We start from the raw sequence: 72,089 nt of genomic DNA, 5'->3' as shown, positions 1-72,089 counted from the left end.
TTATTTTTCAGTGAGGATGGATGATAGTTGTTGTGTTTTGTGCTTAGGCGAGGATGGAAGATAGTTGCAACTCTTGATTATTGGAAAATCCCTCTGCATGGGAAAACAATTTCTTTTTTAAATTTTTTTATGTAGTAAGAAATGATCAAATCATGGAGTTTTTAGCAAGCACTTAAGCATGTTTTCATCAATGAATATAATGATTGGTTATTTAGTATGTTTATATTAATATAATTTGTTCATTAATGCATAACATTTGTTTTCTTTTGATTGTGTGCTTTGGATGCAAGTATCAGTTTGTGCTTTTTATCAATTGTTTTCTTTATATTATGATTATTTGATTAAAATTGTTGTCATTTTAATTCTTATAAGCTTGTTCTGTTTTACTTAACCCGGTTTCGTATAGTTATATGTTCGATGTTGTGATTATTGTTGTTTTTGCAAGGCTGAAAAGATCCGGTTATTTGAATGGATCTGGTGCATATTTAATCTTTATATGACTCGGTTTTGTATGGTAGAAGCGCGTTCTAATATTTATATATGATCTAATTTTGTGTGTTATGTTCCCCTTATATGTCCCGGTTTTATGAATAACCAGGTTCTTTTGTGGCAGATAGGAGCCGGTTTTAAGACCGGATTCTATTTCTTTTTTCACATAGGACTCATTGGTTTTAAGACCCGGTTTAAAACCGGGTTATTTAATTGATTTAACCAGGTCCTATAAGCTTTTTGTTGTAGTGACTCATTCAAAGATTTTGCAAAAACTTATTTGAAAATTTTGTTGAAAAAGATTATTAAGCAGGGGACGACCATACTTGTTCAATTTATCTCTCTCAACTTGGATGCCGTGAGGCGGACCTTGGAAAGTTTTAACATATTTCAATTAGATAATTCATTTTCTAATTAGGAGTCATAGTATGGTGTTTAGGTTATAGTCGCAATATAATTAGGTACTTTGTTAGATTTAATAAAGTTTATAAAAGAATTTGTGAAAGGTTTTTAATAATTCTTGTTGTTCTCTATTACTATCGTTTCTGTCATTTTCGATTCCTGATTATTTTGCAACACTACATTGATATTTAACTATTAGAATTTTAATAATTTACAAAATTATTTCTGAAACCCAAAATTACTATATAGTCATATAAAAATAGTAAATATTTAGTTAAATAAATGATCGTACAAAAAAAAACTTCACAAATAAAAAATTCTCACAAACACCATTTCAAGAAATATTTGATCATTTTTTAGTTTTGAAAAGTCTCTCTCTCTCTCTCTCTCTCTCTCTCTCTCTCTCTCTCTCTCTCTCTCTCTCTCTCTCTCTCTCTCTCTCTCTCTCTCTCTCTCTCTCTCTCTCTCTCTCTCTCTCTCTCTCTCTCTCTCTCAAAAGTTACTATGAACAACATTTCTAATAATTTGTGACCTAATATTTTGTTGAGGTGGTACATCATCACGAGAGGACTACGAAAAGACGTCGTTTGGTTCACAGAATATTTTTGAAGGAATTGAAATATGTTGAGGAATTGGAATCTGTTTTGAATTGGATCCAATTCAATATTTTGTTTGGTTACCGGTAAATAGAATTCGAATCCAATTTTATATTTTTTGGTTGGCGGAAAATGGAATTGGAATAGTGTAAAATAACAGAACTATCATTCTTGGTTTTTGCTTGCTTTTACTTTGTTTTATAATTATATGTAAATATATATTATATAAATTATAAAAATAATAAGCGATGGTGGTGGCGGCGGCGATGGTGGCAGAAGCGACGGTGGTGGTGATGCCGGCAGTGTGTGGTGGTGACGAAGATAGAGGTGGTGGTAGTAGTGGCATCACTAGTGTTGATGGTAGAGGCAGTTGTGGTAGTGGCAGTGGGTGTTAGTGGCGGTGGATGTCGGTGGTGGTGGTGGTGGCAATAGAGGTGGTGGTGGTGATGATAGAGTTAATAGTAACAACGGTAGTGGTAGGGTGGTGGTGTAAGTGGTAATGGAGGTTATGGGTGGTGGTGGTAGTGACAGTGGTGGTGGTAGTGGTGTCGGCTATGGTGATGGTGGTGGTGGTGGTAACGCAAACGGTGGTAGTGGTGGGTGGAGGTGGCGAAGGTGGTGGTAGTGGCGACGACATCAGTGGGGATGGTTAGTGGTGGTGGGTGAGTAGCGGAGGTTGTGGTGGTGGGTTGTAGTGGAGGTGGTGGTGGTGATGATAAACTTAGTAGTAACAACAAAAGTGGTAGGGTGGTGGTGTAGGTGGTAACAGTGGTTATGAGTGGTGGCGGTAGTGGTAGTGGTAGTGGTGGTGACGGTAGTGGTGGTAGTGGTGTCGGCGATAGTGATGGTGGTGGTAACAAAAGCGGTGGTAGTGGTAGGTGGTGGTGACGAAGGTGGTGGCAGTGGCGACGACAGTGGTGATGGTTAGTGGTGGTGGTGGTGGGTGGTAGTGGAGGTGGTGGGTAGTGGTGGCGAAGGTTGTGGTGGAGGTAGTCGAAAGTAATGACAGGTTTTTAATATTTAATCTTATAAATGAAAAAGGTAATATGATAATTTTCAATATTCCCATTTGAATGAATTTGAATTTTCTAATCTTTTAGATATAATTTATTTTCCTCGATGGAAGAAAAAATAATATAGAAATCCAATTCCTTTTTAAAACTTGAACCAAAGATATAAAAGTGAATTCCAATTTCTTCATATTACACCTTGAACATAAAATAATAAAATAATTAGATATTAAAAAGTGAACCAATTCAATGCCTTTTCAAAAACTTTTGAACCAAACATAGAAAAGTGAATTCCAATTCCTTCGTATTACACCTTGAACATAAAATAATAAAATAATTAGATATTAAAAAGTGAACCAATTCAATTCCTTTTCAAAAACTTTTGAACCAAACATAGAAAAGTGAATTCCAATTCCTTCATATTACACCTTGAACATAAAATAATAAAATAATTAGATATTAAAAATAGCAATTATACTAGAACTGGTTATAATAATTATCTTAAAATTAAATTTAAGCTCAATAGTTATTATGCTGTATATATATCATGGTACCTCAATCCCACTCACTGCGAGAAACATTAAGAGCAGACTCGTCAGACATGGGGAAAGCGCCTGAGCTCCTTATTGGCAACGAGTGCGCCGGAAAACACCATAACTCGCCGGCAATGGAGTTCAACCCAGTTGATTACAATAATCTTATCCAAACAAATCCCATGTCTGACTTGTTCTCCGTCAGACGGTTCCACCACGTCGAGTTCTGGTGCTCCGACGCCACCAACACCTCTCGCCGCTTCTCATCGGCACTCGGCATGCCACTTGTCGCCAAATCCGATTTATCCACCGGAAACACAACCCATGCATCTTATCTCCTCCGCTCCGATCAACTCCTCTTCCTCTTCACCGCCCCTTACTCCGCCACCATCTCCACCAACACACCCTCCATACCCACCTTCTCCCACACTGCTTGCCGCGCCTTCACCGCCTCTCACGGACTCGCCGTCCGCTCAATCGCCATTGAAGTCGATGACGCTGACCTTGCTTACTACACCAGTCTCTCCCATGGTGCCAAACCTTCATCACCACCAATCACCCTCGGAGAACGCAAAAACGCCGTCGTCCTGGCCGAAGTCCAACTATTCAACGACGTTGTTTTAAGATACATTAGTTACAAACAACCCACCATAGACATCGCATCAATGTTCTTACCTGGTTTCGAATCAATTAAAACAGATTCATCGTCACACAGTATAGACTTTGGTATCCGACGCCTCGACCACGTCGCCGGAAACTTCCCGGAACTCGCTCCCGTCATCAACTACTTAAAATTCTTCACAGGATTCCATGAATTTGCAGGATTCACAGCGAAAGACGTCGGAACAAGCGAGAGTGGGATGAATTCTATGATCCTCGCCTCTAATAACGAGAAGGTTATCATCGGAGTGAATGAGCCGGTGTACGGAACAAAGAGGAGGAGCCAGATACAGACATTTCTGGAGCACAACGAAGGTCCTGGAATTCAGCATCTGGCGCTGCAGAGTGAAGACATATTTCAGACACTTAGAGAGATGAAGCGGCGGAGTGTGGTTGGTGGGTTTGAGTTTATGCCGCCTCCGCCGCCGACTTACTACCGGAATTTGAAGAACAGGGCGGCAGATGTCCTTAGTGATGAGCAGATGAATGCGTGTGAGGAGTTCGGGATTTTGGTAGACAGAGATAACGAGGGCACTTTGCTTCAAATCTTCACCAAACCTTTGGGTGACAGGTATCCATTTACACAATATTAATATGTACATGCACATGCATATACATACATACGTGTGCATTTAACCTAAAAATATATATATTTCTATTGTTTGATATATGAATTCTTTATGGCAAACTACTTATAATATATATAAGTTTTTGATTTGATTTAGGCCAACGATATTCATAGAGATAATCCAAAGAATAGGGTGCATGATCTCGGGTGTTAATATGCAACAGAAGCCAGGATGTGGTGGATTTGGTAAAGGAAACATTTCAGAACTTTTTAAATCCATCGAGGAGTATGAGAAGACATTTGAAGCACAAACTTCTGACATACATATTATCTGACCATGGTTCAGATTGAAAGTCGTACTCGAGATTGTTCTTTAACGTAGAGAGAAATGAGGAGTGATATTATAAAATAATTGAAGTCGTAGATCTTCTTGTGATGGAGAAATATCTCCTTTGAAACTATAAGCATAAAGTTTGGTCAAAGATCATATAAATTAGAGCTCAACACGAATCTAGATGATTAACTAATTAAGCAAAGCTCGAGGACTATTACTTCCCCCCTGGTCGGTCGGTGAATTGTTCTTGATTAACTAGTGTTCATACTTATGATGAAGTTAAAATGACCAATTTGCCACCTCCGGGCTACCGAATCCTCTTTTTAATTAATTCTCTCATGATTTCTTATATATCATCTCGGTCGTTTATGTCATGTTGAAATAAAAGTGTAAACAACACCACCTCTTCTATAACACTTTGCATCTAATATAGTTTCTTAAGTATCTTTGCTTGTATATTAATTTGATATTTGTTACCACTTACCACACAATCGTACGTTTTGTTCGCCCAATGCAAAATTGTCAAACTATCATTTAAACTGTGGCTTAGCTTAGCTTGTATTGCGCCTAGTCGTGAAAGAGCCCAAGTTAAGTTTAGGAAAAGATGTGTATCAAGCCCACATGTATTTGGTCCAAACCCACCCCATAGATAAACTCATGTTAGCCTATTAGCAATTTAATCTCTTGCCCTTTTGTTTCTTTACCAAGACTAGGGATGAGATCAATTCTAAAATCGGATCGAACCCACCAGAAGCCGAAAAATAAAAAATTCAACAAACCGATAACTGAACTGATTTACGTATTCAGATTCTACATGGTTTCGATTTTATGTTTAATTTCCTTTGTAATTAGATAAGATTGGTTTTAGAACTGAACCGAACTGACATGTGGTGAGAGTCAAAATGACCAATTTGCCATCCTTGGGCTTACAATTCTCTCCCTCCCTTATGGTTTCTTATTTATTATATCGGTCATTCATGTCATTTGAAAATCAAAGCGTAAACAACACCACATCTATAATACGTTGCATCTAACAAGTGGGTACCATATGCTCTCCTTGCATCATAAGCTTACCACAGTTGGCTTTAATCATTGCCATTGACATAGGCATTCCGACATCCGACTCGAGGGGGTGAGGGGGAAGGTGGTAATCATTGTCTGGTTTTCATCAAGGATTGTTTCGAACCTATATTTGGGCAGTTTCATTGATAATTGGCATTCAGAGTGGTCTTCCAAGTGGTGGTACAAGTGTGCATGGAAATAGAAGTAATGTTGTGAATGAAATATCTTATACAAATATGCCTGTGGGAAATAAACATGGACATAAAATGTGATTACTTCTAATGTTGTTGTCTTGGAAAAAAAACATAGCCATATAGGGGTTGTTTGTGAATATGTTGGCCTGGAAATTTGCAGCCCAATAGTGACTACTTCTAATGTTGTTGTCTTGAAAGTTCATAGCCATACTAGGGCTTTTTATGAAGCTGTTGTCGAGGGTTCGCAGACTCGAGATTTTGATCCGTAGCCTTCATAAGGCTTATTTGAGAATTCTTTTTCTATATCCAAACCTCTAGTGTTTATTAGAGCACTAGGTTATAACCCGTGTGTTACACGGTTAAGAAAATAAAATAATATGCTTATAATAATCTTAATTATTAATCATAAAATTACAAACATATATTTTTATACAATATGGGACTTTTTGTTTGTCACTATTTTTTAATTAATATGTAAAATGAACAAATGCAGGGTAGGCTAAGCCAAAGAGGAATGCCTCTTTCAAAAAATATATATTATGTAAAATGAACATTAACAATGTTTTCTAACTCAATGCTATAGATACTCATATATTATAATGGTTGATTAAAAAAATATTAAACAAAAAGAATAAACATTAAGGATTTCTAACACTATATTTCCATTACGTAATCCCTTAGAGAAAACAATGAGATTTTGAGTATATCAAATCAATTTATTGTACCAAAATAATATGCATAACTATACAGACTATATTTAAAAATAAAATCTAAAAGTTACTAATGCAATCAACATAAAACCCAAGCATGCTAAGTGAACTTGTTGCAAGTTAAGTAATACCTTATGATGTATATGTTAAAAATCAAATTTTAGTGCTTAAACTATGTTTTTCATGAGATAATCTCTTAATGAAAACAATGAGATTTTCAATATATCAAATCAATTTACTGAACCAAAATAATATACATAACTATACAAACTATATTCAAAATAAAATCTAGAAGTTACTAATGTAATGAGCATAAAACCCAAGCATGCTAATTGAACTTTTTGCATGTTAAATAATACCTTACGATCCATATGTTAAAAATCAAATTCCACAGCTTATAATATTGAAAAACACTTTACTTTTAATGTGAAAAAAAATAGAAATATACATTTTCAGACTAATAAAAACTACTTATTTATATTTAGCTTTAATCATCCAGTAAGGTTATTCTTATTTATGCCATAATAATCATTTTAAAGTGGAGTATATTTTTGATTTTGCAAAACTGAATGTTGTTATACAAAATTCTATTTGTCACAATATTTTTAATTTGAGAGTGAGAATCTCCAATAATGTAGAAGACATATGTTTGATAACCAGGAAGTTAACCTGAACAAACAAATACACAAAATCTTGTAAAAGAATTATCTTTTTAAAATTTGATCAAATGTTATGTAGTGTTTTAGCATTAATATAAACCTTGGAACATCATTTTCACATGATTCAATGATTCAAAGATTATATGTAGGCAAGCATCTGATTACATATAAGAGGATAAAACATAGCCACCACATAGATAAATTACAAAAATTCAATGACACTCGCGCTCAAAACCCTACTTAAAATTATTGCAATATAGATAAATGTCATCGTTTTCCATAAAAACTTCAATCATTTAACGAATATCATCAAAATCTCATGAAACTTTCAAATTAAACTCATAATACAACACGTCATGCCATAAACTAACCTGTGAAGTTAACAATATTTTTTTAATTGAAGCAAAAAAAAACAAGAGAGACATAAATAGGGAAAAAGGAAATAAAGCAAAGTAGAAGAACCATGTCTGTTACTCAAATGATCGTCATAGACTGATCTTAAGAGACAAATCGCTAGGTGATTGGTTTGCAGACCTAATAAGGTCTTCAGAGCTTTAGGGTTTAACAGAAACTGATTATATGCTTAAGAATTGCAATGCAAGAATACAAACTTGCTCTTGGTTCTTTATTGCCTCCACCCCTATTTGTCGCCGCTGAAACACAACCCGAAAGTCGCTGACCAATCTTGTATTATGGAATTTGACTTTGAATTCATATAATCAAGAGATGACATACCGAAGGATAACCCAAATAACAATTATCCAAATAAAAAATCAGCACACGACTTTAGATGAAAAAATAAGAGAAAAAGTTTTTTTCCTGATAGAACGAAGCTTACCCCAATGAATCTTCGTTGGGATTTTGAGTATCCTGAAACTTTTCTTAAATCGAACCTAGTTTAAGCAACAAAAGTCGATTTAGGGCTAAAAATCGAGATACAAAAAAAAAATCAAACATGGTTCAAGATTTTGAACTAATTGAGAGAGATAAATTATCATCTAGCCAATACATAAACCAAAACAAATCGATTTTGTTGCCCTACTTTTAGCATCGCTTTTTTTGTTTCTTGAGTAGGTTGTGGTTATGGTGATTATATGAAGCCCGTCGAATTTTAAAATTGGAATGTATCAGTTTCCTAAAATCTTGTTACTAAATAAAATTCAAACTATTTTGCCTGATTTTTTGGGATATAAACAATCTGTATCTGTAATCAAGGAATGTGTGCTTAATTTTTGGGATACGATTGATGAGACTCAAAATGAGAGGGAATGCAAAACAAAGGGTGCACTAAAACCTGCCACTTGGCAAAAATATGATGTAAAATAATGACAAGTGGCAAACTTAGGAGTCTTTTATTAGAAGAGAAGATTATCACCACAACACTCTAGATCTGTTTAGATGTAAAATTAAAATTTTGTTTCAAATAAATCGTCTTTCTCCAAGAAAGGTAATTATAATTCTAAGTTGTGCAAAATGTTATAAACATGACTTTTTTTTATTGAGGCGATGAATAATTATATTGAGATGGGTAATGCTCTTGGATACGAAATTGAGGGATGTAAGGATGATTTAAAGAAGTTAATATGTAGAATGGTTGTATAAGAAGTTATCCATTGAATATTATGTCTGTAAATATTTGTAGCGTGAGGAACCTGAGATAGAGGTCTTGGGTTAAAAATCTTAAGTGGAAAAAGGTAATGAATTTCAAGTGTGAAAAAAACACTTACGACGAGACATCATTTGTTTTCAAATGCTTCTTAATAGAGGTATATACTCCAGTGGCGGAGCCAGGTTCAAAGTATAGGGGTATCTCAAACCGGGGTTGGGTTTCTCGATTTTCCAACCAAACTCATTCAAAAGTTTAACTTGTTGAGAATTAAGAAGCTTGTGTTGCTTATATAACATATGTATATGAGCTATGCTTCATGTTATGGCGATGTCGGACAATTTTAAATTTTTTAAAAAACAAGTTGAAAACCGATAAGCAAAATAAAATAAACCAATGTAACAGCCAAGATTCGAAATAGAGACCTCAACCTTAAAAGTTCAACACTTAACCATTTGGACAAATCAATACTTATGCTTAATTTTCATAACATCATAATATAATAGGTAGGTATAATCTCTATACAGCTATATAAAAGGAACTGCGAAAATAAAAGAATATAAATGTTTGCAAGAAGATTTGAACTTGCAACCTCCAAAAACATTCCTTAACGCCTTAACCACCTGAACCAATTACACCTTGTATTATTATCTCGCTAAACATATTAATATTATGTATATGTACACTATATAAAACGAAATTTTTCTACAAATATCATGCTACCGAAATTTTTTTGAGGGGTATCCCGGGATCTATTGTGGATCCGCCCATGATATACTCCATATGTAGCACCTAGTTCCTGGTACGTACTCCTTGTAATTAATATTTCATAATTTATGCAATTTGCCTTGGACTCGGTGAGTTGAAGGACCAACTCGCCGAGTAGGAGCGGGATGAGACGCGGGGTCTGAGCCTCGGACTCGGCGAGTAGGCCCTGTTTGGGCAAATACCCTAACCCGGGTGTTTGCACCCTATTTAAGCACTCTAACTCGGCCTCCCTTGTCCCTAACACTTCCAGAAGAGTTGTAGAGTGAAACCATAGCCCCTTTTTGTCCTTGTGAGTGATTTTTGGCCTTATGAAGGAATTTTGAAGCTTAAAAGAAGAAGAAGGAGGTGGAAGAGTGCAAGGAGGAGAAGTAGATCCGACATCTACCCTGCAAGAGGCTTCCATTCAGGTAGAAAAGTCCCTACCTTTATCACTAGTCCATTAGATTCCCTTTTGTCCCTAATTGGTGGTTTTCAAACCCTAAAACACCAAACTCCATGTGTTTGTGCTTTATGATCCGAAAGGACTTCAGATCTAGACCTTATGGACGTATTAGAAGTATAAAGTTTCTGTGGTTGAAGTGATTGAGGTCCCCATTGAGTGTATGACCTCATAAAGAGCTTGGATTTGCCTTTTGGAGCTTGTAGGGCCATGCATGCACGTAAAGTTTGCAACTTTACGTGATAAGCATGCCCTAGGAACATAGATCTATGGTTTGGAAGCGTTGCATGTCTCAGAATTGGTATATATGGGAAATGGGTCGAAGGGACTCAGCGAGTCCCAAAGTGGAACTCGGCGAGTTCTTTGAAGATGGCCTTAGACACGGCGAGTTGGATGAACAACTCGGCGAGTCCTATGAAGATTGCCTGGAACTCGACGAGTTGTTCTTCAAACTTGGCGAGTCATATGAACTAGTACTGAGTAAGAGGGGTTTAGGGGTTGTCGGTCCAACCCTTCGTATCCACACGCGGAATTAGCAATTTAACGTGTAGCAATAGTCCCAGAAATCCAAATCCTCATAAAGGATGCTCTGGTGAGGATTTAGAAGCGAGTAGGAGATCTGCTTGTATGGACTCGACGAGTTGCTCTTGGACTCGTCGAGTCGGATCGCGAGCCGGTTCTATCGTCCCAAGCAGTGAGTTAAGGGTGACTCGGTGAGTGGGAAGAGGGACTTGTAGAGTAGGACCGGGTTAGTGGGAGTCAGTGTTTTAAAAACCGGTTCGAACCGGCCGGTCGAACCGGGAACCGGAGGTGAGGGCGGTTCGATTTCGACCAGTTTTATAATGATTTCCTGACCGGATTGAACCGGCTGGTTTTGGTAAAAAACCGGTTCAACCGGCTGAATTGAACCAGAATGGACCGCGTTGAATCAGACATTTTTGGATTTTTGTGTTTGTTTTGACTTCTTTGTTTGATTTTGACATTTATAATTATTGTTTTTATATGCTGCATTCTATTTACGTTTGTAATACTAAAAAAATGACAAGTTTTGTAATCAATGTATGCAGGATAATTAAAAAACATATAAAATTATAGAACCGGTTTGATTATCTGGTTGGACCGGTTAAACCGGTTGAACTGGAAAACGTCACCCGACCGGTTCAATTAGAAAACCGGTTTTTAAAACAAGGTGGGAGTAGGACTCGGCGAGTCCAGTCAACTGGAAGTTGACTTTAACCAAGGAGTTGACCTTGGACCAGGGGAGGGTCAGTCATCTGACCTAAGGGTGTTTATGAGTGGCTAATCTACGTTTATGATTTATAGCCAGAGGATTACCGATTCAGCAGTCAGGCGCTTGGCAAGCAGACTTTCAGCAGCTACTTTTGAGGTGAGTTACCTTTCAGTAGCGGTGGGTCTACGGCCACAATGTCGGCCCACCAGTAGGGTTCGTATGATAGATGATTGTCTTTGTGATATCATTTAGGTTTGCTACTACCTGTTATGTTATATGCTAGCATGATATGTTGTATGTGATAGTACTAGAGTTCGGTTCTTAGGACCGAAGGGTAGTCAGACACCCCAGATACGTCTAACAGTATGTGATGATATGTTTGCATGCTGGCTTGTTATGTTATATGCGATAGAGGTAGTAGGAGGGGACCAGTCCCCGATGTTTGGTTGTTAGGACCGAAGGGTAGTCAGCACCCCAGAATGGCTCGACACGGGTAGGTCAGCGCCCCATAATGGCTTGACACGGGAAGGACGGCACCCCAGAATGGCCGCATGGGTAGGTCGGCACCCCAGAATGGTCGTACGGGTAGGTCGGCACCCCAGAATGGCCTGGCGGTATGTATGTGATATGATTGTATGGTATGTGGTACGATGGGGGAACTCACTAAGCTTCGTGCTTAAAGTTTTCAGTTTTTGTTTCAGGTACCTCTTCAGCGAAGGGGAAGGAGCTGGTGCGGTAGCGGCACATCATACACACACACTTTGGTTTTCCGCATTATGAGATATTCTGGGATTGTACTCTGACATTATTACTATTTTCATGTTTTTGGTATTTAGACACGAGATATGTTTTATGAAATGATATGATTGGATGATGTTTTACTACAAATGTTTTACAAACCACTTATTTTAAATGAAAATTTTAGGTGTGAAAATTGGATCGTTACACCGTAAGGCATTCATTGTAAGAACTGACAGTGAAATTATGTATCCTCTATGAATCGACATCAGAAAATTAATATGGTTAGAGATGAATTGGAAAGCTATAGATCGATTTTATGTTCTAATTTGACCACAAACTCTAATGATCTCATTATAGATATGGGGTTATGTGATGTGTCAATGGCAGTTAGAAATTTGCATTGGTTAATAGGTATGTTACAAAGATGAGAAATTGGACTGGTTCTTGATATGCGGTAATATTGTGGACCACTTTTCGAATTTAGTTGGCTCGGTGTTAACTAGATTGTGGTCGGTTTATAGTCCAAGTGTTCTGAAAATTATTGCGGACCAACTCCGTTTAAAATGTTTAATTGTTGGATGACCGCTGACACTTTTGATCAACTGATTACTTCGATTTGAGTTGGTTAATGGTGCTTATAAAAACAAATTAGAATTTGCATATCAGTCTCACAGAGTCTAATCAACGTGAGATGAAAAAATTGCTTAAATCTTTGGGTGGTATTAATAAAAAAAATAATGAGCGGCCATGGATCCTTTGATTGAGGCTCGGCTAAAAGTTGTAGAAGAATGTTGATATCGATTAGTTGGAATTATTGGATGTTACTAAAAAAACAAAGATAAATTGAGAATTGAAGGTTGAGAAAAAAATAATTTCCATAGTATTCTTAAAAGGAAAAGGTGTCATTCTGTTATTAGATGTGTGATGGTTGATGAGTGTTGGGTTTCGAGTCCTATGGAAATCAAAATTGCATTTTTCAGTTTGTACAAGAAAAATTCCAATCTTTTTCGGGTATTAGTATATCTCTAAGAAGTCATCATTTCAAAACCCTAAAGGATAGTAGTCGAACTGTAACATCCCAAATTTCAATCTTAATTTTTCATTTTTTAAATATAAGGAAACAATCCAAAATCATTTTCATAACAAAATAAAAGTATCAAACTGTTTCCATTATCAAAAGACAAGTCAAAAACATGAATCAGAGTTTACAGAAGTCAAAACATACAACTACGAATGTGTATACACTCAATCACGCCCTTTCTTTTGTTAAAAGAACAACCTTAAAAACATTTAACTTTAAAATATAAGCGCAAAGCTTAGTGAGTTCCTAAAATACCACACATATCACTATAATAACTATGCATACAATTGCAGGCATCACGACCACTTTTGTGACATGGGCTCACGACCACTTTCGTGATTAGCAATTGACGACCACTTTTATGAACCTCGCCCCCTTTCAGTATGTAGGCTCATGGCACAACACCATTCTTGCCATCACCCTATAAAAGCATGTAAACATAACATATACAACATACAAACAAACATGCAAGACTCCACTAGTATAGTTAAGCAGACAATCATATGATAGTATTACACAAGCATCCTACGCACAACAGGTCCAAATAATGACATGAGTAATATAGTAAGAAAACTCACCTGACTCTCATAGTTTGAAACGTACACACACTCTCATGCCCTCAAAACAAGCACATATACAAACCACCTAAATCATCATTAGGTGTAACTTAGTGACCCAAACCAATAAAAGGTCAACCCTAATTCAAATAACCTAAATCCACCAAAGTTTCACCAAAAGTCAAAATAGTTAAAAAAAAAAATAAAAAAAAAAGCCGATGAACAAAGTCAATGGCCAAGTCGTGACCAAGACCAGGCGCTCCACGCCCACAACATGACAAAACAATCATGGCTAAACTTCATCAGGCACACCATTCCCTATGACTTAAAAACCTCCTTATTAAGCACTTAATCCTTAAAACCAATGGCTATAACTTTCAGATCTATCTTATAAGGATCTTAATGGATAAAGTTTCCAATGTTATCCAGATCCAAAGCTTAATCAAACACAATTTCCAACCCTAACTCAAAATATGTCCATAATGACAAAAGTCCCATGCATGGCTCAAAAAAAGTGCACACACACTCATTTTCCACCATTAAAATGTACTGAATCATCTAAATAGAAGTCTAAGGTTTTGGAGTTTTTCCAAACTCCAAGAACAACAAGTCTAAGGGACCAAACTAACTAAAACCCCACCTTTAAGCCTAGATCTATGGAAAGAATGCATAAAGGTAGAGACTTTTAACTTACAAAGGTCCAAATGGTGTTCAAATGGCTGGAACTACTCTGGATCTAAGCTCTCTTTGCACCAAAATAAGATTCCTTCTCCTTCAAGCTACATACCAAAGTCACAAAAGCATAAGAACACAAGGAATGGAAGCTAGGTTTTCAAGGGAGACGTTTCTAGAGAATGAGGCTGCCAAATGAGGTAACCCTAGGAGTTAATGCCCTTAAATAGGAGTAAAGCCCAATAAATTAGGATTTATCTTCCAGCTAGGGCGTGTCGCGCCAAAACTTAAGTGGTAACGTCCCGTAATTCAACCAAATAATTTCATTGTTATATAAGGGAAACCCATACTTATATCATTCTCAAAAGAGTAAATAACCAATTGTTTAAACATCCAATATCAAAATTATAAAATCAAAAGTGTGGAACATCTCAAAACCATAAAGCAATTGCGATGCAATCACGTCGTGCTCTTCCCCTTGCTACCAGAAGTACCTGGAACATTTTAACTTAAAACCGTAGGCACTAAACTTAGTGAGTTTTCCATGATATCACATGCTATACAGTTAACGGGACTAACTCAACGATCTGTTTCGTACAAGGTGGCCTAGTCCAATAACATACAAACTGACCTAGACTAATAAACACGTAACTGGGCCTAGACCAATAAACATATAGTCGGGACTAGCCCAATGGGTACAACCCAATAACATACAAACATACATGCAAGAGTCGCAAAGACAACCAGCATACCATGAAACCTAGTGTCCTACAATATAGTGAGAAGACTTACCTAATTCAAGAGTTGAGTCCATTACTCGAAGTCCTAAAGAACCAGCTACACAGACTTCCATTACAACAAAACGAAGCTAATGCAACCCCGGTAAAATGTTGCATTAGGCCTTAAAAAGGTCGCATTATGTAACCTTTTACCAAAAGTTATGTTAGGTGAAGTTGCATGAGACTTAAACAAACTCTTTTATTAGAGAATGCAACCCTTTTTTAAGAGTTGCATGTATTACTCAAATGCAACCTTTTTATGATGCAACTGTTTTTACATCTAAATGCAACTTTTTCTTACAATCAAATGGAACCCATGTTAACTTCAATGCAACTTTTCTTAAATGCAAATGTAACATTTTTAAGGTTACATGCCACATTTTATGTACTTAATGCAACCTCTTTTACATTCAAATGTAACCATTATTATGTATTTAGTAACAAAAATGAAACCTTTTTTTATAGTAAATGTAAGAGCTTTTTACGATTTCAGTTACGAAAAATGTAACATTTTTTTCAATTACTACAACTGCTATTAATATGCAATATTAATTTGATTACACCATAACAATAATAACACAAATATCATATATAATATTATTGTGCTTTGACATATTATGTCCAAACTCAAAATAACAACTATAAATACATAGTTAACACAAATTGCCTATTACAATCATAAAAAGTATTGAAACCCTCCTACACTTGTCCTTTATTTCATACAAGATCGTTGTTTAAGTTCATCATCTTTTCAAAATGTCACTTGCTAGTCATAAACCCCAAAACAAAGCAACATGCCACACATGGATGAAATAAGTAATGAAATCATGGATGAAATAAGTAATGAAATCAGATGAGAAGTTAAATAGTGATGAAACCAATCTATTACAAAGGTAAAGAGTAATAAGTCAATTTACATAACAATAAAAATCCAAATAACTAGTAATGAAATTATGTTGCTAAATCTGGTTTTCAGCTCTAAAATATACATGAATAACTCACATATATAGTTGTAGCTCACATTAAATAAAGTATCGGGTTCTAAAGCATATTATGAATCTTGCACTACAGAAACATTGCTACCAACATTGCCAAGAACAAAATCAACAATCTTTTCTAGATGGTTAACCAAAAAAATCACATTTTGGAAGGTTAACTGAAACAATCGATTTACTAATATCTTCAACTTAAACCTAAACCGAAAAAACCGATTAACAGACTTTTGGTTAACCTCTTTTGTTAGGTTTGCTATATGGTCAACTAATTAGCCATGTACTAATACATAAATATATTTTCAAAGAAACAAATTATATAATTAATTTTAAAATAAAAAGAATCTTTCGACATAGTTTTTTAACATGATTGTTCTTCCTACATTAGATTCACTACTAGAAAAACAACCATTTACGACGCGCAAGGCATGTCGTAAAACGCTCAGACGACACGCAAATGTGTGTCAAGGAAGGCCCTATCATAAAGAGAGACGACACGCTTTTGCACGTCGTCTATTTACGACGTGCATTTACGACACGCATTTACAACGCGCTGTTATGACACGCAATGCGTATTAAGGAAGGCCCTGTCATAAAGGAAGACGACACACATTTGCGTGTCGTAACCTTACGACGCACGTGTTTATGAAACACAATGGTATCATTAAATCCTTTGTCATAAATGTAGATGACATGCATTTGTGTGTCATAAACTTCATCAACCATTTACGATATGAATTTACGGCGCCTCTGTACGATACTCAATTACACATAATACAAAAATATGGAAACAAATATATACCAAAACAATCAATTTCATCCAATAACATCATGTCAAATAAATTGTAATACATTGGTATTAAGGGGGTCTGATTGTACATTGTTATTATGAGGTTTTCCTTAACTATATAACCTAATACTACTTTAGTCTTATTAACTCATGCATTTTATCAGTTTTCACCATGACTTCATTTATTTTCACATTTGTCTAAAAGGCTGACATAATAATTCCTCCTCCATCTATTATATAACTTTATGATTTCTTTCCGTTAATCGAGTCAACCTTTTGGTCAAATCGCTTTACCAACTTGACACTTTTAGCCCTTTACTTTTAAAATGCTATTATTTTCACTTTTAGCTTTCTAAAATTCATACCACTAAAGATATGATTAGTCCTTGATGATGTAACTATATAAATCATTTTATTTTATTACTTTATTAATTTAAGAATCTAGTTTAAATTTTAGGATGTTACTATTGGGTTTTCTATGCATCTCTACACTAGTTATGGCAACGAAAGCATTCAATAGTAAACCTAAGTGTACGTGCACCTATGATTCTAAGTTTTACTATTATAACTGATGGGTTTTGAGCAAAAGAACATCATATGTGCACATGCAAAACCCTAAAGCTTTGGATCTAGGTTTCCCTATTGTACATGCAAATTTATACAAAGCTTGAAAACCTAATCTAGCATACTATTAAAACGAGATCTACAATAAAACAAGCTTAGATGATACCTTTCAATAGTTGCAAGAATCTTTGATCTTCAAAATCTTAGTGTCACAAGTGTAACACCTCTAATGGCTTATAAACACCAAGGCAAAAAGATGATTGAGAAGAGAAGGGAATGGAGGTACAAAATCGGCTCAAGGAGTCTTTGGAATAAGTGGTAGCCGATTTTGGGTACCTTATGGGTCCTTAAATAGCTGAGCTGCTAGGGTTTCAGTCACAACCCTAATTGGATAACTTAGGCCTTAAGCAACTTCAAGAACCTTCTGGAATAAGGCCCCTTGGACGAAATTAGAGTGGGCTTACACTCTAATTTTCGTTCCCCCTGATATCCATAAGGATTCACAGCCCAAAATCAATTATCTTATAATTGACAGTTCCAGTCCCCCCTTATTTAATTAATATCATTTAGCCACAAAATCAATTTTTAGTTAATTCTTGACCAATATTAATTAAACTATATAATTTCTCTTTTAGTATATTATTCATATAATATATTGATAAACCATAATAACCTCTCTCTCTCTCCATAAATCATCTTGTCCATTTGCTTTGGTGAAGGCAACCCAAAAGGGCCATGCACAGCCGGATCAAGTACATACCAAATATAGTTACGGGCTTAGACACTAATACAACAGTCTCCCACTTGGATAAGTCTAATAACTATAAATACAAGTACGAATTTAGGATCCGATTAGCAATCATAGCTCTCAAAGACGTTGTCGAACTCATATCTTATCAATAACCTGTCCTTTAGATAAGGGATCATATAGTCCTTCATTCTAGATATCGTGCGGACAATTACATGGAACATAGTCATACTTATTGTCCAACAATTTGTTTCTTCATCTCTGATTTATCTGATATAGAACTTAATTGAACACATCAATTCAGTCCTGACCGGGCCCGACACATAAGTCAAACCAAATCATCAAGGGGCCCATATATCGCTTTTACCCTCTTAGGATAAAAGGAAGAGATAAACTTCGACTTATATAAATTTACCATTCACTCATCAAATCATGCACAACAACGTGTTTTATAACATCAAGTTACTGATGCGTTTACGCATTATCAATTCACAACCAACTTGCAAATAATAAACCATATATCTAGGTTTTAAGACCATATAATATTATTGTCTTGCGATCACTCGTGATAAATTCCATGAAGTGATACCAGCAAGCGTGGGTTTAATCCAGTGCTCAAATCTTATTCATAAGCAATCATGAACGTTGCAACAAATTTTTTCTATTTCTAATACACTTTAGACAATCTACACGCCAATTCATGACTGTCTTCTTACATACCTACTTCCAACGTATGAGCGACTGTGGACTGTTCGAATAATCTTACTATTCGTGAAGTCAAAACATGCAAAGTATTTTCATTCAAACAAAGCATAATTATTCCAAGTGTTATGTCAAAATACAATTCATAGAATTCCCAAGATCTCAAAACATCAATCAGTGTGTACACATCACGCCGGCGCCTTCCCACGGTCCTCGCTAGTACCTGAAACACATACATAACAACTGTAAGCATGAATGCTTAGTGAGTTCCCCAATATACAACTTACGCACATACGCCTTTCCAGGCCCTGACCTTCCGGTCCATGTGTCTCAGGGGACTTCCGTCCCTGCTGGGTAAACCTTCCGGTCCTACCCACGCCAACCTTCCGGTCCATAACACAACGCCTTCCGGCCCATAACATAATCGCCTTCCGGCCCATAACATATATAGCACATATAACGACTAACTTACCACATATAGCACATATATCACATCTGACCTTACGGTCATACAGTCAAACCCTTCCAGGTACAGTATAGTGAGAAGACTCACCTCGTGAATATCGAAAGCTAGCAAATCCCGAAATCACTCGTGCTCGATCCGCCGAGCTACAATCTCCCTATAACATCATATATCTCTTATTAACACTTTTATCTTCTAAGTTTGACTATCCCTAAGAAGTCCGACATAGGTCAACTCTGGTCAACGGTCAACGGTCAACTTGACAGGACTCGGCGAGTGCTATGGCGACTCGGCGAGTCTAGACGTCCTCACCAATTCTCTAATATTCCCTTTCTACTCGTCGAGTATCCCTCTTGACTCGACGAGTTCCTCGTGGAAGAATCGCGGGGCCACCCCGACTCAACTCGCCTAGTCTGAAGAACAACTCGACGAGTTCCAGTTAATCTTCAAGCTACTCGCCGAGTCTGTTCATCGGACTCGGCGAGTCCATGCCATGCAACCGCTCAAACTGCTTTCTAAGGTCAGAACTGCTCCGACCATTCATAGGTCTGGCCTTCCTAGACTGATTCATCACGTAATGTCCCCATTTCGGTGCTCATAATACACCCCATGACTCATAATTTACATTTTGACCTAAGGCATAAGGATTCCAATCCAAAACCTCCATTGATTCCCGAAATGCTCAGGCATGGGACATTCTGGACCTCTAAAGGTCCCAATACAGGGTTCCAATCGTTTGGGGACTAAGGTAACATTCAATCTAGCCACAAAAGGGTTCCATAAACCCTAAATCCATATACACATCAACATAGAAGAATGTAATTCGAATTATTACCTGAATAATGTGCTCTCTGTGTCCCCAATCCTCAGAACGTGACTTCTCTTGTTGTTCCCTTCACCAAGCCTTCTCTTCCTTGCACAACAACTCTTCCAAAATCAACAATGGTCTTCAACCTTGCTCCAGATGCACACAATCGAATTAGGGTTTCTCTCAGAAGGCTAAAGTGAACAATGACGGCCAATAAGTCCCTCATATACGTCCCAAACATGAACGGTTAGGGTTTTCGCTAAACAGCGCAGACTCGCCGAGTCCATATCCGGACTCGTCGAGTCCAGTCGCGAACCCGCGACCAGGTCCGCGATCCTACTCGGCGAGTCTAGGCTCCAACTCGCCGAGTCCCCTCTAAAACACCCCAAAAACATAATTATAACAATACCTGAAATTCCGGGCTGTTACAACTCTCCCCCACTAGGACTAGACTTCGCCCTCGAAGTCTCACTCTGAAAATAGCTCCGGATGCTGTTCCCGCATCTCACGCTCCGGCTCCCAAGTCATTTCCGATCCCTTCCGGTGTCGCCACTGAACCAACACCAGAGGTACCTCCTTGTTCCTCAGAACCTTGATCTTCCGATCCCTGATGGCCACTGGTCTCTCGGCGTAATTCAGGCTCGCATCCACCTGAATATCCTCTAATGGAACCACTGCCGACTCATCGGCTATGCACTTCCTCAATTGCGACACATGAAAAGTGTCGTGGATCTGCCCCAACTCTGCTGGCAACTCCAAACGATAGGCTACCCGGCCTATCCTTGCAATCACACGAAATGGCCCAATATACCGGGGTCCCAACTTGCCCCTCTTCCTGAATCGAATCACTCCTTTCCAAGGAGAGACCTTCAGGAGAACAAAGTCGCCGACTTGAAACTCAAGTTCGGATCGGCGTCTGTCCGCATAACTCTTCTGTCGGCTCTGGGCGGTCAATAACCTCTGCCTAACCTGTTGAATCTGCTCTGTCGTCTGAAGCACGATCTCTGTACTGCCCATCACTCTCTGCCCCACCTCTCCCCAGCAAATGGGGGTTCGACATCTCCTGCCATACAACAGCTCAAAGGGTGGCATACCAATGCTCGAATGATGGTTGTTGTTGTAGGAAAACTCTGCCAAGGGTAAATACGGAAGTGAAGCGCACATCACGGTCTGAAACAATCGAGATCGGCACCCCATGCCGAGATACCACTTCTCTCACATATATCTCCGCCAACTTCTCCGCTGAAGAACTCTCACTGATGGCAAGGAAGTGTGCACTCTTCGTCAACCTATCCACAATCACCCAAATGGCATCGACTCCTCTGGCAGTCCTCGGCAATTTGGTAATGAAATCCATAGTGATCTGTTCCCACTTCCACTCGGGAACCTCCAATGGCTGCAACTTGCCATGCGGTCTCTGGTGCTCGGCTTTAACCCTACGGCAGGTCAAACACCTCTCAACGAACCATGCGACGTCCCTCTTCATACAGGGCCACCAATACTCTTTCCTCAAATCCAAATACATCTTCGTAGCCCCGGGATGGATCGAGAATTTCGATCGATGAGCCTCTTCCATCAAAGTAATACGCGTACCACCCACGAACGGTACCCAAATCCGACCCTGAAACGTCATAAGCCCTCGTCCATCCGTAACGAACTCTGAAACCAAACCAACGACCCGCTCTCTCTTCTGCATCTCTGGTTGCACAGCCTCGGCCTGTGCCTCACGAATAGCATCCAATACTGGAGCTATCACAGTCAATCTCAAACATACATCTCGCAGTGGAGTGCTCTCCGCCCTGCGGCTCAATGCATCGGCTACCACATTAGCCTTGCCTGGGTGGTACAGGATCTCACAATCATAATCCTTGACCACATCCAACCACCTCCTCTGACGCATATTTAGGTTGGGCTGATCCATCAGATACTTCAAGCTCTTATGGTCCGTGTATGTTGTACATCGAACCCCATACAAGTAGTGACGCCAAATCTTGAGAGCGAACACTACTGCCCCCAACTCTAAATCATGCGTGGGATATCTCGCCTCATGAGGCTTTAGCTGCCTCGACGCATAAGCTATCACATGACCCCTCTGCATCAACACTGCACCCAACCCCGAGATCGATGCATCACAATATACTACAAAATCTTCCATCCCTTCCGGGAGAGCTAATACCGGGGCTTCGCACAACCTTTGGCGAAGTGTCTCAAAGGAGGTTTGCTGCTCGGGTCCCCATGAGAATGCAACACCCTTCCGGGTCAATCTGGTGAGCGGCACTGCGATCTTGGAGAAATCCTTAATAAATCTCCGATAGTACCCTGCCAACCCAAGGAAGCTCCTGATCTCAGAGGGTGACTTCGGCACCTCCCAACTTATCACCGCCTCAACCTTGGCCGGATCGACCAATATCCCTTCCTGATTAACAACATGTCCTAGAAATTGGACCTCCCGCAACCAGAAGTCACATTTGGAGAACTTTGCATAAAGCTTCTCCGATCTCAATACCTCAAGGACCTCCCTCAAATGCTCCTCATGCTGCTCTCTAGATCTCGAATACACTAAAATATCGTCGATAAATACAATCACTGACCGATCCAACATCGGCCTGCATACCCTATTCATGAGATCCATGAACACAGCCGGGGCATTGGTGAGCCCGAAAGGCATCACCACAAACTCATAATGCCCATATCGCATCCTAAACGCTGTCTTCTGGACGTCCTCATCCCGTACTCTCACCTGATGGTACCCTGACCTCAGATCAATCTTGGAAAACCAAGATGCTCCCTGCAACTGATCGAATAAATCATCGATCCTCGGTAACGGGTAACGGTTCTTGACCGTCAACTTGTTCAACTCCCGGTAATCAATGCACATCCGGTGTGAACCATCCTTCTTCTTGACGAACAGAATAGGCGCTCCCCACGGCGAGCTGCTCGGCCGAATGAATCCCTTCCCCAACAACTCCTGAAGCTGCGAGGACAACTCTTGCATCTCTGGAGGTGCAAGACGATAAGGCACCTTAGCAATAGGCGCGGCCCCCGGAACCAGATCGATACCAAACTCTACTTGCCTCACAGGAGGTACTCCCGGCAGCTCCTCGGGGAAAACATCTGGAAACTCACGCACCACTGGGACCTCCTCAACTGATCTCGGTCTCTCGGAAACCTCCCGCGTATCCATCACATACGCCACAAAACCCTTACAGCCCTGCTGTAGACACTGCCTCGCCCTAGCGGCCGAACAAAAAGCTGGTCCCGAACGGGTACCCTCGCCGTACACCGAAAGGACTCCCCCACTAGGGTCTCGTATAGTCACCAGCTGACGCTCACAGTCGATGACGGCGCCGAATCGGCTCAACCAGTCCATGCCCACAATGACACAGACATCACCCATCGCAATAGGAATCAGGTCAATCGGAAACACAACCCCGAAAATCTCTAACACACATCCCCGGAGAACCTCCGTGGCACAAATCACTCTCTCGTCAGCTATAGAAACTCTCAGAGGCCGGCTCAACGACTCACGACTAACGTTGATATGCTGACTAAAAGCTAAGGATACAAAGGACCTACTCGCACCCGAGTCAAATAATACTAACGCAGGCACAGAGTTCACAAGGAAGGTACCTACGTATATCATAACATAAGCATAACATCGCGACATCAAAATAAATACATAAAATACAGCATACCTGCCACAACATCGGGCGCAGCGCGGACCTCCTCCGCAGTCAGCTGAAAGGCTCTCCCACGAGCCCTCGGGGCCTCGGCCTTCACCGGTCGAGTCGCAGTGGCTCTGGCAGTAGGTGCAGATCCCTGAAGAAGCTGAGGGCACTCGGCCTTCCGATTGCCTGTCTGGTTGCAATGAAAGCAAACCATAAACCCCTTGGGGCACTCCCTAGCAATGTGCCCCTCCTTGCCACACTTGTAGCAAGCACCAGATCGACACGCCCCATCATGACCCTTGCCGCACTTTCCGCAAGTGCGGCCCTTCGGACCTCCCGTCCTCGAATCGGCGGACTTGGTCCGCTTGGCTGCCAGCTGAGACTGAGCCGGCCGCCGGTCCACCCGCTGAGACTCGGCCTCCTCCCTGGCCTGGGTCTCCAACTCGATCTCGCGCTTCCTGGCATTCGCCTGAAGCTCAACAAAGGTATGATAGGTGGAGTTTGACACAAACTCACGGATATCCCTCCTCAAAACACCCAAGTACCGGCTCATCCGAGCCCGCTCTGTGGACACCAGCTCGGGGCAGAACATCGCCCTCTCATGAAACTTCCGCGTGATCACCGCAACCGAATCAGTACCCTGCTTGAGGGTCAATTACAAGGCAATGCTTCAAAATAGAAAACACCATTAAGATAAGCATTAATAGAACCCTTTTCATTATCAAATGAATATCTAAATCCTTATCTATACAAACCATGAAAAGAAATGATGATTCTTGCTATTTTTGGTGAATACCAACAGTTATTCAAATCTAGTCCTAATCCATTACTAATCACTAAAGAGTAAACTCCAATCTTGGTGACATTTGATGCTCTTTTGTTCCCCATGTTCAAGTTTATCTTCCCATGCTACACATCCATATTTCTTCTTAGGCCCTACAAATCAGAACAAATGTGAAAACCACACCCTTTATAGAGAACCCAAGAAATAGCATGTGATGAATCATAAGATTGAACAGTATAAATAATTGCGTAGGACAGCTTGATCTTTCCATCCTTGATATCTTGCAGATATTTCGGGCAACTTTGTTTCCAATGCCCTTTGTCGTGGCAGTGATAGCACTCTACATCCTTTGGGTTTGAAGTGGGTGTAGTAGGACCAACCTTGGTTCCACTTGAAGAGGTACCATCATGGTACTTTCCCTTATGGTGACTCTTTGAAGGATCCTTCCTCTTCTTACCCTTTCCTTTCCCAATAGCAAAGACTGGGGCAGCAGCAGGAGTAAGAGTTTGTGCAACGGATTTGTCCTTGAGGTTGCTCTCAATAGTCCTTAACAAGCATTGAAGCTTGCTCAAGCTGACCTCCTCTTTGTTCATGTGGTAGGTCATGCAAAACTGTTTGAAGCAGCATGGCAGCGAATGAAGAATGATATCAATCGTCAGCTCTTCATCGAAGTTAATATTTAACTTCAACAGGCGGTCGACATACCTCTGCATTTTCTGCAGATGAGTAGTGATAGACTCTTCGTCACTCATATTGGTCGTGATCATCGAAGTGATGATCTCGTACCTCTCCTGTCTAACACTTTGGTGGAATCGGTCCAACAAATCCTGATGTATTTCATATGGATAGTAGTCCTCGTAGGACTTCTGGAGTTCTGTAGTCATTTTTGCAAGCATGATGCAATCGACTTTCGTAGCATCTCGGTCGTGGGCCTCAAAGGCAGCAATCTCCGCGGGAGTAGCAGTGTTTATGTTCACCTCATTCAGCTCCTTGTCGAGGACATACTCCTTTTCCTCATAGCGGGTAACCATTAGGATGTTCCGGATCCAATCATTAAAATTGGTCCCATCGAAGATCACCCTTCCACACAAGTTCGTGAGTGAGAACGAGTCGAATGAGGTAGAGCCTGAAGCGTTGCTGTTGTTCGAGTTCGACATCTGAAAAGGAAAAGAGACAAAGTTTGACTAGATAAGAATTCCCAATTAAACACCCAAATGAGAAATTAGGGCTAGGATCCAACATCATTATTTACAACTTAAAAGAGGGATATCGTAATTTAAAATTGCAAATAATTTGAAGGTAAGTGAATGGCGATTCACTAATTTCCACCATGAAAAACAAAACGACTAAGTTTTAAATGTATTGAAACTCCTAAATCTTTTGAGATTCATTGAAATTTTCAATGACATGTTTAAATCTCGATATGTCCCTCAAGTTTGTGACTAAGATACCGAGGATCACAAACAGGGTGTAAATAACCTTGTGAATGTACTTGGTGCCCTCGATGTTACAGTCACCGAATCAATGTGCCAGTTAGCCACACATGCCCCATTGATCTATGACAAATAACAAGTCACCTTTTGCCACCTTTGCTTAGAGCCAAATTAGTGTCCCGGTTAACTACACACGCTCCACTAACATCTTGGAAATGGTACAAAGTGTAATTCCATGGATTAGCATTAAATTCATATTTTTCCTAAAGTAACTAAGATTGAGAATTTTATAAAAACATTTAGTTACTTTATTATTCATTATACTTTTAATGAGGAACTGGTTGCCCTATCCTACCCGTTCGGCTAACGACCCTCCACCAATAAAGGAAGCGGTGAGTGAGAGTGGACACCCATTAAACGACCATTTTATAGACCATAACCTTATACCCCCTTATAGATCGACTTAGTGAATGAGGCCTACTAACAGTAAGACTAACATTTATCTTATATATATATATATATATATATATATATATATATATATATATATATATATATATAATAATTATTCTTATAATATCATAATAGTATAGGGTGAATTTTAAACTTGTAAAGTTCTTGGGTTTGGAATTTAATTATTTCAAAATTAAACTTTTAATCAAAAATTTAAACTCCAAAACTTGAGGGCAAGTTTTAAAACATTTCAAAACTATCTAAATCAAGATTCAAATAAACAATTATATAGTTAGTTTTGGTGATTATCTATTTTTTGACCTAATCCAATTTCATGCAAGATAATTGATCAAATAATTCAAATAATTAACATTTATCAAATAAGGTAATAATTATCTAATTAGATGACAAAAATTCTTTTATTTTGACAAAGATAATCATAAGGAATCAATAAAATTCGTATTTTATTAATTAGAAGCAATTATGGTAATTATCCCAAGTCAAAATAAGCAAAAATCCCGAAAATCCGTCTGTCTGACAGCCTGACTCGTCGAGCCCCTTACAGGACTCTCCAAGTACATCCTACTCATAGAGTACCTCATTGGGATCGATGAGTCTGTCAGGTAGATAGGCAAAAAATTGATTTTAAACAATGAATAAAGACACTATGCATCAAATACAATAGAAACCAAGTAAGGCTCTGATACCACTGATGGGTTTTAAGCAAAAGAACATCATATGTGCACATGTAAAACCCTAAAACTTTGGATCTAGGTTTCTCTATTATATATGCAAATTTATCCAAATCTTGAAACCCTAATCTAGCATACTGTTAAAACGAGATCTACAATAAAATAAGTTTATATGATACCTTTCAATAGTTGCAAGAATCTTTGATCTTCAAAAGCTTAGTGTCACACGTGTAACACCTCTAGTGGCTTACAAACACCAAGGCAAAAAGATGATTGAGAAATGAAGGGAACGGAGGCACAAAATCGGCTCAAGGAGTCTCTGGAATAAGTGGTAGCCGATTTTGGGTACCCTAGGGGTCCTTAAATAGCTGAGCTGCTAGGGTTTCAGTCAAAACCTTAATTAGATAACTTAGGCCCTAAGCAACTTCAAGAACCTTATGGAATAAGGCCCCTTGGATGAAATTAGAGTGGGCTTACACTCTAATTTTTGTCCCCCTTTATATCCATAAGGATTCACAGCCCAAAATCAATTATCTTATAATTGACAGTTCCAGTCCCCCTTATTTAGTTAATCTCTTTTAGCCACAAAATTAATTTTTAATTAATTCTTGACCAATATTAATTAAACTATATGATTTCTCTTTTAAAATATATTACTCATATAATATATTAATAAAACATAATAACCTCTATCTCTTCATAATTCATCATGTCCAACTGCTTTGGTGAAGGCAACCCAAAAGGACCATCCACAACCGGATCAAGTACATATCAAATATAGTTACAGGCTTAGACTTTGCAAACCCTAATGATCCATGACTTTCCACATTCCTATAATCCATGGGTTGGACCTCCATGGACTATCCATGGGCTATATTATTGGTTTAGCCCACTTACATAATCATGGATCACTTAGCCCAAACTATAAGTATCATTGATTTACATAATCAATTCGTCCATATTTAATTAGTCTCTTTTGACCACAAAATTAACTTCAAATTAGTTGATTGGACAATAGTAATTAAATAACCATATTAGTATATTATACTTATATTATATTAATAAATCGTAAATTACCTTATTATCAAAAAACCACCCTATCAAATTGCACTCGTGAAGGCAACCCAAAAGGACCATGCTACTATCGGGTCAAGTACATACTAGTTATAGTTATGGGCTTAGACACCAAATCTAACAGTCGCCCACTTGGATAAGTCTAATAACTATAGCTGCATATGTGACTTCAGGATCCGACTTAGCAATCGTAAGCTTCCAAAAGCCGTTGTCAACTCTGACCCAGTCAGTGACGCATCCTTTAGATAAGGGATCATATACTTCTCTGTTCTCAAGATATCAGCTGGACAAATACATTGAACAATGTCATACTTATTGTCTGACATAGAACATAACTGAACATAGAACATAACTGAACACATCAGTTTAGTTCTGACCGGGCCTGACACATAAGTTAAAACATAATCATTGAGGGGCCCAAGATATCACTTTTAATCCTCTTAGGATAAAAGGAACAAATAAAATTCGACATTATATGCTTGTACTAACTATTCATTAAATCGTGCACAACGGTGCGTTTTATAACATCAAGTTACTGATGAGTTTTTGTGTCATCAATGCATGACTAACTCATAGTCAACAACTCATATATCTAGGTTTTAAGACATATATATATATATATATATATATATATATATATATATATATATATATGATATTATCGTCTCACGATCACTCGTGATAAATTCCATGAAGTGATTCAAGTGAGCGCAGGTTGATCCAATACTCAAATCTTATTTCAGAAGTACTCATGAATGGTGTAGCAAACATGTTGCTATGACTAACTCCTTAGACAATCCTACAAGCCAACTCATGACATTCTTCTTTCATACCTACTTCTAAAGTATGTGGATAGTTTAAATAAATCTTATTTATTCTGAAAGTCAAAACATGCAAAGTGAAACAATAGTAAATAATTGACACAAGACAGTAACCTTACTTATAAATAAAACTCATTTTATTCATCATCAAATGTCAATTACAATTTAGCTATTACAATTTTTGGTTTATCTAATCACTAAAACTAATATCGTCCTTTAGCCCAATGCCCATCGCATGCTGCAAGTGCTTAACCCTAGTCAGTCCCTTTGTAAGGGGATCTGCTGGGTTGTCCTCTGACGATATCCTCTTCACCACGAGGTGCCCTTCTTCTACTTAATGTATTATGAAGTGGTACTGTCTGTCGATATGTCTAGATCTTCCATGATCTCTTGGTTCCTTAGTTAAGGCAACCGCCCCTTCATTATCGCAAAAAAATTCCATAGGCTTATTTATGGATGGAATAACTCCAAGGTCTCCGATGAAGTTTTTCAACCATATCGCCTCCTTCGCTGCTTCGCTTGCTGATATGTACTCTGATTCACATGTTGACTACAGTCTCCTGCTTAGAACTTTTCTATGTTACTGCTCCTCCATTCAGGGTAAACACTCAGCCCAACTAAGAGCATAAATTATCTTTGTCGGTTTGAAAGCTCGCATCACTGTATGCTGTTACTCTCAAGTTATCACTCCCATCGAGAGTAAGGACCTAATCCTTAATCCTTCACAGGTACTTAAGAATATTCTTAACCACAGTCTAATAGGCTTTACTAGGTTTCCCTTGATATCTTTTGACCATGCTCATAGCAAATGTCACATCAGGGCGAGTACAAGTCATAACATACATGATCGAACCTACTACGGAAGCATATGGTATATGACTCATTTCTACTATCTCAGCCTTTGTACTCAGACTCTGAGTCTTACTCAGTTTGGTATTGTCTTGGATAGGTAAGTCACCTTTCTTGGAGTTCTCCATGCTAAAACGTTTCAACACTTTGTCCAAGTAGGTACTTTGACTAAGTCCTATTAGTCTTTTACTTATGTTTCTCAATATCCTTATCCCTAGGATATATGAAACTTCTTCGAGGTCCTTCATGGAGAAACACTTCCCAAGTTAGGACTTGACCTCCTGCAAGGTTGGGATGTCATTTCCTATGAGTAGTATGTCATCTACATACAACACCAGAAAGCTAACTATACTCCCACTAGCTTTGACATATACACATGACTCATCTTCGCTTCTCGAAAATCCGAACTCTTTAACTTTCTTATCAAAACAAAGATTTCATCTGCGAGATGCTTGTTTTAATCCATATATGGATTTCTCAAGCTTAAACACTCTATTAGGATACTTTTGAAACGACCCAAAAATACGACCCAAAAATTTCATTTTTCAATATAACCAAAAACCATAATCTGAGTGTCATATCATAAAACCATACGTGATGTATCCCAAACATAATAAAAACACTGTGCGGAAAACTGTATCATAACTATGTCATATCAGATCAAAAACTAAATCAACTCCCAGGATAAAAGCTGAAGATGTGGTGTGTGCGATGCCATCATCCCGAGCTCTTCCCTCTGCTTGCGGAAGTACCTGAAACCAAAACTGAAACTGTAAGCACGAAGCTTAGTGAGCTCCCCCAAACTACCACATACCATACAATAACATATCAAGCACATACTGGGGCCTTGCCCCCTCCATCGAACCGAAGTCCGAAGCTGACTGACTGGGACCTTGTCCCCTACATCGGACCGAAGCCCGAAGCTAACTGACTGGGGCCTTGCCCCCTCCATCGGACCGAAGTCCGAAGCTGACATCGGACCGAAATCCGAAGCTGACTGGGACCTTGTCCCCTACATCGAACCGAAGTCCGAAGCTGACATCGGACCGAAATCCGAAGCTGACTGGGACCTTGTCCCCTACATCGAACCGAAGTCCGAAGCTGACATCTGACCGAAGTCCGAAGCTGACTGAACATAGCATAAACATATCACTAGCATGATCACACATAAATCATGTCTAAGCCACGAAGGCATCAAACATGCTAACTACTACATCGGATCAAAATCCGGATACTACTACTAGCTAAACGGGTCGGCATTGTGGCCTTAGACCCATTCCTACTGGAAGGAAACTCACCTCGTGAACTGGCTGATGTGTGTATGGCTCTGGAAGCTAACTGCTGCTGCTCCGGTATCTCCCCGGCTACAAGTCCATAAACACACTCAATCAAATACTAAACACTGCACTGGGTAAAATGACTCTTTTACCCTTGGTCAAAGTCAACTCTAGGTCAAGGTCAACTCTTGGTCAAAGTCAACTCTAGGTCAAAGTCAACCCACAGTTGACCTGACTCGCCGAGTTGGGCCGCCAACTCGCCGAGTCTCTAATCTCACTTCTCAATCCTACTCGTGGCTACTCGTCGAGTATGACATCGACTCGACGAGTACCCTCTCGATCCAAGAACTCAGACAACCTTCATCCGACTCGTCGAGTCATATGAACAACTCGACGAGTTGTTCTTGAGCTTAAGAAGATTGCCTTGGACTCGCCGAGTTGTATGAACAACTCGCCGAGTCCCTCCATCACTGAGTCTACCCTCAAACTCGCTGAGTCCACTCCACTACTCACTAGACCCACTCGGCACCGCTCAAAAGGAAGAAATCGGGGACTCGCGACTCGACTCGCCGAGTCGTTCTTCCGACTCGCCGAGTCACCGCCATGCAACTATTCTACACTCGATTCTGCTCGAATCCAATACATACACAAGATAGATCTGAGTCCAATAAGTTGATTTACCACGTAAAGTTTCCAACTTTACGTGTACAAACGCATGAACAAGGGAATAAAGGCTAAAAGATGCTTAAAAGGGGTAGATCTAGGGTTAATATGCAAAATAGCTCCATAAAGGCAATAGATCTGGGTGCTACAACTCCTAAATAAACAGATCTAAGGATATTTCGACATAATAGGGTTTCCATATCAACATAAGGCTTGAGAAAAGCATCAACTAGATCTAGAGGGGGTTTTAAAGCATAAAAGGGAAGGAAATCTGAAGAATACCTCAAAGAGCTCTTGCTTTCCCTTGAATCCCTGCTCCACAATCCTTCTCCTTGCTCCTTTCTTCTTCTCCTTCTTCAAGCCTTCACAATTGCACACAAAATCACTTATAATCACTCAAGAATGAATTAGGGTTTTCTCACAGCTTCTGAGGGTGAAGGAGGCGAGAATGGAGGCCATAAGGGGGCTTAAATAGTGGGCAACCCGGGGATTTAGGGTTTCTCCCAGACGGACAGACTCGCCGAGTCCAGAATATGGACTCACTGAGTCGCCAACTAACACGTGCTCGAAATCCCGTCCCTACTCGGCAAGTCAGGCTATGAACTCGCCGAGTCCCTCTTGCAAAACTTCAAAATAAAAACCAAGGAATCATCATACCGGAGACGGGTCGTTACAACTTTGCATTGACAAAATCCTCTGGTTGACTCATGTAAACATCCTCAGCCAACTTTCCATTAAGGAAAACAGTTTTGACATCCATTTGCCATATTTCATAGTCATGAAATGCAGCTATGGCTAGCATAACCCTTATAGATTTAATCTTCGCTACTGGTGAGAAGGTCTCATCATAGTCAACTCCCGGAGTTTGAGTAAAGCCCTTCGCAACCAGTCGCGTCTTATATGTGTGTACATTCCCATCCATGTCGGTCTTCTTCTTGAAGATCCATTTGCACCCGACTACCTTACGACCCAATACATTATCAACCAAGTTCCAAACTTGATTGTCATACATGGACTGAATCTCGCTGACCATAGCCTATTTCCATTTAGCAGACTTGGGGCCTGTCATGGCTTCCTTGTAGTTGTTAGATTCATCCAAATTTATCAGCGTACTATCACTGATAAATGTATCACCCTCAGCTGTATATGAAAACCATATACCACAGGTGAAACGCTAACCCTATTAGAACGCCTCGGAGGTACTGACTTGTCAATTGGTTCAACCGAAGTTTCCTCCTTGGGTTGGGTGCTACTGTTTGAGGTTCCTTCATCACTTAACTCTTGAAGCTCTTCAAGGTCAATTTGCCTCCCACTGTCACCTTAGCATATGATTTTTTTCTCTCTCTCTCGAAAGACTCCTCTCCTCGCAATGAAGACAACATTGTCACTCGGTCTATAGAAGAGATATCCAAAGGACTTCTGCGGGTAGCCGATGAAAATACATCGCTCACTCTAAGGTTCGAGCTTGTCGTGAGTTTCTCTTCTCACAAAAGCTTCGCAACCCCAAACTTTGATGTGGTCTAATGTGGGAACATTCCCTGTCCACATATCATGAGGTGTTTTGGAAACCCTTTTTGGTGGGAACTAGATTAAGGATACGGGCGGGGGTCTCTAAGGCATACCCCCAGAATAAGATTGGTAATGAAGCTTGACTCATCATGGAACGAACCATGTCTAGCAAGGTCCTATTGCGCCTCTCAGCCACACCATTAAGCTGCGGTGTCCTAGGTGGCGTCAATTGTGAAACAACTCCATATTCCTTAAGATAGTCAAGGAACTCGATACTAAGATACTCTCCTTTACGATCAGATCGTAGCATCTTTATCTTCCTGCCCAGTTGACTCTCCACTTCTTGCTTAAACTCTTTGAACCTTTCAAATGTTTATAACTTATGCTTGATTAAGTAGATATAGCCATACCTACTGTAATCATTAGTAAAAGTCACATAGAAGCGGTTAGCATCCCTTGTGGCGGTTCTGAATGGTCCACATACATCGGTGTGTATGAGGTCCAACAAAACTTCACCTCTTTCACCAGTGAAGGGTGACTTGATCATCTTTCCAAGTAAACAAAATTCGCAAGTGTCATCTGACTTTAGGTCGAATGACTCCAAAACTCCATCCTTTTGGAGTTGGGCTATGCGTTTCTTGTTGACATGTCCAAGACGACAATGCCACAAGCATGCCTTGTCCAAAACATTGGACGAATCAATATTCAACACATTATTTCCTAACTTATCTATAACATTCAAAGTTTCGTATACACCATTGCAAGGTAATGCTTTAAAATAAAATACACCATTATAATAAGCATAAATTGCACCAACTTCATTATTAAACGAAAAGGTAAAACCTTGTTTGTACAAACTATGAAATGAAATAATATTTATCGCCATGTCGTTCGAGTAACAACAATTATTCGAATCTAAATTTAAACCATTTCTAAGCAATAAAGAATAAACTCCGTCTTGGTCACATGCGGCATTTTCCTATTTCCCATGATTAAGTTTATCTTCACGTGCTCCACATCCCTACTTCTTTTTAGTCCCTGCAATTCAGAACAAATGTGAAATCCACAACCTGTATCAAGGACCTAAGAATTAGCATGTGATGAGTTGTTAGATTGAATAGTGTAAATACCTGCAATGGAGGGTTTAATCTTCCCATCCTTTATGTCCTGAAAGTACTTGGGGCAACTCCGTTTCTAATGCCATTTTTCATGACAATGGAAGCAGTTAGCATCCTTCGGATTGGAAGAGTGATTAACAAAACCAACTTTGGTCCTACTAGAAGAGGATCCATCAAGAGAATTTCCCTTGCGGCTCTTGGAGGGAGCCATCCTCTTCTTTCCCTTTCCATGTCTTATTGCCACAACAGGGGCAGAAGTAGTAGTAGGAGTAGACACAACTGAATTGTCTTTAAGGTTGCTTTCTGCAGTCCTTAAAAGGCCTTGAAGCTTGCTAAGAGTGACCTCCTCCTTGTTCATATGATAAGTCATACGAAAATGATCATAACAAAGAGTGTAGAATTATATCTATGGCCAACTCTTCATCAAAAATGACATTCAATTTCAACAAGCGGTCCACATATCTCTGCATCTTTTGCAAGTGGGTCGTGATGGGTTCACCATCCTTCATTTTGGTTGTGATCATGGAGGCAATGATCTCATACCTTTCCTACCGAGCACTTTGATGGTATCTTTCAATCAAATCATGATACATTTCATAGGGATAGTAGTCCTCATATGACTTTTGTAGCTCAGCAGTCATGGTTGCAATCATAAGACACGACACCTTTGTCTCATCCCTCTTATGAGTAGTGTGATCAACGATTTGTTCAGGAGTAGCACTGGTGACATCAATCTCCTTTAGCTCTTTATCAAGGACATATTCTTTTTCCTCATAACGAATAGCCATTCTGATGTTTTGAATCCAGTCACTGAAATTTGAGCCATAAAAAATGACCCTCCCACATAGGTTCATTAGGGAGAAAGAGCCTAAATGAATTGGTGTAGAAGCATTGTTTGGAATAGACATCTGAAAAGAAGAAGAACAAAGTTTAGATTAGATGAGAAACCTTAATATTACACCCAATATGAAATATTAAGGCTAGGATCCAACACAATGTTCTACAATTGAGAATAGGGATGCTTTGATCAAATTGCTGAATATTTGTAGGTAGGTAAATGACGATTTACCAATCTCCACCATGAGAAACGAAATAGATTATTAGGTTTTAATTGGTTTTAAATTCCTAGATCTTTGAGATTCATTGAACTTTTCAAAGGCATGTTTCAATCCCGATTGTGCCCTTCAAGTTTGTGACTGGGATGTCGATGATCATAAACAAGATGTCAATAACCATGCAAATTAACATGATACACCTAATGTTACAAATTACCTAATCAATGTGCCGGTTAACCACACACGCTCCATTGATCTATAATTAACATCAAGCTACCCTTTGCCACACATTGTCAGTCCCAAATTAGTGTATGTTAACCACACATGCTCCACTAACGACTTAACAAGGTGCAAAGTGTAATTTCATGGATTAGCACCATTTTCACATTTTTCCTAAAGTAACTAAGATTGGGAATTAAATAAAAGTTTAGCTACTTTATATTTATCACTATACTTTTAATGAGGGAGAATTGGTGTCCTATCATACCCGTTCGGCTAACGACCCTCCACCACTCAAGGAAGCGGTGGGTGAGAGTAGACACCCATTAAACCACCATTTTATAGACAGTAACCTTATACTCCCCTTATAGACTGGCTTCATTAATGAGACCTACTAACGGTAAGACTGACTTGCTCTTATATATATATATATATATATATATATATATATATATAATACTAAACTATAATATTATAAAGTATAAGGGTTGAATTTTAACTTTTAAAAGTCTAGGGTTTGGAATTAAAGTTTCATTTAATGAGACTTTGCAAATTCAAAAACTTGATGACAAGTTTGAAACTTGTCAAAACTCTTCACATTCATAACCTATGAGTTTAATTTGATTTTAATGATGAGACTGTTTATTTTACATAACTTGAGGACAAGTTATAAAGGTCATTCAACATGAATTAGATCATTTTTCTAACAACTACATTATCACATAATTGATGATCTAACTAAACTCATAAACAAGACAATTCTAAATCAACAATTTTAAAAACAATTTGGTTTATCATATAAAACTACAACTATTTTAAAACTTTGACAATTATCTTTCAATTGGATGAACATGATCACTACCATATCTTAAAAAACATATTTTTATGATTCAAAACAGTTTGGGGGTAACGATCATATCCAATTTTTGCCAAAAATACGAATTTCTGCACTCTGATCAGCCAACTCGGCGAGTCCATGAACTGGACTCGTCGAATAGCTTCATTTATGCATGGACTCGTCGAGTTCCCCAGTCCAGGGGAACTCGACGAGTTCATCGCTCAGAATGCAGAAAACACGATTTTTTCAACTTTGAAAACAAGCAAGCATCAAATATAATAGAAAACAATCATAGGCTCTAATACCACTGTTAGGTTTTGAGCAGTATAACACTTCCTAAGTGCACATGCAACCCTAAATGCTTTGGATCTATGTTTTCTCTAATTATACATGCATTTTATTTTTCCAAAGCATTCACCCTAGTTAGCATACAATTGAAGCCATATATAATTAAAACATAGTTAGGATGCATACCTCTTGAGTAGGGTAGAGTTCTTGACCTTTGGAAACTTGAGCACCTCAAGTGTGATGCCTCTAATGGTTCACAAACACCAATATGCAAAGGAGGTTCTAAGAGAACAAGTTACTTGTCTCTCTTGAAGGCGCAACCAATTTCGGTGCATGGAGGGGGCTATTTATAGTTGTGGAAAGTGCTAGGGTTACACTTTGCAAATCCTAATGATCCATGACTTTCCACATTCCTATAATCCATGGGTTTAACCTCCATGGACTATCCATGGGTTATATTATTGGTTTAGCCCACTTGCATAATCATGGATCGCTTAGCCAAAACTATAAATATCATTGATTTACATAATCAATCATTCCATATTTAATTAGTCTTTTTTTACCACAAAATTAACTCCAAATTAATTCTTGGACAATACTAATTAAATAACCATATTAATATATTATACTTATAATATATTAATAAATCGTAAATACCCTTATTCTCAAAAAACCATCCTATCAAATTATACTGGTGAAGGCAACCTAAAAGGACCATGCTACTATCGGGTCAAGTACATACCAAATCCAACATATATATCTTTAGAAAAATCGATTTGTCTACTTGATTCCTTGATCTCTTGTTGCTTTTGGGAAGACTAGTATCCAAATGATAGTACCTCTAATGTTTCACACCCAAAAGCTAAGAACCTAAATCTAAGGAGATAGGCTAGAGATAGGAGGCAATTTTTCATCAAAGTGCTCATGGTTACAAAGTTTCCACAATGTAACTATCAAGGGTTTGTTGGATTTCTGTCACGATGTCGGATAGAATGCAAGAATTGATCATATCATGGGTACAACTTGGGTAACCGAGTGGGTTTATGCCTTCAACAATACATGAGTTATCCTCGTGATATAGGAATCGTTGGACAATAAACTCATGTTGTCAAGTATTTCCCCTTAGGAACATTGAGTATCTTCGTAAGGGGAGCAGATAGACCGCTCAAATAGTGTATTGAATTTATCATACGAGAGGTACGGGAGCTCGTCCTTGAAATGGGTCAGTATGGGAGTGTCATGTATGTTCGCGAGGAAGCACTTAGATAACTCAGGTTGTGTCTTGGAGTGTTAGAACTTAATTAGCTTGCAACAAATATTGGTTCTCTATTGCCAAGGATTGGTAGTTGTGGATCATTTTCAGAAGCGGATATGCAACTTTCTTTGTTTTGTGTTGTAATCAGGTATCGTCGCAAGTGTAGAAGTAAATCAGTGTCCGAAGAAAGTCTTCTTTGAGTATAAGGATAAAGTGATATAGTTGGAATTCGTAGTGTTCCCCCAGAACGTGTGATGATAATGGATTGAGATTGTTTGATTGATGTTTGGGTGGTTGTTTTAGTGATTATTACAAATTTCTGAAGTTTTGGAATGTGATGATGGAAGTTCAAGTTATAAGGAGCAACATTTCTTTGATTCTCCATATGTGATATTGCGTTTCGTAAGTTTGGGTATGGAAGGACATTTCGACATTGTGCATAAGGACAGTTGGTTCGACTCAGATCAAGGATTGTATAGAGAGTCTCCCTGCCTGTTCTTGTATGATAAAGGCTTGGGGATTCGAGACACCATCCAACACCTGATGAAGATTTTTCCAAGTTCTTAAGGCCCGAGTTATCTCATGAAAATGAATTGATGAATATCAACAAATATAGGTGGGACCTCAATTGTTCTTTGGTGTTACTTATTAGCATGATGGGTTTGTCGGCTGAAAAACGTCAAGAGGGATGATAGCAAGAATGAGGTTCTATCGAGAGCTTATTATCCAAATGGATAGATAGTGTCACAACATACCGTGAACAGTCAGGCAGACAACTAATGTGGTAAAACCGTCGGGTTTTAGACCGTGTGCTGCATGGATGTTATGTGTTGAGTAACTAACAAAGCAATATCCTGTCACACGACACCTAACACTGGATAATCCAACCCATCATGACTAGGTAAGTATATGTCAAAATGGCTAGGACTAAGGGGACTTGATAACATTCATCCTATCCATGTGAAATGGCCCAACAACAACAATGCTTAGTCATGCCTAGACGACGGTCTTCATGACAAGACTTTCCTTCCTAAGAGTTGCTTGGCAGCCCGACAGTCTCGCTGCCATGCCAACCCACCACATGCTAGCCTTTCTGCTTGATGGCTGGCCTATCACATCCACAACCAATTCGCCTTGCGACAAAATGACACATGCAGACAATAAAATGTAATGTATGAACCACTTCCGATATAACTTCCGAACCAATCACACCTTAGACAGAAGACATAGGATGCCTTCACTAATTAGCTTCACTGTTTGTATCATGATTGATGCTCTCGTCTCCTAAATGCGAGACTTTTGCTCATCCCTTACCATATAAGGCCACACAATTAGGTGAAAAGGGTAACATTCAATATTACTCTTCATACTCACTCTCATACACTAATTCCTTCCATCGGAAAACTGAATTGATTGTCAGAGCGTTCTCCCCGGGGCCTCCTCTTGGAGTACGACTAATGAGCTTTCATTCATTGATTGTGGTTTAAGGGCTCAATCATCTCACGTTCACTATCACAGAGTTACCTCATGGATCGACTCCTCATCACTCCCGATATAAGATTTATTCTTAATTTAACTTGCATTTCGGGTGGCAAGTAGAGAAAGTCTCCAAGAAACAATATGGGATATTCTCATCTTTAATTTTCTTATTTTCAAATTTTTTGTCTAACATATATGCAAAATAAGACACATCCTTTTTGAATATATTTTCTTATTTATATATGTTGTTACGAAAACTTCTTTATGCATTGACAAAAATAATAAAATAGACAGAAAGGAGAATTGAACAACACCTCTTTTTGGAAGTATATACACATTTACCAAGTCATTCACAACACCTAAATTGAGTAATTATACAAATTCAAATTGATATATACTATGTAACAAAAAATATTTGTGACCCAATTTTTAGCGAGGCCCAAGGTGATCGCCTAACTTATCCTACCCACTAGGTTATATATATATATATATATATATATATATATATATATATATATGTGTGTGTGTGTGTGTGTGTGGGGGGGGGGGGGAGGTGCGTGTGTGTACGTAAATAGGGCATGACATTGGTTTTGGGGGAGATATACACTAGAAAAAAGAATTTCCTCAAGGACCACCTTATTTATCCTCTTTATCACAATACTCACAATTACCTTTATCAACGTAAGACATACACTCACATTGTTCCAACAACTCCCCACGTGGTTTTACATTCACATCATTAAGCAACATTTTTTTTAGAATCATCATGTGTATTTATCACCTAAATACATATCAACTATATGATATTGTGTTTCATATATCAGAGGTGCATACTAATTACCATCCCATTATATTTCATACACAATAGCCGGAAGCACCATAATAGGTTGCGTTTTGTACATTGTATGAACATACTGACTGCCATCCCATTGTGTTTCATACACACTAGCGATATGCACCATAAGAGGCTGTGTTTTACACATTGGAGGAACATACAAACTATCATATCTTTAGGTTTCGTGCATAACAAGCGCATGGATGCACCATCCGAGGCTTTCTATCATACACAACCTGAAGAGTCAACATATTATCCACTTGGTTGTTTTTGACACCAGACTAATTCTTAATTGCTTTCAGCACCAGACTAATTCTCAATATGATCGATTTCACCTAAAAGATTCATACTAGACCAATTTCCACCATCTGATCTATTTATTTACATCATGAAATTGATTTCGGACAACATCATCATAAACACCATATAAACATGTCATTTTCATGAATATTATTTAAAAATACTTTTTCAATTAATTTATATTTAAAAGATATTTTATGAAATATATTTTTTTTCTGTTAAAGGTAAATCAATCTTACATCTTATTATAAAGTCATAGATAAGTTTTTTTTTTTTCTTTCAAAATTTATATGAATTAAATTTAAAGCCAATTTTTTACCGATAACTTATCTTTCACACACACAAAAAAAACTCCATAATTACAAAAATAATAATGACAGAAGGAGAACATCACACAGCTGGAGAAGCATATGTAATAATGATACTCAAACACTCATTAAATAAAAATTTAACAACAAAGAATAAAAAAAGAAAATTAGAAAAAGTCGTCTTCTCATTCTCACCCGCCGACGGCTATTCCAAAACTCTCCTCAGTCCACCTTCTCCCTCTTCTCCTCCACCATCTTTCTCTCTCTCCAGATCACACCTTTTCCTTCGTAAATCTTCATGTTTTTACTTCGATTGCACATGGATTGCTAGCTATATGTGAAATTCGCCGTCAAACGATCGCTGTGTCGTCTCGGAGTTGGTGATTTTGGATTAGGATCTAGAGTGAGAAACGCCTCTGAGTTGGAACTGATCGGAGCAGGGTGAAGATGTCGTTGTCAGGTATGCGAGGTCTCTCTGTCTTCATCTCTGACGTGCGTAATTGCCGGAACAAAGAGCAGGAACGACTTCGCGTTGATAAAGAGCTGGGCAATATCCGTACTCGTTTTAAAAATGAAAAGGTTAGTTAGGGTTTCCTCATCGGATATTATAAGCTGTCTCGACTATGATATACTTTATTATTCGTCAAAAGTGCAATTTTTAATGTAAACACAGTTGCGTTTTAGCTGCACATAGGTTTGTGAATGCGTAATTAGATTTAATTCCACGCCAAGTGAATTTTCAGATTAGGTTTAGTCTATCAGTTGTGCCGATTTATGGATTCGAGAGGATTGCTATAGTTTATGCTGGTGAGCTGAATTGCCGATGAAAATGACTTTGAATTAACTCAGAGATGGATAATTCTTAAATTCAATAAGGAAACACCAAACCACGAGAGCAGATAAACTTGTAGTCTTGTAGATGAGACTAGGATAGGGATTAGTGCTGCAATGTAATATCTGTATAACCATTTATGATTCATCACAGGGTTTATCGCCATATGAAAAGAAGAAATATGTTTGGAAGATGCTCTACATATATATGCTAGGATATGATGTAGATTTTGGTCACATGGAAGCTGTTTCCCTAATATCTGCACCCAAATATCCAGAAAAGCAAGTAAGTTCAGTGTAAATATTGTAGTTCACATGATCTGCTGTGAAGTCTTCTAGATCTTCCTTCTTCTTCTACTCATTTAACTTCTTTCTATGACATGATTCCCTCAGGTTGGGTATATAGTGACATCATGCTTGCTCAATGAGAATCATGATTTTTTAAGATTAGCAATTAATGCAGTTCGCAATGATATTATCGGACGCAATGAAACTTTTCAGTGCCTTGCATTGACACTGGTATGTATCTAATATTATTAGCAAAGTCATGATTCTGTAGTATCTATTTTGTTATGTGAGCAGGTGGCTTTTATTATTTCTTGCTTTTTAATGTTCACAGGTAAACATAAACTTACTTTGATGCCCTTTAGCTATCTATATACATAAGAATGTCAGTGATGTTCACAGCAGTTTCCACTTCACCTATTGAGACATAATGCTGTTATTAGATTTTTGAGAATTGTTTGAGGCTTAGTTAATACTCTAAACATGAGATACATTACACTTACTTTTAATAATGAAAGCGATTACTATATTTGGTTTCTTGATTGTGAATTTAAAGGTTTTATGGCAAATAACAACAAACAATGGTAATCCTTATCACTCGATAAATAATAACTAGTTAATATACAGGTGGGGAATATTGGTGGCAGAGAATTTGCTGAATCACTAGCACCTGATGTTCAGAAGTTGCTTGTAAGTTCAAAAATACACATGGAATATAATTTAATTGTTTTTTAATTATAATTTCAGTTACTACTTTATACTTACTTTGTTTACCTCAGCTTTCAAGTAGTTGCAGACCACTAGTGAGAAAGAAAGCTGCACTATGTCTATTAAGACTCTTCAGGAAAAATTCTGATGTTGTGAATGTAGATGGCTGGTATGTTTGTTTCCACCTTTACATTTTACTATTTCCCTTTTATTTTTTTTAATCTACACCTTTGACTTTTTTATTATTTGGTCAAACTTTCAGGTCAGATAGAATGGCACAGCTATTAGATGAACGTGATCTTGGTGTATTAACATCATCAATGAGTCTTTTTGTTGCTTTAGTAGCCAACAACCATGAAGCATACTCAAGTTGTCTTCCAAAATGTGTTAAAATTTTAGAAAGACTTGCTAGAAATCAAGATGTTCCTCAAGAATACACTTACTATGGTATCCCTTCTCCATGGCTTCAAGTCAAAACAATGAGAGCCCTTCAGTATTTCCCAACTGTTGAAGATCCAACCACAAGAAGAGCACTCTTTGAGGTTATATATTTTATTAGAAAAATCAAAAAATCCTCTCACTTTACATAAGAAACACTGATATAAAGCTTATTAATTGTGGTTAGGTTTTACAACGGATACTCATGGGAACAGATGTGGTGAAAAATGTCAACAAGAACAATGCTTCTCATGCTGTATTATTTGAAGCTCTTGCTCTTGTAAGTTTATACAAGTTTTCATCATCAAATTAACAAACAGATTTGGAGTAACACAATTTATTAAAAGTTGTCATTATCAAATCTAACAAACAGATTGGGATTAATACAGGTCATGCATCTTGACTCTGAGAAAGAGATGATGTCACAATGTGTGGCTCTTCTTGGAAAATTCATAGCTGTGCGTGAACCTAATATCCGGTATTTAGGTCTGGTAAGTTACAATCTTTTTTCCCTTTTTGCCCTTTTTGCCCTTGAAGACTTGCAGTATATAATGTTTTATCTTTATTTGTGAATCTGATGTTAATAAAAATGGCTTATGCAGGAGAATATGACGCGAATGTTGATGGTTACAGATGTTCATGAGATCATTAAAAGACATCAAGCACAAATTATCACTTCACTTAAAGATCCTGACATTAGGTCATCATACTTAATTCCTTTTAATAAATTATCATCTTTTATATTACTTTACAATTTTGTTAATCATATATTCATATCTCCCAAATACAGTATTAGGAGACGTTCCCTTGATTTGCTTTATGGCATGTGTGATGTCACAAATGCCAAAGACATTGTTGAAGAATTATTGCAGGTATGCAATTTCAAGGGCATAATTGTAAAATTGCAACTGCCACTGCCACTGACACATGTACTTTTTTTTTAGTATCTTGCAACAGCAGATTTTGCAATGCGTGAAGAATTAGCCTTAAAAGCTGCTATCCTTGCTGAAAAATTTGCCCCTGATTTATCATGGTATGTAATTAAATAATTAAATAGTTTAGTACCCATCTTATTACTCACATCCAAGGGTATAACTGGAAATTCCATTGTTTTTCTTTCAGGTATGTGGATGTTATACTTCAGTTGATCGACAAAGCAGGAGATTTTGTCAGTGATGACATTTGGTTTCGTGTTGTGCAATTTGTCACAAACAATGAAGACCTTCAGGTACCTTTATATATATATATATATATATATATATATATATATATATATATATATATATATTATATACACCTTACTATTTTTTTATTATTATTTATACAAATAAAATCATTTATAAGTTTTAAAACTCTCTCTTATCGTATAATTCATTAGCCTTATGCAGCATTAAAAGCCAGAGAGTATCTTGATAAACCCGCCATACATGAGACAATGGTGAAGGTGTGTGTGTGAACTCTCATTTTATAACTCCTTAACTTTTTAAAAATAAGATTTTATATTTTAAATATTTAAATCTTTTGAAATGAACAGGTGAGTGCTTATCTTCTTGGAGAATACAGCCACCTTTTGGCAAGACGCCCTGGTTGTAGTCCAAAGGAAATTTTCAGCCTCATACATGAAAAGCTTCCTACTGTATCGTACGTATACATGGTTATTTACGCTTTTGCCCTTGTGTTTGTTATTTACTAATATTTAATTAATCATTTGTTATTTTTTTCAGGACACCTACAATCTCTATCCTTCTAACAACATACGCAAAGATTTTAATGCACTCACAGCCACCAGATCCCGAATTACAGAATCAAATCTGGGCAGTTTACAGCAAGTCTGTTTACATTTGAATATCTAATGTCACTTCATTATTTATTCACAAATTCATATTTTTTAACCACAAATTTCTTTTTATTTTAGATATGAAAGTTGCATTGATGCTGAAATACAACAAAGAGCAGTGGAGTATTTTGCATTGAGTAGGAAAGGTGAAGCTTTAATGGATATATTAGCTGAAATGCCCAAATTCCCAGAACGCCAGGTATATTTTTATTATCTGGATTTCTTCATATAAATAAATCTTTCACCATTTTTAAAAAATTTAAAATTTTGTGTTATGTGAAGTCTTCGTTGATTAAAAAAGCGGAAGATACAGATGCTGACACAGCAGAGCTAAGTGCTATAAAGCTGAGAACACAGCAACAGGCATCTACTGCTTTAGTGGTGACAGATCAGCGCCCTTCAAATGGGGCCCCACAAGTGAGTCAACTCGCTATGGTTATGATTCCTACCACAAATGATACGGTGAGGGTCCTACACACTGGATAAAATTCTAATTTTAACTCTGGTTAGAATTTAGATATTAGTTTATATTTTTGTAATTGGTATATAACTATGTATATTTCAGGATCATACTCCCCCCGTTGACCAACCGTTGACTGAGTCAAATGGGGCTTTGACCGTTGTTGACCCTCAGCCCTCTGGTGATATCCTTGGAGATCTTTTAAGCCCACTGGCTATTGACGAGTCTCAATCAGTCCATGATGTTGGTTCAAATGACGCTTTAGCCCTTGCACCTATTGAAGACCAGGAATCTACTGTCAAGGTTCTGTCTCTTTCTCCCTTTTAAAAGAAATCTTTATTGATTTTTAATTTTTAATTATCATTTATCTTATTTATTTTTTTATTAATCTTTCACAGCCAATAGGAGATATTACAGAAAGATTTCATGCTTTATGTCTCAAAGATAGTGGGGTTCTCTACGAAGATCCTTACGTTCAGGTAATTTATATGTTTTTTTTTTATGATACAATACAACAATCAGTTTAAGATAATTAATATTTAATATTTTTAGTATTGTTATTGCAGATTGGTATTAAAGCAGAATGGAGAAATCACCAGGGACGACTTGTACTTTTTTTGGGAAACAAAAATACGGGCCCACTTGATTCAGTACAAGCAGTGGTTTTACCTCCATCACATTTAAGGGTGGAGATATCATTAGTCCCAGAAATTATACCTCCACGTGCACAGGTCAGATTATTTCTTACTTTTTAATTTTTTTGAATTTAAATATTTTATTGAATTGTTTTTATTTTTTGAAATTATTTATAGGTTCAATGCCCACTTGAAATTGTAAACCTCCGACCTAGTAGGGATGTTGCTGTTCTTGACTTCTCCTACAAGTTTGGAACCCAATTGGTATTTTTTATAGTTGTAGTGGTATTTAATTTATTTTTAACTTTTTAAATATTTAATTTGTTTTTGGTTTTACAGGTTAATAATAGACTTCGGCTTCCAGCAGTGTTGAACAAATTTTTTACTCCTATTCAAGTTACCGCTGAGGAATTTTTCCCTCAATGGAGATCACTATCTGGACCTCCTTTAAAACTTCAAGAAGTGGTTTGTCCATTTTACCCCTCCTTCCTCTTTACATTATTAAATTTTGTGGAATTGTTATATTATATATTATATTAAAGTATTAACTTCCAAGTTCCATCATAATTTATACAGGTAAGAGGTGTGAGACCAATGCCATTAGGAGAAATGGCAAATCTGTTCAACACTTTGAGATTGATGGTTTGTCCTGGACTGGTAAGTTCTTCCTATTATTTATTATCTACAATAGCAATGTATTTTCATTTATTTTTTTAACCCTAAACAATTTTTTGCATATTATTTTCAGGATCCAAATGCGTTTAATTTAGTAGCAAGCACAACCTTCTATTCGGAAAGTACACGTGCAATGTTATGTCTGGTCAGAATAGAAACAGATCCAGCTGACAGAACACAGCTCCGTATGACAGTTGCATCAGCGGACCCCACGCTAACATTCGAGTATGTTTATTATTTTTTATATATTTTTTAATTTTTATATATAAATATACATGAACGAATTCGGACATGGTTTGACTATTTGTCTACACAGGTTGAAGGAATTCATCAAGGAACATTTAGTTAACATTCCTACAGCTGCCAAGCCATTGCCACCTCAGCAACCTCAGCCACCACCAATTGCCACGTCAGATCCAGGGGCTTTGCTTGCTGGTTTGCTTTAAAAAAGATGAAAAATTTGTAAAATGGATATATATAATATACATTTACGCCTTTGCCCTTATCTTCCAACAAGTGGTGAAGGAATGCATTGATACGGGAATGAGCTGGCGGGGTTAAATGAGAGGCGTAGGATTAGAGTTGGGTTTGATGAGGGTATTGTGTTGGGTTTTTTTTTTTTTTTTATTATAAAAAAACAATGAGGTTGTGTTATTATTAGGTCATGTTTTTCTCATTTTTGGTGAGGGTTTATTTGTTTATAGATTTTTTTTCAACTAGTTTTTGGACGTTTGTTTTGATAGAATTTGTGAAGGTTGAACTTTGAATATGATTGTAACATTATTATTGCATTTGGTTGTTGTTAATGCATAGAAATATTTGGTTTTCTCATAAACTTGCATGTTATCATGTTCATGTGATATCCTAAATTTTTTGTCTTCTATGGTTTCAAAAAATTAAACTTGGATTTTTTTGGAAAATCTTTCATCTAGATCACAGATTTTCATTTCCAATCAAGGTACTTTGATCATTACTGTTTCTTAAAATTATGTCTTGATAACTTTTGTTTGCATGACAAAGAATAAATGTGTCATTTTCTTTAAACACCATGCATAAGTTCACAACCTTTTGACACAAAAATTAAGTGTACGTTCAATATAAAGGATTCTTTAATAGAGAAGCGGAAATTGAGCCGTGCTCTTCAATATCTTTTGGAGATACTGTGTCTGTGTAACAAGAGACAAACCGATGTTCAACCATTTACCTTCTTTTTCTGAGTCATGCTTGAAACTCGAATCAATAAGAAGTTGATGGGTCTTAGATTTCTTGATGCTTACGACCGATACAAAAAAGAAGGTATCAAAGTTTTTGAACCGGTGTTTGATGCATATGCAGAAAGAATAGGGATAACTGGCTGCATCGATTTTCTTTGAGGATGCAACTTAGGTCAACAATTATTATAGTGTATTCTTTTAACAATGACAACATTTTCTTTCAAAAAAAAATCAAGAATGATATAGAACCATGCTTTTAATTTATGTTTTTTCTTTTCTAATTTTTTCATTTTCAAGAGAATTTCAGCTTTGTATTTGTTATTTATAATCATTTTCATGAGAATAACATCTATAATTGTAATTTATTTTTAATCTAATGTCATATTTACACTTGTATTTTTATGTTTTCATAATTTCTATTTACCAATTCATGAGAATGTCAGTTTTGTACTAGAGGTGACAAAAACTAGCACCACATGTTAATCCAACACAAAATAAAGGAGGTTGGATAAAATATTTCAAACCGTTTAAATAAATAAATTGACACGACACGGCACGTCAATTAAACGGGTAAGGTTAGTGTTGAAAATTTTAACTCAAATATGACTTGATAATGACTCGTTTATTTATATGCATGTTTTTAGAATTATTTAAATAAACTAGAAACACCCAAAACAAAATCATATATAAAAGAAAACCTTTGGATTGAGTCGTTGTGTAATGTTGAAAAGACTTAACCGTCTAGATCAAGATATCATTTCAATTATTTGTCTCTTCCAAACTAAACAATCCCCTTGACCACTCCCTCTTCCTCATGATCCCACCCACCGCTTCCGCCCCCAACTCACACTCTTTCCATTTTGCCTTCTAAACTTACTATGATTTTAACCATTCCGCCTCTCCCACCTATAACTTTTTTCCTTTCCACCTATCCAACTCCTACACTTTTAATACACTTTTAACATGTTAAGTGTTTCAACCTCACATGACACAACACATTTTAAGGTGTACCCCTAATTCGGAACCTAACACAAAAATAAACGGGCTGAAACAACACGATGCGTTAATTAAACGGTCGAATTAGGGTCAAACTTTCACAACCCGTTTATTGTTTCAACATGACACATTTCCTAGGTCTAGTTTGCACACTTGTAATTTATGTTGTGTTCTTTCAAGAATGTTGTTTAGTTGTTTAAGAATATTGGTATAATAACTGTTCATATATGTATACTGTAATTCAAAAAAGGACCCGCTCTAGTAAATCTAAAATTAAAATGACATTATTTTCAAGAATGTCATTGATTACCTAAACTCCAATTAGTTTCCAAAAGACCGGGATTTAATTTTTTGTTAATGATTTGACTAAGTTGCATAAAATATAAGTTTCATTTTATCTCTCTTAAAAAATATGTTTTACTCTTTTAATAACCATTTTTAATATAAATATAATTAATATGAAAGATAATTATAATTATGGTATGTTAATCATAAATATACAAATGAACATAACCATTAAATGTCATAAAATGGCCACCATTAATAATTTATTTGTTCTTTAAGTCATTAAACTTCTAATTGTTTCAAAAAGACAAACAAACTTATATTTTTGGTTTCATTATACCGTTGAGTATAATTTTTTTTACCAGGGATACCCGTTCTCAACCTACGTGGACTCCACGTCACGAGTCATGTCCATGTAGACAATGTTATAGTGAAACCAAAAGAAATTTTTTTATTGGTATAATTGGATACAATTAAAGTTTAGTAGATATTTGTAAAGGTACGAGCAACATTAATATATGACAAAAGTTGAAATGTAGCTCTTTCATCGTTCAAGAGTAGCAAAGATTTCATCCATCGCAAATTCTCATTTATAAGATACACAAAAACAACAATATGATGCTGCAATCAATCCACAACCTTCATCTATAATAGGTTGTACTTAGAATCCATAAAGTTACATCAACAGAGTTTATCGATATCAACCAACATTGGTATCATACATTACTCGCGGGTGAATTGATTACAAATGATACTTTAAAATTACATTTGACACAATTACTTAGAGTCCATAATATAAGCTTTTCAAAAAAATGTTATTTGAGGATTCTTTTTAATCTTAAGTTAGTTTCAAACTAATAAAAGGTTCTTAATTATAAATATGTAAGCTTTGTGTGACCAACCCTTCGTTTAAAAGAAAAAATATCATAAAGGGAAACTAATATTACTTTGTTTCTTTTTTAAACCACTAAACTTTTAATTGTATCCAATTGATCAATAAATTTTTTCTTTTAGTTTCATTACAACATTATCTATGTGGACATGACTGATGACGTGAAGTCCATTTAGGTTGCGAACGGAATGGTATAATGAAACCAAAAAAAGAAGTTTGTTGGTCAATTGGTTATAAAAGTAAAAATTTTACGATTTAAAAAACACATAAAATATTATTGGTAGTAATTTTTATTACATTTTTCCTTTGTAATAAGTCATGCAGATCAACTTCATTTTATATATTCCATAGAATTTAAATAGCAATATATCTTATCTCTCCAACGAATAAATATATTAACGAGTAACTAATAACAGCTACATCCACTTAATACAATTTCTGAAATTCACATTTCGAAAGAAAAAATAATAATAAGAGGAGGAAAAAAAGGAATGCGCCAATTTATAATGGCGGGAAACATATCTAATATGCGAGCGAAGATAAAAGTCCTCTTCCTTTGTCATCAGATCCACCTAGATTTATGAAGCCCTAAAACCCTCTTCTTCCTACCAATTTTGTTCCCATTTTAACACAAGTCACAAGCCACACGAGAAGAAGCACATAAATTTATGATCAATTGGCGCGTATTTACTCAATTTATTTCAGTTAGGGTTAGGGTTTAGGAAAATTTCCACACTTACAATCAAGATATTGTAATGGCGAACAAAATCACCGATGAACTAATCACAACGGTTCAATCCATCGTAGGCCAAGATTATTCCAAGATGGATGTACTCAGAGCTCTTCACATGGCGAACAACGATGCCACTGCCGCAATTAACATAATCTTTGACACCCCAAGTTTCAAAAGATCGGAACCCCCAAAGCCAAAGACCCCAATGGTCTCGAGTCGTAATGCAACTGTGAAGACACAAACTCCGGTCACCAATTCCAAAACGAATAGTGTAATAAGTCGTTCTGTAGATGACGAACCTTGTACAAGCAGGTCAGTGGCGCCGGAGCGTGAAGTTGTCAAGGGAAACGAAATCGTGAATAATCTAACTGGAAGTAGCAAGTGGTGGTTTGTGGGTTGTTGTGAAGTGGCGGGGTTGTCTACATGTAAAGGAAGTAAGATAAAACCCGGTGATCAATTGAATTTTACATTTCCACCTGAGAAATCGCTGAGTGGACCCTCTCCGGCCAAGTTTGGTAGCGGCGGCCGTGGCAGGCAGCCCTCTGCCTGTTCAGAGATTGTGAGGTTTTCTACATCAGCTTCCGGAGAGGTGATGTACGCTGTATACATATCTTTATTTATAATTATAACTAAATTGTCCCTGAAAAGCTGATAGCCATCTTCATCTTGAACAGATTGGTCGGATCCCAAATGAATGGTCTCGATGTCTTTTGCCTCTTGTTAGAGATAAGAAGATTCAAATTCAAGGTTTTTGTAAATCTGCTCCAAATAATCTAGGTCTTATGGATACCATTAATCTGTCTATCAGGTATGTTTGTGACTTTGTGGTGTTATTACCTAAAATCACCCACTTTTTCTGATTTAGATGTTAATATTTGTTCAAACAGTGTTTACATCAACAGTTCCATATTGCACAAAAGCCATCAGACATCTGTCAAGGTACCCACCAGTTCAGTTGATGAAACCTCCATCCAACCTCTTCCAACTTTATTCCGGTTACTTGGATTAGTTCCTTTCAAAAAGGTATTACATTTTCATAATTTACCAAAATACCCCTATGTTGGTTGGAATTTGGAAATGCTAATTCTTTTGTCCTTGATTGTAATTAGGCAGAATTTACACCTACAGACTTATACACAAGGAAGCGAAGATTAGACATAAAGGATTCTTCTGGTGTTCCTCCTCCATTACTCAATGCTCCCAAACTCAAAAACTCATCTTCAAATGGAAGTACAGTTGAAACCGAAGAGACAATTTCAGATAATGATCTTGACAATATTGTTGGTGTTGCAAATGGCTCTGAGTTAGAGGTATTAAACTATCAACATTATTTCATCTTAATAACTTTTATGTCTTAACAAAGAATCTGAAAATTTTCATGTTATGTTTTTATTGTTTTAGGAAATGGAACCTCCTAATACTCTATTGTGTGAGCTTCGCCCCTATCAAAAACAAGCACTTCATTTCATGGTTAATTTAGAAAAAGGACCATGTGTTGATGATGCAGCTACTACTCTTCATCCATGTTGGGATGCATATCATCTTGCAGACAAGTATGTTTTATTTTTCTTGTTTCAGTAGATTCTTTTTTTTTTTGTGTTTTACATTGATGTTTTTTCTTGTATACAGGAGGAAATTCATAGTGTATGTGAATTCGTTTTCTGGAGAAGCTACTGTAGAATTTCCAAGTACCCTTCAAATGGCAAGAGGAGGAGTATGTGACTATGTTCTTGCTTATAATTACATTTTTGCCATGTTGTATTATATACACAACTGATTTGAATTTTGACATGATAATATAAAGATTTTGGCAGATTCAATGGGGCTTGGAAAGACTATAATGACAATATCACTCCTTCTTGCTCATACTGAAAAAGGTGGATCGTTAGATAAAGATTCCAGCAGTGAAATCAATGGCTCAGATCAATCATCATCATCTCCAAAAAAAGCAGCTAAATTTTCTGGTTTTGATAAGCTTAGAAAGCAGAAACAATCACTCATTGGTGGTGGGAATCTTATCATATGTCCCATGACTCTTATAGGTCAATGGAAGGTAAAAAAAAATTCTTGAACTCTTCACATTTCAAAGTTTTTGTAAAATAAGTTTTTTAAAAATTTAATGTTTGTGAACATTGGTAATAGGCAGAGATTGAAAGCCATTCAGAACCAGGGACTTTGTCAATTTATGTTCACTATGGGCAAAGTCGTCCAAAAGATGCCAAAATATTAGCTCAGAGTGATGTTGTGTTAACCACATATGGAGTTGTAGCTTCAGAATTTTCATCTGAGGTAACTTCAAATAGTTTCTGTTTTTACTAAAATGAGAAACTATAAACTTTGTTTTTGTTTTATATTTTATATTTTTATATTTTTAGAATGCTGAAGAACGTGGTGGACTTTATTCTGTGAGGTGGTTTAGGGTGGTGCTTGATGAAGCACACACCATAAAATCTTCAAAAAGTCAAATTTCCATGGCGGCAGCTACCCTTGTTGCTGATCGGAGATGGTGTTTGACCGGTACCCCTATCCAAGTATGACTCTGGTCAAGATCTTTTTTTTTTTTATTTTTTTTATTTTTTTTATAAAAATTTATTATAGATTATGATTTTATACTCTTGTGAATTGTTATAGAACAATTTGGAGGACATTTTCAGCCTTCTTCGGTTCTTAAGGATTGAACCATGGGGGAGCTGGTCTTGGTATGTTTTTTTATTTAAAAAAAAATGAAAATAAGTTTCTTTTGGTTTATATAATTTCTTTATATTTATGTATTATTATATAAATAGGTGGAACAAGCTAATTCAGAAACCTTTTGAGGATGGTGATGAAAGGGGCTTAAGTTTGGTCCAAAACATTTTAAGACCAATAATGTTAAGAAGAACAAAGTTAAGCACAGACAAAGAAGGAAGGTTAGAAATTATAAACTCCTAAGTCCTCTTATATTGAGTAAATTACAAAAATGGTCCTTGAGTATCGTTGTTTATTGCAATTTCAGTCCCAAAAAGTTTTCTCTTGCAGTTTTAGTCCTTATTTTAGTTTTTTTGTAACTATGCTGGTTGTAATTTTATCATATTTCTTAATGATATTGCCTTTATTCCAAGTAAAATGACTATATTACCCTTGTTATTGTCACAGGCCTATATTAGTTCTCCCACCTGCTGACATGCAGGTAATATATTGCCAACAAACAGAATCCGAAAAAGATTTCTACGATGCTCTTTTTAAGAGATCCAAGGTACCCCATTTTATAAACTTGTAGTCTTTTTATCTTTTCTGCTACCTTATAATCTGTATATATATATATATATATATATATATATATATATATATATATATATATATATATATATATATATATATATATATATTCTTTTTTACAAATCTTAGGTGAAATTCGATCAATTTGTTGAACAAGGACGTGTTCTTCACAATTATGCTTCCATTTTGGAGCTACTTTTACGCCTTCGCCAATGCTGTGATCACCCGTTTCTCGTAATGAGGTCAGAAAAATACAAACATGACATCATCATCTTGTGAATAAAGTTTTAGGTCATAATTTGTAATTTGTAATGAGAATTTATGGTTTTGAATTTTGACACAGTCGAGGTGACACTCAAGAGTTTTCAGATTTAGATAAGTTAGCAAAACGGTTTCTTAAAGGTGGTGGTAATACTAATAATAAAGACACCATGGAAGAAGGTAAAGAAATGCCTTCAAAAGCTTACATACAAGAAGTTGTTGAGGAATTAAGAAAAGGGGAACAAGGGGAATGTCCGATTTGTCTTGAAGCTTTTGAAGATGCAGTTTTAACACCATGTGCTCATAGATTATGTCGCGAGTGTCTCTTATCAAGTTGGAGAACGCCTGCTTCAGGTCTCTGCCCTGTTTGCAGGTATAATAAATAACTTTACATTTTTTTTTTTATGTTGTTGGGTAGGGGTAAAATGGTCTTTTTTTTAACTAAGGGTGACTATCTTTGTTTGGCAGAAAGTCAGTGAGTAAACAGGAACTTATCACTGCACCAACTGACAGTCGATTTCGAGTTGATGTTGACAAAAATTGGGTGGAATCATCAAAAGTGTCTGCACTTTTGAAAGATCTAGAAAGTTTTCGGTCAACAGGGTCAAAAAGCATTGTTTTTAGTCAGTGGACTGCTTTTTTAGACCTTCTTCAGATCCCTCTTTCTAGGTAATCATCTCATGACATGATATAATATGACATGACATGACATATAACGTGAGTGTGGTTGTGAAAAATGTGTCCAGGAATAATATTTCATTTGTTCGATTGGATGGGACTTTAAATCAGCAACAGCGTGAAAAAGTCATAAAGCAGTTTTCAGAAGAAAGTCATATTCTGGTGTGTTAACTATCACACCTTTAATTTATAAGCGTATTTTAATGGTTTTGTGAGTTTTATTTTTAATATATGTTGGTATATGATGATACAGGTATTGTTAATGTCACTGAAGGCTGGAGGAGTTGGAATTAATCTAACAGCAGCATCTAATGCATTTGTCATGGTATGTACAAAGATAATAAGAAATTGCTTTTTAATTTCTTTAAAAAAAAAAAATTCTGGTTTGCTATTTTTTTGTATGTTTAGGATCCTTGGTGGAATCCTGCTGTTGAAGAACAAGCTGTGATGCGCATACACAGAATTGGACAAACAAAAAGCGTTTCAATCAAACGTTTTATTGTGAAGGTAAACCTTATTTTATATTTTTATTAATTTTCCTGCTATTTTTCAAGTTTCAACAATCAACACATGAAAGCTTAGTGTTAAATACATAGGGTAAGTAGGATGCTATAATTGGGTAGATTTTTTTTTTTTTTTTTTTTTTTTTTTTTTTTTTTTTTTTTTTAAAGTATTAGTGTTGTACACAAATAAATGAAAATACATAGGGTAAGTAGGATGTAAGATTAAAGGTGGGTTAAATAATAAATATGTATTTATTTAGGGTACGGTTGAGGAAAGAATGGAGGCAGTACAAGCGCGAAAACAACGGTTAATTTCTGGTGCCTTGACAGACCAAGAGGTTCGAAGTGCACGTATTGAGGAGCTTAAGATGCTTTTCACTTGATTTTAATTTTGTATTTTTAAATTGCTAATTTTGCTTCATATTTAAATATTATACGTTTTTGGTTTTAGTTTGTTTAGGGTTTATAATACAAATATGTATAGTTGAATTATGTAATTGTTGTCAATTTTGAAGTTGAGGATTGCTTTTCTGATGTTTGGGACAATTTTGTTGTGACTAATTTTAGTTTGTTATAAAAATAAGGAAGTATTAATTGTTGTAATATATCGATCTTCAAAAAAGAGTCATCAAAATGGATTAATATCATTAAAGACAAGTTTCATTTGGCTTTTAAGAATCAATTCGGCCAATTACATTATCACTCGGTTTTTTTTCCAAATGTTACCAACTTTTCTTTATGTAGTTGTCTTTCTTCCTCGACGAAATAAATAAAGTGGTTTGGGAATTGGGATTGTAGGGTTGATAAAGCTCTGGATCTTGATGAGCTTACTTTTGGGTTCTTCAAAAGGTACCGAGATTTTGTCCAAGATGACATTAATTTGGTGTTGGGTTTTCAAAATTTTAGCATGATCCTAAAAGGTGTTGACCCTTCTTTCGTTGTCTTAATCCCCAAGATATGCGACTCCAAGTTTATCAAGACCTATCAGTCTTTTATAAGGGTTTGAAAACCAGACCAAAACCAGCCGTCTTACCGGTTTGATGGTTTAATTGGTCCAACCGGTTAGGCTAATCTCAAAAACCGAATGATGTCATAATAAAAAAAAAGGAAACAATGCTATCAAATAATTGATCTTTCATCGCCTTGCATGAAGCCAAGTTAGCTAATGCTTTTTAGGGGGTCAAGGTGGGGAATTAGGATTTGTAGGTTTCAAATATCTTTTAGGCAGATGATGCTATGTTGCTATGTGACTAGAATGGGGAGAATGATAGGTGTATTGTTCAAGTTTTAAGGTGCTTTTTGGCGTTGGGGCTCAAAACCAACTCACATAAAAGTAAGTTGATTGATTTTGGAGTGAACTTTTCTTAAGCTGAAGAATTGCAGGTTTTGTTGGGTGTTCAGCATGTGGCATTCAAGTGAATGGGATGATTTTTTGATTATGGTGATTATGTGTGATAAAAACGTTAAAAGAAAGTAATGGTCATATTGGACAAAGTCACAAAACTCGTTTGGGAATACTCATAATGGTCCTTGGATTAACATTGTACATGCTATTGTGCAACTTCAAAGTAAATGTCCTGCTCTTAATGACTTTTATAAGATTAAGGTGTTGAATGAGCAATAAGTTTTGGTTTGATACTTGGCTTGTGACTACTCCGTTCAATCAACAATTTTCTATTGTTTGTTTTAAACATTCAACAACATTGTTTGGTGTTTGATCCACTCAATTTTGAATTGTGGTCAACTTATTAGCGAAGAAGGTTGAGAGGGAGAGGTGAAGATGAGCAATAGAGTGGATTGGTTAAAGCATTTTTGAATTTTGTTGCTTCGGGTAAAAAAGGATCGTATGGATTGGACTTTGGATGCAACCGGGGAGTTCTCAATTTCTTTGGTACATGTTTTTTGTATAATTGTAAGTTGGTTACCAATGAGGTGTCAACTAGATGGAATAATTTTGTCTCTATCAAGTTGAATATCTTGCTTTAGCATGTGGCTTTCAAATCACATTTCTACAAGGTTGTTAATAAATGTATAAATTTGAACTCTATCCTTTGTCATCTTTGTGATAATTTTATTGAGATTGTGAGTCATCTTTACTATTATTATTATTATTATTATTATTATTATTATTATTATTTTAAATTTCTAGGTCCATGCCATGAATATGGAGATTTGGAAGTTTATCGGTGAATGGTGGAATGTGGACAACCTAAATTCTAACATGGCCGTTGAATGAATTAAGTGGGCGAATAAATCGAATTTGATGCGATGCAAAATTTTCAGACGTGTGGTTGTTACTACTGTTTGGGCGGTATGAAAATTTTGTAACAACTTGTCCTTTGAATGGTTTAGCCTAGAACTTGATGACATTGTTTTGTATTTTTTTATTCTGAATTTGTAATAGATATAAATACTGTAAGATGAACTAATTTGGTTGAACTGACAACCGCTATTTAGCTATTACTTTTTTTTTTGTAAATGACAAATTTAAAGATATTTCAATTGAGAGTTATGTTGGAAGCTCCGTTTTCATTGGATGAAGTCAAGAATGTGATTTGGAGTTGTGGCAATGATAAAGCCCTAGACCAGATGATTTCACCTTCAAGTTTTTTGAAGGAGTTTTGGGATGTTCTTAAAGAGGATATTTTCAAGTTTTTGAAAGAGTTTGAAGCCACGGGACGATTAAGTAATGGTTGCAATTCCTTTTTTATTTCTTTAATTCCTAACGAGCCCGATCTTTTATTTTCAAATGATTATAGGCCGACTAATCTTATTCGATGCATGCATAAAATTCTTTCTAAACTTCTTGCGTTAAGGCTTAAGAAGGTTTTGGGAAAGATTATTAACTTGAAGCAATCGAATTATGTGGAGGATAGAAGTGTATACTTTATGGTCCACTTATTATTAATGAGATTTTTTTTCTTGGGCAAAGAAGATTAAGAAACAAGTTCTTATCTTCAAAGTAGATTACGATAAGACATTTGACTCCATTAATTGGAATTTTTTGGACTCGATTCTTGATCAAATGAACTTTGGGGTGAAATGGAGAAATTGGATGAAATGGTGTATTTCTTCCGGAAAGCTTCCATTTTGATAAATGGTTCGCCTATGAAAGAGTTTGTTATTAGGAGAGGTGTGAGGCAAGGAGATCCTTTATTTCCTTTTCTTTTTATTATAACCATGGAGGGTCTTAACATTTCAATGAAAAAATCTTGTGATAGATTCATCCTTAAAGGTATTTCTTTACCTCACAATGGTCCTACTTTATCTCATGGTATGTATGCAGACGATGTTATGTTTGTGGGTGAATGGTCCGAAGTTAATTTTGTCAATTTGAATAGAATTCTTCGATGTTTTTATATGGCTTTGGGTTTGAAAATGAATGTCCATAAAAGTAGAGTTGTTGGTATTGGGTGGATGATCTTGATGTTACTCGATTTGCTAATATTCTTCATTGCGAGCCGACTTCTTTTCCATTTACTTTTTCCTATTGGCGCAAACATGAAACTTGCTAAGAATTGGAGTACAATTGTGGATAGATTCAAAGCAAAGTTATCTTTGTGGAAGGCTAGAAATCTTTCTTTTGGAGGTAGACTCACTCTTATTAAGTCCGTCTTGAGGAGTCTTCTTCTCTTTTATTTTTCGCTTTTCAAGGCTCCTTCAAAGGTGATTGAATTATTAAAGGGATTAAGACGGCGGTTTCTTTGGGGTGGGATCGATAGCAATAGAAAGATACATTGGGTTGCTTGTGAGAAAGTTGCGAAACCAAAAAAGTTAGGTGGTCTTGGGGTTAGTGATCTTCGTTCTATGAATATTGCACTTCTTGCCAAATGGTGGTGGAGGTTAAAAACCGAAAGTAATTCTATTTGGACATCTTGCATCAATGCCTTGCATAACACCTCTTGTATTGATGGGAAACTCTTTGCTAAATATTTATCAAATCTCTTGGGAGTGGGAGCTCAAGGGTTGGGATATATCTCTTGATGGGCTTTTTGGGATATATCTCTTGATGAGTTTTTTTGTAGAAATTAGGGGAACACTTATGAAACTCATTTTTGGAAAGACGAATGGTGTGGAGATTTGGTCTTTAAAGATGATTTGGTAACCTAAGGTTGGTCCAAAAGGTTCTCTATTTTATTATTACCTGAATATTTTAAATATTTGATTAACCACACACTTTAATTAACTAATACCTTGTATTTACTACGAAACAAAAAGATATGATATTTCCAAGCGTTGCATATATTATCGTAGGACTTGTTATGACTTAATAGGTGCATAACTAAACCCAAATTCGACCACTAATTACCAATTACCAATTACCAATTACATAATAGTAGAAATTTTACTAGCGACTTATCTCTATTTTACACCCGAAAGATTTGAACCGGACCCATATTCTTTTCGGGTTATAAAATTCGTTAAAATACTATGAATCAGATCATACATTAGCAAATAGTTTATAAGTCTTGGCATCAAGGCTTATTTGTCTCACCGCAGCAACCGCCGCCGTAACTCCGACCGCCGAGAACACCACTGCTATGGTCGAGTTCAACCAAAAGATAGGGCTGCGCTTCGATGGCTTAAACGTCAGATTAAAGAACACCACCGGTAAAACAAAGTCCAATGGTAAAAACCCAAATGCTCCGATCATCGCATTAATATCTCCAAAAAATGGCAACATTGCTGCTATCGTCGTTGCCAAAATCACAGACATCGATCTCGATACCAATCTTGGAATCACATTTCTAGCTGAGAATTCGCCGCTCTTTGGATTCGAAAACGCTCTTTCAAGAACTTCGTTCGTTGGCTGCAAGTAAACCTGCAAACAAGAAACGAAATTACACAAAAATTAGGGCAAAACCTTTGGGTTTTCTTTTCTAGCCGGTGGCAGAGTTAGCAGACTTACGACTGCAACAGCAGAGAGCTGGAGGATAGTGAAGATGTTAGTCATCATAATGAACCACCTCGGAACCAAAGGGTTCCCATCTTCATTGAGAAAATTGTTCAAAATTAAACCTCCGGCTTCGTTCCCAAACGCCCAGTAACCGGAAACCGCCACACTGAAAAACGTGACGGTGACCACCGCATAGCATACGCACAACCCCTTGAACATCTTCCCCTTCACCGGCGGTGCCAGCGTCGCCTACAAAACCCGCCAAAAATTAATCCAAACACAAAAATTCGAAAGTGGATAAGTTTAATTACTTGTATTTCTGGAATGATTCCGTTTCCGAAAGTGGTGGCGATGATTGCCATTGCATTAAAGATTCCAAAAATTCGAGTCTCATCGTTGTTGCTCAAGGAGTAGTTCTTATGGGGTCCTTTTGAAGAACTTCCTGAAGAGAAAAACATGTGAAATGTTGTAAGAATTTGTGTTTTTAGCATTGACTTGAAGAGTGGATTGTGGAAGTGGTGGATTTACCGATGTAAATAGAAGCGGCGGTGGCGCAGGCGCTGTAGAGGAGGCATAGGATTAGAGAAAGGAGGTTGATATGGCGAAGGGAATGGAAGGATGGAATTTGTGCCAAAATCAACATTAAAATTCCAAAAATAATCACAAATTCGTAAAGCTTCATTGTTCCATTTGGATTCCATAGTATGTATATTGCCTGCAATTTTGAATTTTGAAGCTATTTGGTTTATTGGTTATTATTTGAAGTTTAAACATAATTTTAATTTTATGGTTTGTATCAAAATAATGATATCACATAAACATTTATTCATTAATAAATAGTGGTTGATAGAAAAAATAAAATAAATAATCTGTATTCATATAAAATTAATTTTTTTTTAGTAATATCTTGTGTGGCAAACTAAGTGAAAATTTAGTTTTTTAACTGAGACTTAGATAGTAAACTAGTTTATGAATAAATCGTGTTTGGTAAAAAAAATAGCTTATAAACTAGATTACAATGTAAAATGATATCAATGTTTTAAAAACCGGTTTGAACTGGCCGGTCGAACCGGTTGGACCGAGAACCGGTGGAGGGAGCGGTTTAATTATCACCGGTTTTATTTTGATTTCTAAACCGATTTGAACCGACCGGTTTTTAGAAAAACCCGGTTGAACCGGTTAAAATAAACCCGTTGAACCGGTTAAACCAAATAGAAACATATGATAAAGAACCATTTACATAATAAACTTTGGTGATTTTTTTTTTCAAATCTATTTAGTTTTCTCTAAATAAAAACATATGGTAAAGGTTATAAAGTTTTTTGATGTGTTTGTGTTCATCTAAAACTATATTTTGTTTCGGTATTATACTTTATTTTCTTTTTGACGTATATGGATTGATGTAAAACATTAAAACTTATGTGTTATTTTAATGTATTCAGATTCATCTACAACTTATTTGTATGTGTATTTTTAAAGTTTGAACTTTTAAACATCAAATTCATGATTTTTATATGTATGTATGTGTAGGAAAATAGGAAAAAACATGAAAAATATTGAAACCGATTGACCCGGCGGTCGAACTGGTTGAACCGGGAACCGATCATCATACCGGTTTAACTAAAAAACCGGTTTTTAAAACATTGAATGATATATATATATATATATATATATATAGACTTACTTTTTTGGAGAACAAAACAAATGAATCACTAAATGAATCAATAATAACATGATTCATCAAAAAAAATCCCGAAAAAACATTTCGATGATTCATTTTTATGATGATTTTGTTGATATTTACTAAAATTGTCATAAAAGTGAATTTCTTTCTTGATTTACCTAAAATGCAAAAATCTAAAAATTCTTTTTTTAAACATTATTTTCGGAACATGAATTAACTAAAAAAAATAAAAAAATAAAAAAAATCTTTTTTTTTTTGAAAAATACGTGAAATATTCTAATAGAATATTACATTGTACATATTCTAAAAAATAATTTTAAAATGCAAAATAAATGGAAAAATCCAAAAATTCTTTTTTTAAATATTATTTTTGGAGCTTGAATTAACTAAAAAAAATAAAAAATAAATTAAAAAAATAAAAAAATACGTCTCACGGTCTCACAAAATTAGGGCGTCTCACATGAACCTAACCATATATATATATATATATATATATATATATATATATATATATATATATATATATATATATATATATATATATATATATATATATATATATATATATATATATATATAAAGGCACATTTGAAATATTATTGAAAAACTCCATAATTTTTTAAAAGTTATCTCAAATTAGATTATCAAAAAACTAGCTTATAAGTTAAAACAAATTATTATTTTCTCAACCAATAAATTATAATAAGCTAGTTTATAAACTAACATATTTTTGCCAAATATGGCTTAACTTTTTCTTCACTGAATATAATTTTAGAAATATTTTATCTATATTTTCTTTATGTGTATTTATTTGTAGAGAAATTAATAATGAATACTAAATTAAAGAGAAGATGACAAACATAAAGTAATCTTTTAACCATATGTCAAGAAATAACCAAAAATTAAAAAAAGATATCAAATTGCCTAAGAAATAACCAAAATTTTTAGCTATTTTTAATAAATAATTAAAAATTAAGCGAAAATTTATCTTCGTCTCTTAGTTAACCGTAGTAGAATAATGTGAAATGGAATAAGTAGGACAGAAAACTAAAAACTGACCTTGAGGCACTGACCTCCCAAAAGGATATTACCAACAACTGCACCATAGCACACCATGAATTGGATTGGGCCCACATAATATTTACCCCATTTTGGGCCTATCAATTAACCAAACCAGATTTTAGTAACTATCAATATTCAATCAAATACCAAACATATATTTTGTAAATTGTCCATAAAATTACATTTATTTATATATTTTTTTTTTTTGCTTTATTTATGTTTTTATAGGAAAATGAATACCCCCTTTTCAATTAAAAATAAAAAATGTTAATATTGTGACATTCAAGTTATTGCAACATTATTATTCTAGTTCTTTAAAAGTGATTAACTTGTTTACACATAAATAATAATAATAATAATAATAATAATAATAATAATAATAATAATAATAATAATCAAACTTCAAACTCTGGTTAAAGTGTTTATGAACATATCAACAAAGGTGAAAATTTGAAATTAATATTGTTCGATAAATAAATCATTAAAAAAATCCATCATACATCTATACGTTCAATGAGAGTGACACATGACAACTTATATAATGTATAATGGGGCCATTGTTGTGTCGGACGTTAATTAATGTAGCGTTGTTGGCGACCATATGTCTATATTTTGTTATTTAATAATTTTGGTACAAGAAAAATGAACAAAAGAAAACATATATTGATTGTGTAAGGAAATAGTTTCTAGTAATTATATTTATAGTTTGGTTGCAAGCTAATTATCATACACATCATGATTTGTCATCAAAAATACAAAGGAGTGAACAAAACCAGACTTTTCAATGGTATTTTGCAACAAACATATGAATATAAGGACAAAAATAACTTAGTTTGGTAATACTTTAATGTTTTTTTTCTCATTTAAACAAATACAACACAATACAACAGTTAATTTGTGATAGACCTAGAAAAATAACTATTTTGATTTTGAGAATGGATGGTAGATTTCTTGAGTATCTTAAAAGAAATTATTCTACTAATATTACCCATTTTATAACATAAGATGATGTTTGTTTTTCAAAAGGAAAAAATGTCTGTGATATGATGACCATATCTGTACAAAAATATAAGATGTGGACTAAACGTCTGAAGTATGTAATAAAATACAACTTTTTTTGTTTTATTTTTTAAGTTTGCAGTCTGTTAAAAAATTAATCGATAGTTTGTCTTTTGATATTTCTAGTTTATCACATTGATATTTAATAATATATATATATATATATATATATATATATATATATATATATATATATATATATATATATACACACACACATACACACAGGAGAGAGAGAGAGAGAGAGAGAGAGAGAGAGAGAGAGAGAGAGAGAGAGAGAGAGAGAGAGAGAGAGAGAGAGAGAGCGCAAGGACCCATCGTGAACATCGAAATCCAAAGGTGATGTCTATGTATTAGTTGGATGCATATACACCATATTATAACAAAAAAAAACTTGATTTTTGCTTTTAAAGTTTTAGGGCTTTTTTTTATCGGAAAAAACATGAATATATCAAAATCTGTAAGCTATTGTTTTCTATGAATAAACATTCATATTGATACAGAAAAAAAATGATATTTTTAACCTCACAACTTTTTCAGTTTCAAAGTATAAATTTGACTTGTGTACAAATTAAAATCTTGGCAATTACAATGTACATATGGTTATATGATATGGTATGTATTAATCTAATTAAATTTATAGGTAAATTTGAGAAAAATTAATTTACTTATGAATCTCATAAAACTCATTTGTGAATAATAAAAACTTTAAAATAATGTATATTGCAAATGAATCTAGTTTGATTATTATGTAAATGCAAATATGTATTCAAATTCATGATTGAATGTAAACAAATTCATTTTTTGATTGTCAATAAATTAATTTGTGAAATGATCAAGGTTTAAAATAAGAAGTTATATTTACATTCAGAATACTAAAAAAACTTGAATTATATATAGTTCAAATTCACAACCTGAATATAACCTGAATATGAATGAAATTATTTAAAAAAAAGAAACTATACAACTATATGGATGCATAATTATAGAAGTTAAAAAATTATAAATTTTATTATATTTAGATTTTTTTCTATAAAAATAATGCTAAAATGAAAAAAATACGGATTGATCCGTTAGATACACATCCAACTAGTAAATATAAATCAATATCTTTGGTAATTTGCTATTTGTATTCTAACGCTCACGATCTGTTTTATTGTTAGTTGTTTAATTATGGTTTTCTGTTTAACCTAACCTATATATATATATATATATATATATATATATATATATATATATATATATATATATATATACACAGAGAGAGAGGGAGAGAGAGAGAGAGGAGAAATGAGTTCTATGGAAACGAATAACTAGGGCTACATATGTTGGAACCAATAATTAAATGACACGTATACATTTTTTCATTCACAAGTAATGTATTGTGGAAGTTATTTATGTAGTTACCCTAAAGTGATGTATTGTCATGTTTTCATTGGTTCAAAGATGTGTTGCCTTAATCATTCATTTTCCACACACCCACACAAATATATATATATATATATATATATATATATATATATATATATATATATATATATATATATATATATATATATATATATATATATATATATATATGGTAATGTCAATATGTAACCATTATTAACAGGGAACCAACAAACTAATCGTGAGCATCGAAATTTAAAACGATCAACGACCAAGAAAAATGCATATATAATTGTACATTGGATGAATATACTCCGAATTATATCATAAAACCACATATTTACCAAAAAAAACCTACATCTTTTTTTTGTTTAAAATTTTTTTAAGCCACATTTTTTATCAGAAAAAAACTAAATATAACTTTGTCACGATTTTTCATCCTATTTCCATAGAGATTAATGTTGATATATAAAAAACAATTTTTTTTCGAAAAAAATGCATTTTCTTTCAATATTTAAGTTTATTTTTATCCTATAAAAAATTAATTATACCAAAAATTTTCAATTTTTTATCCTCGTTAATTAACATCAACATTGATTAAAAAACATCGATCAGTTCTGATTCACAGTGTGAATCTGAATTATAAATATTTCAATTTTAACATTCACAATATAAGTCCGAGTTACTATTATTCACATTGTGAATCTATTCAGAGTCATAATGTGAATCTAGGTAAATTCACATTCAGATTCGTAATGTGAATCTGAGCAGGATTCATAATGTGAATCTATACAAAAATTTTATTTTTTATGTATCTATGTTTAAAGAGTACAATAAAATAAATATGAATTTTGATATATTTATTAAATTTTTTTGATTAAAAATGGGCTTTAACTTTTCAAAAAACAAAAAAATGAAATGAGTTTTTTTTTGAAAAATAAAATTGATTTTTTATATCAATATGGATTTCTATAGAAAAAGTACGTAAAATCATGAAATAAAATATTATATTTGTTTTTTTTTCGATAAAAAAATGGCCTAAAAAGAAATTAAATGAAAAAAGTAAGTATGATTTGTTTTAATTCGGTGTATGTGCATCAATTATAAAAGTCTACAACCTTTTTTATTTTTTTTTGCCGTTGATAGCTTTAAATTTTGACGTTTTAGATTGATTCTTTGATACAATTAATAACAGTTTTCTATTGAACTTATATATATATATATATATATATATATATATATATATATATATATATATATATATATATATATATATATATATATATATATATATATATAGGAATGAGTTTTATGGAAAACAAATAATTAGGGCAACATCTACCGGAACCAATAATCAAATGACACGTGTCAATTTCTTTCTTCACAAGTAATGTATTGTGGAAGTGATGTGTTGTCATGTTTTCATTGGTTTAAATATGTGTTGCCCTAATCATTCATTTTCCATATAACTCTTCCCTATATATATATATATATATATATATATATATATATATATATATATATATATATATATATATATATATATATATATATATATATATATATATATATATATATATATATATATATAACAGTTGTTTTTCTTTAATACCTAACATGGGATGATGGTTTTAAGAAAACATATGCCAAAGTTTTACTTGATATATGTATAAGAAAGAAGTGTCCACACAAAATAACACCTAACGTGATATTCTTTTATTGTAGAAACCCTACTTAAAATTTCCTTTCTTTTTAAAATTTTTAATGATAGTTAAAGTCCATATTAATGGGCTTTGCAGGGTTTAAATGTGCTAATTGGATCGATTGTGATAAACTTGTAAAATATAATAATATTTTTTAAAGTCCATATTAAATTATTAATGGGATTTGCAAGGTTTAAATGTGCTAATTGGATCAATCGTGATAAACTTGTAAAATGCATTATTATTATTATTTTTAATTAGCAAACATCGACCAGATGTGAAAGAGGATGTGTCATTTCTTATGAGAGAATAAAACGGAGTCTTCTAAATCATAAAACCAGTTTGACTCAATAAAAATATATATAGCCTAAATGGATCAACTGAAAATATGTAAATCAAAATTTCCATATAACCAACATCAACTCTATTAATTCTTTTTTAATATTCATTTATAACCAATAAATATTTAATAATTATAGGATAGATTTTCGAATGCTAAAGAATAAAAATAAATATGGTTTAATATTAATTAGTAACTATTTTTTTAATATTCATTAATAACCACAAAAATATTAAATAATTATGGGATAAATTTTAGAAACGTAAGAATAATGATAAGATAAAGAAGAACTGTCTTCAAGGGTCCACCTTCTTTTAATAGGCTCAAAGATTTGACCACTAAAAATGTAGACGAAATGCTTTTTCTTCTTCTTTCCAAATTGGAATACATCACTTAATATAACAAGGAAAAAGGCATTACGGTTCTATTTTTGGTCACTCTTTAGTATAAGTAAATTAATGATATAAATTATTTCAACATGAGAAGAGAATCCGATTAACAACGACATATACTTTTATTATCAATTAATTGATGCATTCAAATAATTATCAAATAATTTCCCTTGTAAATACTCAAAAATCATATTATGAAGTTCTTATTTAGTTATGTTAATTCTAAAATAAATAAAAGAAGGACGTTACCTAATATATCATATGCCATGTCACGAAACCGGAGGTGACGATTACCCAACTCAGCATGGTGTTCAAGGACAAGAGAAATGAGATTATATGAATAAAATGTCACAATTGCTCCGACCACTAAAGATATCACTCCGGCAGTCCATCCAAGTGATGCAAACGCAAACGGAAGACTCAACAATGGTGGTGCTACTATTGATGTTGTCAAATGAAAACCACTGTGCCACCATGACCCTGACATGTATCATATTATTGTTAAATGATTTATGCGTGTAAAAACATATGTATATGCATATATGTTTGATATGTTGATACAGTTCTTGAGATCTTTATAAGAAAACCAAAATAGTGAGGCGACGAGTTTAAGAATTTGGAGAAGTTGATCCAAAATAATGTAAATTGAATTATCGTATAATATGACTTTTATTACAAACAAATATTTCTTTTGTTATTAATAATATGAAGAAATATTGTGTATTGTGGCAATGCAGATAAAAGATATAGTTTTATTTGTTTTTTTTTTCTTTATCAAAAATAATGTTCTATTTTGGTCAAAAAAAATAGGTTGTTTGTAACAAACAATTAGGTAAGGTGTTTCAAAAACTTATCAATCTTTTTAAGTGAGTTGGGGTGTAAATCCAAAGCCAAAACAAGAGAAGATATTATTAGTTCCCTAACATTAAGTTTAACTAAAATCGTGATGGGTTTAGGCAAAATTTATGGACATAGCTTTTAAATTAATTAGGTCTCTAATTTTTAAAGAATTAACGGTTCAACTTATTGTCGGCTTATGATCCATCTCAATGTAAGTCGATTTTTAATTATCATTTGTTTGTCTTTTGTCATGTTAAATATATATTTTGAAAGCTTCTATTTTTCTTTTTAATTATCCTTTTATTCATATAAAATGATCATAAATGTCTTAAAATATTATTATTTTTATTAGATACTTATCATTATAAACATTTTATATAGATATGAAAAATAAATATAAAAAATTATTCATTTTGAAATCATCAAAGATTCATAAATTCACCCATTAGATTATAGTCATTACCCTAATACCTTTTATAATAAAATACTTTTATTATACCTAATATGATCATATGCCATGTCATATGAGTTTGTTAACTAACATGGACTCATACATAGATTCTACTCATAAATTTAAATTTTACTAATGAAAATTATTCTACTTCTTACACGTGACGCATTAAAATCGAATAGATACACAGTGACGTGTATAGTCCTGAATCTTGGAGAAAGTGACTCACTCATCAGGATATTTCATAAATTAAAAAAAAAAAAGATAAAATAAGTTTCTTTGATATGATCAGAGCAAATTCATATTTTTTCCAAAACGAAAAAAGGACTTTGTGGTTTTCTTGAAAAAATATTTTGGTTTTGAAGAGGGTCAGAGATAATATGCTGCTTGGCTAACAACCCCTAAGATTAATTGTAGTATTAGTAATATAAAAGACCGAAAGAGCAAATTAAGTCCCTTTTCTGAGGGTGGTGATCATGAGTTAGAAAGATCATGAATCACGACAAGAGAAGACGATTGTAAACATGAACTTTAAGATATTACTATCAGTTAAAAGATGGATTCAATACCAATAAGGTAATTAGTACTGAATGATGGCGTACCTTTGGATTTAAGAACAAATAGGGCACCAGCATCTAGTTGTTTGCCATGACGGTGGGTGGTAGTGGTGGCGGTGGAAAAGACTTGAGCTTCTTTGATGGTTTGTTCATGCACAGCTCCAATGGAGATTGTCGATCCAATTGAGGCCATGAGAGAGAGAGAGAGAGAGAGAGAGAGAGAGAGAGAGAGAGAGATGCGAAAATGGCGCCCTAAAGGGATGCTTTCTTTAATAGCAAACAAACAAACTAAGTGTCAATCTTCTCTTCTTAGTTTCTTGCCAACCATTCATGGAAGAAAGTTGTCAAACGTGCCTCTCATATCAAGCCTCTCATATCAAATAATTTAGAGGGTGTTTTTGGATTTTAATTTTTTCAAAAAATAAAAAGAAAAGTGTTTGGGTAGTTCAAAAGATTTTTTGGAAATAACTTTTAGAAGAAAATAAGAAGCTTTTAAAAATCACAAAATCATGATTTTTTTTATTGTTTTACCTATAAAAGTTAAATCAAAAGTCTTTTTGTCAATTCAAACAAAATTTAAAGATCTTTTGCAAAAAGTTAAGTCATTTACAAGAAAGACTTTTGATGTTCAAAAGTAATCCCAAACACCCTTGTACTTTTGTTTACGATCACTTTTTACGTTAACGAAATTACATACATATTTCATAAGTAATGAATATAGTATATAAATTATAGATTCTATTTTTATTATATGTATCATATTTAATTGTAACATTCATAAAAATCATGATAAATTTAAACTTTTTAAACCAACCAAATTTCCAAATTGTTTACAAACATAATTTTCAAAAGCATTTCAACATCAGAGTTCCCAAAATCACAAGTGTAAAACATGGGGATGTGTATGCTCACGCCTTCGCATTTCCTCCGTCATTTGAAGTACTTGAAACATAACCCAAAACTGTAAGTCAACACTTAGTGAGTTGTTCCAAAATACCAACACATAACCAAATAACATATAAACAATAACATCATGCAATGAGTCCACAACTAAAAGACTGGATCACCCCTGAGCCCACAATATAAGTTTGGCTTGCCCTCGGGGCCTACAACTTATGTATGGCTTGCTCCTCGACTAGATCAGTCCTCGAACTGAATACCATCAACCCCTCAGTACGAGTCTAGCATACCACCGGGTCCTCAGCTCGTATCTGGAATGCTCATGAGCCCTCAGTATGAGTATGACATGCCCGAACCGACCCCTAGCTCATATCAGGAATGCTCCAGGGTTTGTTGGCTACCGTACGGAGCAGTACAGCCTCAACCCAACACAATATGTTGACATATACCAGCTAATACATATACATATAATCATGCAACAGAATCACAAGTAGTCCTACAGATATACCAGACTAGCATATCAATAATTAGCATAAACATGCATATCTATCCCATACTTAGCATATTAGTGAATTATCAACCAATGGGCCGACCTTGGTGCCTTTGACCCGTAAGTACAGTGAGGAAAACTCACCTCGCAAACTAGACAAAAACTAATGAAGTCTCGGCTTCAAATCCCAGCTCTAACTGCCTCCCATTTCAACCAAATAACCAATCTCAGTCAAAAATTTTAAAATACCCAAAATACCCTTAAGGTCAAACTTGGTTAAAGTCAACCCTCCTTACGTCGTGGCCAGGCATTAGTCACGTCGTGACAACGAACCCGATCTGATTCCCACTCGACTTGACCCGAACTGATCAACCCAGTCAAGTAACCCACCTGAGCTGGCATCACGACATGAGCACCCATTCTCACGTCGTGAGCCACAAGGGTTCTAGTAGAAACGGGAATGCTCCTATTATCATGTTGTAGGATCTTACTCCTCACGCCATGACCGTTGTATGTGGCTAAGGGTCACCATTTTAAGTCCTTATTCCATTAATTCTTCA

General features: G+C 35.5%; 4 protein-coding genes across 4 annotated transcripts; 3 read left to right on the top strand and 1 right to left on the bottom strand.

Moving 5' to 3' along the window:
- Positions 1 to 3,016: 3,016 nt before the first annotated feature.
- LOC111917336 (4-hydroxyphenylpyruvate dioxygenase) lies at positions 3,017 to 5,032 on the top strand. The gene is made up of 2 exons (XM_023913027.3): positions 3,017 to 4,261; positions 4,416 to 5,032. The coding sequence occupies exons 1-2, from the start codon at positions 3,045 to 3,047 to the stop codon at positions 4,591 to 4,593; spliced, it is 1,395 nt and encodes a 464-aa protein (XP_023768795.1). The 5' UTR covers positions 3,017 to 3,044; the 3' UTR covers positions 4,594 to 5,032.
- Positions 5,033 to 41,228: 36,196 nt separating this feature from the next.
- LOC111917337 (AP-2 complex subunit alpha-1) lies at positions 41,229 to 47,780 on the top strand. The gene is made up of 25 exons (XM_023913028.3): positions 41,229 to 41,655; positions 42,062 to 42,193; positions 42,301 to 42,426; positions 42,820 to 42,882; positions 42,972 to 43,069; positions 43,163 to 43,442; positions 43,526 to 43,618; positions 43,728 to 43,829; positions 43,941 to 44,038; positions 44,129 to 44,210; positions 44,283 to 44,371; positions 44,461 to 44,566; positions 44,717 to 44,782; positions 44,873 to 44,979; positions 45,063 to 45,167; positions 45,254 to 45,374; positions 45,458 to 45,637; positions 45,741 to 45,938; positions 46,034 to 46,114; positions 46,202 to 46,366; positions 46,448 to 46,534; positions 46,610 to 46,735; positions 46,847 to 46,927; positions 47,019 to 47,170; positions 47,262 to 47,780. The coding sequence occupies exons 1-25, from the start codon at positions 41,524 to 41,526 to the stop codon at positions 47,389 to 47,391; spliced, it is 3,000 nt and encodes a 999-aa protein (XP_023768796.1). The 5' UTR covers positions 41,229 to 41,523; the 3' UTR covers positions 47,392 to 47,780.
- Positions 47,781 to 50,844: 3,064 nt separating this feature from the next.
- LOC111917338 (DNA repair protein RAD5A) lies at positions 50,845 to 56,299 on the top strand. The gene is made up of 19 exons (XM_023913029.3): positions 50,845 to 51,654; positions 51,740 to 51,873; positions 51,953 to 52,088; positions 52,175 to 52,375; positions 52,467 to 52,618; positions 52,695 to 52,779; positions 52,870 to 53,118; positions 53,208 to 53,354; positions 53,441 to 53,596; positions 53,697 to 53,764; positions 53,852 to 53,974; positions 54,201 to 54,300; positions 54,453 to 54,565; positions 54,667 to 54,957; positions 55,053 to 55,253; positions 55,331 to 55,424; positions 55,516 to 55,587; positions 55,671 to 55,769; positions 56,026 to 56,299. The coding sequence occupies exons 1-19, from the start codon at positions 51,088 to 51,090 to the stop codon at positions 56,146 to 56,148; spliced, it is 3,111 nt and encodes a 1,036-aa protein (XP_023768797.2). The 5' UTR covers positions 50,845 to 51,087; the 3' UTR covers positions 56,149 to 56,299.
- A 3,687-nt stretch (positions 56,300 to 59,986) lies between these two features.
- Positions 59,987 to 70,451, bottom strand: LOC111917340 (GABA transporter 1). Its single transcript, XM_023913030.3, has 7 exons — positions 70,185 to 70,451; positions 68,541 to 68,771; positions 63,406 to 63,503; positions 61,191 to 61,377; positions 60,974 to 61,104; positions 60,675 to 60,911; positions 59,987 to 60,587 (listed from the first exon to the last, which is right to left on the bottom strand). Exons 1-7 carry the CDS (start codon positions 70,330 to 70,332, stop codon positions 60,207 to 60,209), a joined length of 1,413 nt encoding a protein of 470 aa, XP_023768798.1. The 5' UTR covers positions 70,333 to 70,451; the 3' UTR covers positions 59,987 to 60,206.
- Between the last annotated feature and the right edge of the window lie 1,638 nt (positions 70,452 to 72,089).

The sequence above is a fragment of the Lactuca sativa genome, chromosome 6 (genome assembly GCF_002870075.4).
Source record: "Lactuca sativa cultivar Salinas chromosome 6, Lsat_Salinas_v11, whole genome shotgun sequence".
NCBI lineage: Eukaryota > Viridiplantae > Streptophyta > Magnoliopsida > Asterales > Asteraceae > Lactuca > Lactuca sativa.
This window is presented reverse-complemented; position numbering and strand designations above follow the sequence as displayed.

Bases quoted from the DNA above. Each gene is read 5' to 3' on its own strand.
- LOC111917336 (XM_023913027.3), top strand. From the start codon at position 3,045: ATGGTACCTCAATCCCACTCACTGCGAGAAACATTAAGAGCAGACTCG. The intron at 4,262-4,415 runs GTATCCATTTAC...GATTTGATTTAG, and splicing joins ACCAAACCTTTGGGTGACAG to GCCAACGATATTCATAGAGA.
- LOC111917337 (XM_023913028.3), top strand. From the start codon at position 41,524: ATGTCGTTGTCAGGTATGCGAGGTCTCTCTGTCTTCATCTCTGACGTG. The intron at 46,367-46,447 runs GTCAGATTATTT...AATTATTTATAG, and splicing joins TTATACCTCCACGTGCACAG to GTTCAATGCCCACTTGAAAT. The intron at 46,928-47,018 runs GTAAGTTCTTCC...TATTATTTTCAG, and splicing joins TGATGGTTTGTCCTGGACTG to GATCCAAATGCGTTTAATTT.
- LOC111917338 (XM_023913029.3), top strand. From the start codon at position 51,088: ATGGCGAACAAAATCACCGATGAACTAATCACAACGGTTCAATCCATC. The intron at 53,975-54,200 runs GTTAGAAATTAT...TTATTGTCACAG, and splicing joins AGCACAGACAAAGAAGGAAG to GCCTATATTAGTTCTCCCAC. The intron at 55,254-55,330 runs GTAATCATCTCA...AAATGTGTCCAG, and splicing joins CTTCAGATCCCTCTTTCTAG to GAATAATATTTCATTTGTTC.
- LOC111917340 (XM_023913030.3), bottom strand. From the start codon at position 70,332: ATGGCCTCAATTGGATCGACAATCTCCATTGGAGCTGTGCATGAACAA. The intron at 61,378-63,405 runs GTCAGTTTTTAG...TCAAAATTGCAG, and splicing joins TGGGAGGTCAGTGCCTCAAG to GCAATATACATACTATGGAA. The intron at 60,912-60,973 runs GTAATTAAACTT...CGGGTTTTGTAG, and splicing joins GAATCATTCCAGAAATACAA to GCGACGCTGGCACCGCCGGT.